This window comes from Glandiceps talaboti, chromosome 9 (assembly GCF_964340395.1).
Source record: "Glandiceps talaboti chromosome 9, keGlaTala1.1, whole genome shotgun sequence".
Lineage (NCBI taxonomy): Eukaryota > Metazoa > Hemichordata > Enteropneusta > Spengelidae > Glandiceps > Glandiceps talaboti.
In genome coordinates, this window is record NC_135557.1 from 9,367,081 (window position 1) to 9,439,169 (window position 72,089).

General features: G+C 33.7%; 3 protein-coding genes across 3 annotated transcripts; all 3 read left to right on the plus strand.

The window, feature by feature from the left end:
- Positions 1-4,278: 4,278 nt before the first annotated feature.
- On the plus strand, positions 4,279-13,697 carry LOC144439759 (uncharacterized). Its single transcript, XM_078128993.1, has 4 exons — positions 4,279-4,377; positions 10,877-11,021; positions 11,462-11,553; positions 13,581-13,697. The coding sequence occupies exons 1-4, from the start codon at positions 4,279-4,281 to the stop codon at positions 13,695-13,697; spliced, it is 453 nt and encodes a 150-aa protein (XP_077985119.1).
- Positions 13,698-15,159: 1,462 nt separating this feature from the next.
- Positions 15,160-34,412, plus strand: LOC144439760 (uncharacterized). Its single transcript, XM_078128994.1, has 24 exons — positions 15,160-15,268; positions 15,563-15,859; positions 16,005-16,321; positions 17,640-17,843; positions 20,139-20,361; positions 20,840-20,986; positions 21,101-21,231; positions 22,185-22,411; positions 22,625-22,761; positions 22,981-23,116; positions 23,392-23,480; positions 24,500-24,625; positions 26,617-26,683; positions 26,992-27,058; positions 27,317-27,450; positions 28,263-28,306; positions 28,846-28,912; positions 29,230-29,296; positions 29,725-29,855; positions 30,819-30,859; positions 31,435-31,501; positions 31,811-31,877; positions 32,865-32,998; positions 34,325-34,412. Exons 1-24 carry the CDS (start codon positions 15,160-15,162, stop codon positions 34,410-34,412), a joined length of 3,117 nt encoding a protein of 1,038 aa, XP_077985120.1.
- A 413-nt stretch (positions 34,413-34,825) lies between these two features.
- Positions 34,826-42,024, plus strand: LOC144439761 (cysteine-rich secretory protein LCCL domain-containing 2-like). Its single transcript, XM_078128995.1, has 10 exons — positions 34,826-34,862; positions 35,541-35,607; positions 35,922-35,988; positions 36,475-36,608; positions 37,126-37,169; positions 37,754-37,817; positions 38,138-38,204; positions 38,658-38,794; positions 39,299-39,343; positions 41,934-42,024. The coding sequence occupies exons 1-9, from the start codon at positions 34,826-34,828 to the stop codon at positions 39,336-39,338; spliced, it is 657 nt and encodes a 218-aa protein (XP_077985121.1). The 3' UTR covers positions 39,339-39,343; positions 41,934-42,024.
- The last annotated feature ends 30,065 nt before the right edge of the window (positions 42,025-72,089 follow it).

Here is a 72,089-nt window from a genome sequence, read left to right on the forward strand (position 1 = left end):
TATCATAAGTAACGCTACAAACAGCTTTAGAGATGCAAACAACTTTTATGACAACCGTTTTCGCCAGGCAAGCCCGCGGGTTTGTTGCACTTGGACCGCTAATGGTTTGTGAATGTCATGTATAGTATATATATGACTCAAATATAAAATGCTCTGACCTGCTGCTGTAATAGTGCCATTTAACGTTTATGAAGCAACTGTATGCAACTCTATGTACAAGGATTACTTATGATATATGATAGTGCTGTATTGTAAAGTATGAACGGGTATGAATAGCCTAAAAACTATCAAGAGAGTATAAAACACATATGATCTCCTTACGAGGTATATAACATATTTATCAACCACATTTCTAAAGATTATTATTTGCTATATATGATGGTGATGTTTTTGTAACGTATTTGGTTTACATGTAGGCATACATACATATACACATACATACATACACACATACATACATACATACATACATACATACATACATACATACACACATACATACATACATACATACATACATACATACATACATATACACACACACTGTCTGAGTGGTAGTGAAATACCTGGCATAATAGAGTGATATTTCGGGAGGGGGGGGGGGCGCTATCATGTTTTAGAGTTAGTGTTATTGGTTGGGGTTCAACTTGTTTAGTGTTTTACAGGGATGGGGAATGTGTTTGTGACTTCCAGTTGTACGCTAGGCTTGTTATGTGACAGTGCGCCCTCAAAAGGCCTGTTGACTATGCATTTACCCAATCCGATTGCATCTTGCATAACAATAACTTCACATTAAATACATGTGACAACAGTTTTATTGTTCTAAAAAATGATTAAAATAATTAAAATTAATCAAGATTTTTGAAATTGATTTTAATTTTGCTTCATTATCTTAATTAATTTGTCACCCTGGAGATCCAATTTCAATCTTATTGCTTGGAAAATGCAGAGAGGTTTTTATTGTTGTTTTAATTTCATAATAAAATAGTGTTTTGAGTTTGCTATTAACTTTTTAAAATAAAATATAATTATGAATTTTTCCACATTTACTAATAGCCACCCCCACCCTATCCAAGGGCTGGGCTTATGGATCCATGTAACTCTTTTGAAATCACTCACTCACGTTCTCAATTTACATAAAAGAAATTGTTTATTGTTGTTGTTGTTGTTTTTTTTTGTTGTTGTTGTTGTTGTTGTTCATGTTCCTCAGAATAAAGAAATGAGTCTTAAATAAATTAAGCATACCTATATTTGTTTAATGAATCATTTGTGCAATTAATGATTTTCAATAATTAGCCATATTTTAAGAATATATGTTTCAAATTCCACATGATTTGTATATACACTTATGAACACGAAGCTTGTGTTCATTAACATTTGATGAAGTGAGATAGTTTGCATGTAATTAAAAACAAGCTTCAAATTTCATATATCTCTGTACATGGGCTGATGGTGACAGACCACAGGAAAGCCTATTGATGGATAATTCCATATTAATGACCTTCGGTAATAAGGCAACGGTGTAGATTTTTATTTTCCTTTTCTTAGTTGCATTATTTTTATGCTTGATACCAATACTGATAATTATTTTGCTTTCAATTGACAGTTTAAAGTTGGAATTCTACGGAACGATGTTATCGCTTCTAGTGTTAAGAAGCTTGATAACTATAATCTTTGTGATTGGAGCAGAGGCAGCACCAACTGTATCCCATGGATTGAGACACAATGTTGGTATGTAAATACTTTGTTATACGTTATGCTATTTTCTGACACTATCAGTGTGATAATAAAATAATACTAGTAATACATGTTGGTATTGGCCATATCACAGTTTATTGTCTACTTTCGACATAGTGCTACTGACGGTTAGTATTGATGGGAGGGCAACGTCACTTAGAGTAATCAGCAGTTATCGTAATGTCATATTAGGAGGGTGAAATGATTCTCCGTCCGTTTCTTTATCTGGCTGTATGTATGTATGTATGTATGTATGTATGTATGTATGTATGTATGTATGTATATGCATGTATGTATGTATGTATGTATGTATGTATGTATGTATGTATGTGTGTATGCATGTATGCATGTATGCATGTATGTATGTATGTATGTATGTATGTATGTATGATCAGCACTTATCGTAATGTCATAATAGGAGGATGAAATGATTCTCCGTCTCTTTCTTTATCTGGCTGTATGTATGTATGTATGTATGTATGTATGTATGTATGTATGTATGTATGTATGTATGCATGTATGCATGCATGTCTGCCTGCCTGTCTGTCTGTCTGTCTGTCTGTCTGTCTGTCTGTCTGTCTGTCTGTCTGGCAGTGTCATAATGTGCTCTAAAATAGCTTTCTAAATTCCAACGAATCTTGGTGCATGTCATTGTCTACTTTCGATATAGTGCTACTGAAGGTTAGTATTGATTCCAACTTTAAACTGCCAATTGACAAAAGGATATCCAGGAACATCTTTGACATGCAAACTTCAAATTTCATATCATTTGGTGTATACATTGATGATACAAAACGCATATGTCTAAAATAACTTCTTAACTAAGGTTTGGATTTTAATTTGCATAAGTAACTATTTTCGGTAGGTAGGCATTTTCTTAGGAGTCCGTGCTTCGAATGTCATGTACATAGTTCGATGTACACATTGATAATAATATAGCTTAAGTGACTGACAAAGTTGTTGATGTACCGTTTTATTCTAATGAGTCATTGGCATACTGAAAGATTTTAGATAATCAGACATTAGCTTAGCAATACACCTTTCAAATATCATACCATTTTATGTGTACATGTTACATTTAGACTACACCAAGGTAATGTTCCTTATTGGCAAATCATTGTAACTTGAATGATTCTCCACTCTATCATTTTTTTCTGTCGAGGTACGGGTCTTGCAGGCTAGTTTATCAGTCAGGAATTAGCACACAGGCATATATCATCTCTCGCTTGTACGTTCATACACACGCAGAGAGACACCGTACATTACAAGTAGATTTGTAAGATAAAGATATGTAATGACTTGTAATGTGAACACTACTTGTAACATTGAAATTATAGTGATGCAAATTATTCGATGGACTTTCCAAAAATAATATTTCAGACAACATTTAAGATCATGTCATATGTAAATGGTTCATGTGTAAGATATATATTCATCTTGCCAGTGAAAACAAGTATTAATCTGAATTAAGTATTAATCTGAATAATAATGATATACATCATATTATCAATAAGTCATCTTGTTTACAAGCTTTATTCTGTGTGTAATCACATTCCTTTGATTGTTAGTTACCCAGATGAATGCAATTATTCCGAGATTAGTAGATAAAACTAGCATTTTAGTATATAACGCTGTCGTGGACTCCTGTTAGTAAATGAGTAGGGAACAGGTTAATTTTACTTTAGTTGTGTTAAAATATGTTAAGATTCCATATATTAGCCTGGTATTTTGACTTCCATTTTTCTAGATAAACACGAACTAATACTGCTGTCGCAACATGTTGATACAACAATGATAAGCTATTGGGTTGACATAGGTTTAAGTATAATCTCAGTAGGGAGGCGTCTCTGGAACCTGGTTTATTAAGAGATCCATGAACTTGCAGTACTGTTTTGGACTTCCAATATTTACACTGTCTTGATCACAGGGTGAATACAATTTCATAAAATCGGAACAGCTATTATCCACGTGTTTAATGTACTATATTAAAGAACAATATATTTAGTTTGCATCTATCTTAATAAACTGGAGGCTGAGTAATGGTGATGCATGATCTTGATGTCATTAATGATAACAAAGTACACGTTAACAATATAAACATAATATACAAATCAATGGATTTTGTTTACACCTGGTTTAGAACGTCATGTTACAAAGCTATAGCCAATAACAATGCATGTAGCACAGGTGAGGACAGTCTAAGGGGTAAAAATCTTTAAGGTCAAGTGTATCTATTTAAAAGCACTGTAAGAATACTTTAATCATTGTTAGTCCTTGCCGTGATGGCTGTCATATAAAGATAATAGGGTTAGCCAATTAAATAACCATTTTTTGGTTGTATCTCTACTGCAAATATGAGGACGATGGAATTATGTAAAAAAAAAGTATACGTTGTTAAAATATACATAATATCGATTTGTCCTAGAAATTCCTGAAGACTTGCACGAAGTCTTTAAAAGGGCTTCAGTGGTAAATGGTGGACGTGACCAAGAACAAGGAAAACGAGTAAAACGTGTGCCAGCTGCTGTTGCTGAAAAGGCTATGGAGATTGGTGGTGAAATGGCTTCAAAAGTAGCAGAGGAATTAATTGACAAAATTGGTGACGCAGGTGATCGAGCAGCAGGTTACCTTGAAAATGGGGTAGGTTTGTACTAACCTGTTTTACCTAAATGGACGAGGTTTGACTTGAAACTGCGTATTAAATTAAAATGTCAATAGAAATATACAAATTTTGAAACTTGTACAGAATTTTGAATTTTGAAACTTAAAAAGGTCAAAATTAATATTAAAAAGAAGACGAGGTTTAAAAAAGTAATCAGATGGGGGGGAGGGGGTCTTGGCGCAAGACTTGAGTTTGTCATTCGAATTCTACCCTCATCGGTCATCTCTTATTTGCTATTTACTTATTTATTTGAGGATTACCCCATTTACAGAGACTCCGAAATTGGAACATACTAAAAGGCTTACAATATTTATACAACTATGTAGCCTAGATAGGCTAATGTTTGAGGGCGCCCTTTCGCAACTTTATCGGTACATATACAGTCGCTTGACAAATCCACTGCGCCAAATTATGCGTATAGTTGCAAAACGGTTCTATTGTCTTCATAGGGATGGTGAAAAGTAAGCATTTCGGACGTACATGACTACAAAGATCGCCAAAAGTAAATGTACAAAAGAAGAGCACGAAAAAATTGTTTTCCCCCTTTCGTCATTCAATGGCAAAACACAACTTTCAGTGTTTGAAAAGTCCTGCTGCAATTTGAAGAGTTTGGCGTTTAAATTGCGTTTTATTTAATTTGAATAAAATATATCAATAAATAAAAACAAAACATATAAACGAATCTTAACATGACATGCATAAGGAAATGAAAAGATATATAAAAGAAGTTTTTACTATGGGTGTGATTCGATACATTAACTTGTATACCTGCACAGGCGTGTGTATAGATGTACTACTTATTACTATGTTTGTACTTTTGAGGAAGTATGCGGAACCCAGCCGCTGTGTGCATTGTTTTGATAGTGAACAGTCCTGCAAGGTATTAATAAATATTCATGTAGATTCATTCAAATAATCAAGTTCTTAAATTTCAGTATCATGTTTTAATGCAAGTGTTGAATTTTAATGTTTACTTTATTCATTAATGTGTTACCTTGCTTGTTTTTGTCTTGGGGTTTGTTTTATTTGTTTTATTTGTTATTTAGTTGGACATTGCGTTGAGTTGTCTGGCGAGATGCCTTGAGCAGCACAAATTTTGAGACTATTCAGATTTTTTCAGAAAATAATTTCCAAGCTTCACAAGACAGCACCAACATGTAAAAAGCAACTACATAGGGTTGAAATACCATTGAAATATAGTTTGATGGCATCCCGACAGTAAGAAGTAGGTGGGGAGAGAGCTTGAGACTGTGATGTGTACATCTCATGTGGGGAGGGGGGTCTCCCCCAATAAAACTCATTGAGACCATGTGTGGTCATTTTAGTGTCAGTTTACCATATTTTGTAGCTGCGACTCAAACTTAATTAATTACTAGTATCACATCACACATGCACATATACATACACAGTTTTTTACACAACACAATACTTTAAACAGTTCATTTATAGATACATTTTTGTAAAAATGATTACAGCTGATTTGAAAAACTAAAAAACTAAAGTAAATGTTTTACATATATATTGTTAGATTACTAGAATTGGTTTCTAATATTGTCTCAGTATTTGCTACAAAGGGGACAGACATTTTTGAAGTTACACTAAAACTTAGAGAGAGGTACATAATATCACCAGCGTGCACATACTTAGTATTCACCCTGTATGAAAATACTAGAACCATGTACTTGTTAATAACATAACTTCTACAATCGTAAGTAATTCTACTTTAAATGTGTGCATTTTTCATAGTTATAATTTGCAGGTATTTACATAGTCTCATTCAAACGCAAAATTGATGAGCAGATATATATGAAAAAACAAGACTTACAGTAGTCAGGTCAAACTCCTTGTACAGTATACATTTGTCTATTCATTCAGGCAACCCCCTGAATGCTTGTGATAAGATCACCTGTGGTGAGATCGTAAATTTGCATGTCATATACTGTACACACTTCCACAAATGAAGTAAAGTGGGAGGCTAACTTTCATTTTTTTGTCAAATTAGCTGTAAAGACTAACATCTTAAAATTTTGTGTTGTCATTATTTAACAACACAACGCTAGAAAATACTAGTATCAACTTGTAATAGTGAAACTTTTACAACTTCAACTTTAATACTGCTATGATATCCAAACATAAAACAACAAACTTTACATCATGTATTGACAACTCATACAACTTTAACTTCATAGTCGAGTGACAACAAGACATATAACAAAACGTTACTGGTATAAAGTTAACTAATCTAGTTCCTATACAGTATTGTTACCATTAAAGGTCCACTCACAGGTTTGGGTTTAGAAACCACAGTTGGAATCCAGACTAAAACTTTGGATGCAACTATATGTGTTTCATGCAATGACACATTGACAAAGCCATGCTACAGAAATATCACAAACGAAAATGTCCCCGAAAAACCTTCAATTGCAGGACAAACATTCGCAACAAGAATTGCAGACTTTAACAGTACAAATAAGCGAGGCATTGATTTTTCAAATCCAAGGAACAACCTTATAAAAGAGAAATTGGAGTCGAAATTCCGTACAAGTGGCGCAACATGATAAATTAGATTATCCAGAGAAACAGGACTATAAATGACTTAGATGTAAACATTGCATGTATAATATGTGTTAGTAACTCTTTGTTATGATGGTTAACTTCAAACTAGTATAAGTGTCAATAAAATATTGTCTCATTGAGAAAATCCTCCTCTGAAAATTCGCAGAGTTTACTACCAGTATCCCAGCGGCCGACTACAACGCTCACGTCTACAGACGAACAACAGTGAACGCTAGTTCGATGTCTAGACAAATCAGATCTCTTGAATTGCGCCATCGATATACTGTTATAACATATAATAATGAACATTTTGGAAGGACTTTAGTGGAATGTGACTTATAGTTGTTGTGTAAGAAGTGAAAAGGTTAAAGTTTTACATCCACAACTAACTGTGCAACATTTCTCATTCAAGCTTCAAGTCGTAACAATTTGGATCTTGCTAAGTACTTGCTATGTATGTGAATAAAAGTATATAACAATAGTATTGTATTTATTAGTAAATTACCACGAGCAGTGCAGCCCTGCGAAGCTCACATTTGTCCAGTATTCTGCGAAGCATTTAGGCACGAATATTTGATTGACAGCTACTGATGACTCAGATTTGTACAAACCCCCTTTATTCTCTACTTACGATTTTGCAGACAAATTGGCATGCTGTGCATTTGAAAAAGTTGAACATGAGCTGAGCGAAGTTTAGTTGTCATTACATAATGTTGCAAAGTTTAGTGAAAAGAATATAGATTTATTTTTCTGACATGGAGCGCATTGTACCTGACTTTGGTGAGTGCCCTTGGAACACATCGCTGACCTGTTGATAGCAATATTTTTGGGCGGGTAACTAAAATATACGCAATAACTCCAAAATCTCGATTTTATTTAAATTGAATTAACTGCTATCTTAATCTGTATGTATTACGTGTGATACTTACAGAATAATGAAGTTAGAGGTCCGTATTTATGTAGGTATACATGGTAAATGATTTTCTTGCGTGTGATTTTTCAAACATAGTCAGCGATAGCACATCATTTTCCAGAAGATAATTTTTTAAAAAGTGTAAAACCAACAGATTTTTACAAAACCCTTTCGGTATCTATTAACAAATTTTCAAACAGTTTGGAGTGTAAACATTACAAATTGAATAAACATACATTAATAATGCTCAACACATATTTCGCTTTCATACACAATACTCTTTATTAATAATATGATGTTTGTCATCTGCAAATTGAATTGTGCTCTCTTGCATTAGTTGTTGCATTGCAAATTGTCCAATAATGCAATAATACACAGTAATGTGTGAAACGGTTGAGAGAATGGTACAACGAAATTTCACACAAACCCTAGATCTGTCTTTTCAAGAATCTTTAGGGAATGTAAATTCTAAGAAAATCAGCCTGTAGTATACCTAATATTCAACGAACATGTGAGGGCTACATATTTGCAAGGAAATAACCTTCAGGTTTTAAAAAGCAAAATGTATGTAGAATTCAGTTAATATTTTGCATACATTCTGGTAAATGTCACGCAGGATCTTGCTCAAAAGACAAGAGATTTGTATTTTTCATTTTCTTTTTCATTTGTATTAAATTGTACTAATTTCATATGGTATACCATTATTGGTGTTGGTATTATATCATTTTTGATAACGGCTGCGAACTTGCATGTGTAATGTTTAATAGAAAAATGTAGTTAAGGCCTATGTTCTTTACAAAATGGTATGTGTATATCCCCCTTGCATGCATCGGATGTAGTTAGTTTTGAGCCCTTGATATCGGATCGTAATCAGGCCCTGTAATCAGCACAGATCATCTGACATACATATTAAATTTTCACAACCACCCACTTGTCATGTTTTAGGGTTACTTTGGTTACCATGGCAACTGATGTTCATAACATGACATTTTTTTAATTTGGCATAACAAACTACCTTATGTAGCGTGGTCAATATGCACATACAATAGATTATTACCAAATTTATAATGCTATTTTTCAGATGCATAGTTATTTAGCCAAAACATCATTTCCAAGCCTATTGTATGTTTCCATGGAAACTGGTCTCCTATTATTTATGCCATTTATGTTACAACATATATCACCAACTCATACATGCTAAAAAAATAATGAATTGCTTGTATTAATTTTTAATTGTGTCTCTGTTCTTGTGTCAAATTAAAAACAATGAAACTGTGATGATTTTGATTACTATGACAATAGATGTTTAGAAAATGACCAATTTTGAACTCAATATAACTAACTACCCCAGGTAGGGGGTCAATATGCAAATGAAAATATATTAGTATTATTATTATTACTATTATTATTATTATTATTATTATTATTATTATTATTATTATTATTATTATTAAATCTGTTATTATATAATGTTATTATTGTTTTTATTTTTAAAAAATGAAGGAGCTTTATATTATATAATAATTAAAATCACACAGTTAAAAGGAATGTAAAAGTACAAAGAAATACGTCAGAGATTTATGTCACTGTCAATAAGAAATGATGCCACATATGCTGGGTGGCAATAGGGAGTCCTCTAGTGGTCAAGTTTGGGTTTACTTTGTTCTTTACCCACAATGCAACACCAGTTGCAATCTTGCCTGGATTACACAGCATTTTACATCTGTGATCAAGATGATAGACATTCCTGATTGAATAAAAATTCACTCCAAGTTAGAGTATAAACAACTAAAATGTTTCGTGAGTGACATCAAACTGATTGCAGCAATATTTATACCATAAAATGTTGTCTTAATGAAAATCGTGAGAGTTTCAGGATTGATGACCATGCATATCTGTATAGCATGTGCTAACTTTTGAAACAAAATCCTTGGAATGAAGGTATGAAGCTTGTAAATTTACATTTTGGCTTACTTTTATTAAATCATAGTTGCATGCAATATAACTTTATTTGTGTGTTATGCTGTATTTTTTTATAATGGTTGCAAACTGTTACAGCCTATTTTCTTTTCAATGTTTTAAATCTTGGATGTACAGTCACGTTCAACCTTGTAATATTTGCACCTTCTGACATACATATCAACTTTTCACATTAACTAAATCGCTTTAGATCACTAGTTGCATATTTCCTTTGAACTCCGTGTAACTGAATACTCTAGGTAGGATGTATATTCATACAAAATCATGTGTTTGTTGGTGCTATATATCATATATGTATTTTTTTAAATAAATCATGGCAGTTGTAAGTGTAATTTTTTTGTTTGCATGCTCTCCTATTTTAGACAATTTGTGTAACAACATGTATCATCAACTCGTACATGCAAACAGCAACGATGTTTTTATCGAAAGTTTAATTATTTAACATGTCATGTCCCTTTTTATAGAAAATCCACACAATATGGATATTTTGGTTAACATGGCAACTCATGTTCATAAAATGACCATTTTCGATGGACTCAGCATAACACACTATCCTATGTAAGGTGGCCAATATGCATATAAAGTAAATTTATAATGTGATTTGTAAGATGCCTATATATTTAACCCAAACAACATTTCGAGCCTGTTTGTCTTCATAGCAACAGGTATCCTTTTTTAGACAATTTATGTTACAAAAGATAGCACCAACTCATATATGCCGAAAACAAATCTGCCATTTTTGTACTAAATTTTATTTTGTTCATGTTTTATGCAATATTGTTGAAAAAAGGGTTGCATATTATGGTGATTTTGGTTACCGTGGCAACGGGAGTTAATACAATGACCCACATTTTAGAACAACAAAATACCCATGGTAGCGGGTCAATATCGAAATAAACTTGATTAATAGTAATATTATTATTATTATTATTATATAAAATTGTTTAATTGTTATTTAATTATAAAAATAGCCAGGTACTTTAATTTAAAAAAATACTAAATAGTTACGGTTTTCTTTACTATTAAAGGCATCAGTTGATATTCAACCACAGAATGGATTTATGTCTGAAGATATGTTGGCACCTCCTGCATGGCACATCGAAACTGGGGTAAATTCAGGAGACAATGGGCAAGAATCAAAAGAAGATTATTACTCTTATCCAATGGGCGTAGGTGAGTATGGTCCCTAACAGAGGGTATATGAATTGCCTAAGAGAGACAAAATATAGATTGAAAAAAAAACAAGAATCATTTTCCCAAAGATGTAAATCGAATAAGAACATATAAGTACAAATATTTGTATAAAGAAAATTAATTTGAAAACAAAGTACAAACATTATAGTCAAATCAAATATATATATATATATATATATATATATATATATATATATATATATATATATATATATATATATATATATATATATAAATATAAATATATATACACAGACACAGACACAGACACACACACACACACACACACACACATATATATATATATATATATATATATATATATATATATATATATATATATATATATATATATATATATTTATTCTAGACCATTCTATTGAAATTTGTTTGTACATAATACGTATCATTTATAAAAGGTCCTGTAATGATGAACGGATGTTGGGGTACTGGATACAAGGAAGGAGATCCATGCTTTGAAAGCCGAGTACCTTCCAAGTCAACTTGTGTTGTAAGTATACCTTATTTAGCCAATTTGTCAGCCAGGTTCAGGAAAAGAGGATTACGTGATTAACAAATGGATATCAGTGTAGGTATTTTGTCCTTTGTTTTTTAACTTTTGTCATCGCCTCCATTGTGCCATCTTTAGTTCCTTTACGGATAAGATGCAGGTTCGTTGGCTCACTTTTCCTTCATAATATTTCACATTGAAGACAAGCTAAATACACTATGTGTTGCATGTATTATGTTGAGCCTATATTTCAAGTTGTGGTTTTTGATGATTTTTTCTTTACTTTTTCAAGCATATTACTGATTTTTTACCAACAAACTGCGTTTTTTGTCGATTTTCACTTAACAGTATTTAACTTTAACAAACAGTCAAATATAGTAAATTTTTTTCAACTGTAAATGAAACTTGAGTTGATAAGCTAAAAAGGTTTGCCTTGGTTTGCTTAGTTTTTATTTCAATGTCTTGTAATAATCATCGAAAGTTGTATTTTTGTATTTTTTGCATAAATTAACACCTTTCACACTCGTCGATGCAATATCTCTCTGTTCCCTCATTTTTTTACTATCCAGAGTAACCTTTCTGGTATAGTCTCTCCGAGTATTGTCTACAAATTCAAGACACATGGGTTGGTTCGACGCCAAGCTAAATAGTTTCATGTCATAAAATAATATGGGATACGTTCTTATTTAAGCCATGTTCCTGCTCATGTATAATTAGGCATTACTACGCAGTTTTGCATCTGACGTGAACTCTCAAGTCTCGAAGATAGCGTGGTTCACTTTCGACGCACCAACTATGTTGATTAAATCATGTTATTAATGTAAATATAAAATTGTTTGATCTGCTAAAACAATTAGCCTGCAGTACTGTTAGATATTCGAGATTTGTATGTTTTTTACATGCATGATACTTGGAAATCGACATCTACATCGCCGTCGGGTACACGGCAATACGCTGTAATGTACTGTAACGTTTTAGCCGTTTAAGTCCGGGTTGAAATTGGCGATTTACATACAAGGGGTATTTTTTGATTTTTATTGGTTTTAACAAAATTTACCAAGTTTGACTGGTATTGTACAAGAACCCAGTGGAGAGATCATGTCATCTCAGGTATTGCACAGAGGCCTACTACCTATGTTTCATTTGTATATGTAAACACACTCTTCTGTAATCAACGTACCTTGTGCATAAACATTCGGGAAAGAAACCATATAAAACACATATCATGTTAGAGTTCATGTCATTTTTTCCTTTCGAATTTATGGGTGGAAAAATAAACGATTTTCAAAAAATCTTTTAAATTAAAAAATGACCAAAATTCGCTAAACGAACCCGTATGTCATTCTTAATTATGTGTTCATAGTAATGTTGTAATTTATGCCTTCTCACTGGATTTATACATTGTCTGTGTTTCTTCTGTTTCGAATTTCAACTGTGGACCTTTTACCTCTTGAAACGGGTGCTCCTACATCAAAGGGGGAATATCTAATACAAACCAACGCGACCAATCAGAAAAGAAAAACAAAAGAACACAGATAAAGCAGAACACCAACTAACAATTACAACTGATTTTGTGCATATACAGGTACCAACACATCAGTAATTGGCTATATCTCAGGAATACATGGTGTGCACTTCAAATACATATAGTTTGGTACATGCACCAACCACAACAAAGTGTGTAATATAGTTTACTGTGTGATTATCGATCATATTTAATTTTGTTTCGGTAATTAAGCAATATCTGTATGGAAGCTTCAAATGTCATATAATTGGGCATCAATAATTTGCAACTTAATTAAGGGGTGTATCAAATATGATCGATAGGTCAGAATTTTGCGATCCAAACACCATTGGCTGCAAATACTTCGGACCTTGCAGAAGACATTTAGTTTACACCTAGTACATTATGTGTCACAATTTATCATTTTAAGGTACACATAATTAAGTCTGAATACAATTAACCATAATATCAATTCAACATATCATCGTTCACAGAGCAACTTCGCTGTCATTGTTTTTTACAGAACATGATTGATTCAGCCGCGTTTATAGGTGTTGGATTTGATGGACGTGGGGAATACAGTCCAAACAGTCGTAAAATGAGCATCATACAGAGAAACTGTGCTGGTCTTGCTACGTGAGTGGCTAATGTTACTTGATATAGCATGATTATTTTTTGTTAATGAAAACACACATACAACTACACACGCATTTTAGGATGAATACTGGAATATCCCGCATTCATCTTGCTTTTCTCCCTATGTATAGGTATGATGGCTATGACGTCCCTGACACGATGAATGTGAATGGTATCTATGAAACAGAGTCTTCAATGTTGACATTCAAGGATAGAGCTGAATACAGTAAACACTTGCAGACAGAGGCTGGGGTATCTGGTAGCTATTTTTTCTTCAGTGCTGGTGTGTCTACTGCGTATGGCACATCGACTACAAGTAACCAACAACAATACCTCTCCTTGGTTGATATGGACATAATAAGGTCGGTTATATGAAATACCACCATATTTAGAATGAATGCCTCCTGTAAGGGCAAAACCATAGATTTGTGTTCCTTCACACATTGTTGGTATGTACATTCTGAGCTATAGCTATGGTACGTAATGTACCCCTTAAATGGAAAAGTAATCATATGAAACCATTTGAAATTTGAGGCTTACATACTAGAGATATTGCCTCTAATTACCAGAAAATTATTAATTATGCAAATAAACCTTTTCCATCGCAAGCTACATCATCAAACAATAAAGGACACATGCACTTCTACACGACCAATGCATGCACTGCACTATCTAACAGTTAAAACTTGCATTCTAAACTGTTTATTTATGCAAATTACAAATCACAATTGAGATGTAAATACAAAGTACATCAAACACATGTGCATTGTTGTGTCTGATGTATGTACCAAATTATATTGAATTGAAAGTAAATGCATGTTTGAGAGAAAACCTAATTAATATTCATCACACACAAACAAGTTTTAACAGATGAAAAACTTTTTTTTCCCTTTATTTAATTTTTCTTCTCGTGGCTATTGTGCACAAGTGTCTAATACTATCTTTTTTAACAGATAAAAAGTACTCAATAATGTTGCAATCATGTGATTTGATTACAGGTACGAAATATTCAAAGATCTTGTAACAGCAAATGACCTGGCACCTGCCTTCCTTCAGGAGTTCATAGACTTGCCAACTTCCTATCAGGTTCGCGGAGCTCCCTTCAAGTTTCGTGAGTATATTTCATTTCTAGTTTAGCGGACAAATTATTTGAATCCTGTCATCCTTAGGATATCGAATACTCTTACCATCGGGAAAACTTCATTTTAAAATTCCATATATTATTTGTTATGCTTAATTTGACATGCTTAATTTTCCGTATCATGCACAAACTTGTTATTGTGTTATTGTAAATGGGTGTACTTTTTTTTAATAATTAAGAGAACCAATAGGGAACTTGCAACCCCGCCATGTTTAATGTTGTATCATGGGAAATGTGATATCAAATACTAACAAATTAGCATCGGTAGCTCCAGATTAGGTATTACAATAACCACAAGTAATCCCATAATCTTTTGCGTCTGAGCATGCTCAGTCTGGATTTCAAGTTCCCTGCTCTAATTATTTTACAGTACAATGCAGTAGCTGCAGTACTCATTTCGATACATAATTTCTCACATAAATTGAAGGAGTCAGGTATGAATGCTTTTGTCATTTGTAGGAACATAATGACACTTGTTCGATGTATTTGACAAGTGCTGTAGTGTTCTGTGAATGTATACAACGTTTATGATATATTTCGTTTTGACTTTGTAACGTTCAGTTTCCTTTATTTGAAGCAACACTCATTTCAATGAACGTCAAGTTAAAAGCGCTATATTTATTTCTAGCAAAGTAGAACTGGCTTAACATGACAAACTACATATTACCAAAAACTACTGTGTCCAAATCCGATTCACACAATCACAGAATCCTTTCATTCATCTACAGAGGATTTCATCCTGCGATGGGGAACACACTACATCAAGTGGGCACAATTTGGTGGTAGGCTAGAACTTCGGAAGGTTGCCTCAGCTTCGCGTTACAGTACTCAGGAAGAGTTTGCTGTTGAAGCTAAAGTGGATTTTGACTCATTTTTTGCAAGTTTCCATGCAAAATCTTCTAAAAAAGAAGGATCTTCATCAACCAAAGAATCCAGCTATTCATCAACTAGCATATTGGCAATAGGTGGTAGTCAAGAGATAGCTGCCCTTGTAACTGACGAAGGTTCTCCAACAATTAAAACAGGTAACTAATCTATATGTTTGCCATCACCGTCCATGGATATTTCATGGTCAATCTCCAAATTAAAATGAGGGGGTTTGGCACGGTTGATATTCATCTTCAATGTTACTTTTGACAATGTACATTTTTTGTACTCCAATGATTTCAGATATGTTGAATTGGCTGGATTCCATTCCCGACTACCCTAAAGCATTCAAGTTTGGTATCGGTACAATTACTGAAGTACTATACTTCAGACCGGAAAACATTTTCCCAACCGTTGACTATGGAAATTGCGGTGAAAGGGGTGACTTAAAGACAGATTCTTTATCAGGGAAACAGTACTATGAGGTTGACAAGTTAGTGGCCAATGTTACTGTGAAGGCAAAGGTCTTTTGCAATTATAAGACAAAGGATCAGTTTCTTGCTGAGATTACAGCGAGGCGTAACGCATTGGAACATGCAATTGGTATTTACCTGTCTGAGGTAAGCTAACATTTACATTAATATGGGTTCAATGTTTCTAAAATGCAAGCAATGATATATGGTGGTCTATGGTCACACTCCTAGGAATATCTTTACATTCAAATGAGATCAAGTCGTTACCATGACAATCAAGATAAGCACATTCTTTTAGATAAATCTTATGGGTGAATTAAGATTTAATATTGTCATAATAAAATAACCAATGGATAAGATATTCGCAGAGATTATTGGTTACAAAATATTGAATGCAAACATTGATCACTTTAATCAAAATAAGTTAAACTGGCATACATTTTACACATGCATATCCCAAAATCCTATTCCCCCATTCCCTTTGGTACTAAGTCATTTCACCTAATTCTAAATTCCGATCCAAATTCTGACTTGGCCAGCTAAATTTTTAACTGATGAACTTTGGCTGATTTAGCAAAATGGGATTGGTGGAAGTTAATTCAATACAATTTGATGAAATAAAGCAGGGAAGAAAGAGATATTCTCTATTATACTAAACAAATAAATATCAATGTTATCATTAAAAAAACTCGATTTGTAGTATGACATATATGTTTAAAGTGGTGTTGCTATTGCTGTAGTGTTTGAAAGGTATGAATGGCGTATGGCATTCAGGCTACTTTGGCAATGTTGAAATCTGTGACAGTAACCGTGCCTGACATTTAAAAAAAATGTCTAGCATAGCTAAAAACCGTTCACGTTAATCGTGCTAAACATTTCTAAGTTGCCTAGCACAGCTAAATACGATTGATGTTATATGTGTCTGACATTTGTATGCTTCCTAGTATGGCTAAAACCCGATTGGTGGTAATCATGCCAGACATTTATGAGCTGTCTAGAATGGCTAAAATCCATTTCTAGTACCCCATTTTTTTAGAATAGTATTTAATTATCGAAATTCATAGTCAGTCGAGAACCATGATTCAGACACCGTCGAAGGAGAACTTTTTGACAGTATACGCATATCCCTCTATCACCGTTAAGGGGAGACTTTAATCAGAATATATGTCAACAGAGCCAAATCTCTCTCTCTCTCTCTCTCTCTCTCTCTCTCTCTCTCTCTCTCTCTCTCTCTCTCTCTCTCTCTCTCTCTCTCTCTCTCTCTCTCTCTCTCTCTCTCCCTCCCTCCCTCCCTCCCTCCCTCCCTCCCTCCCTCCCTCCCTCCCTCCCTCTCTCTCTCTCTCTCTCTCTCTCTCTCTCTCTCTCTCTCTCTCTCTCTCTCTCTCTCTCTCTCTCTCTCTCTCTCTCTCTCTCTCTCTCTCTCTCTCTTTCTTACCACTTACGACTTGTTAATTGTACCTACCAGGGACTGGTTTCAGACGATGAAATAACTGTGAACGGTGGAAATAGCTATTGTGAGTTGAGTAATAGAGAAACCCCACAAGACACTAAAAGCCCGGGGTGGGGCCACATGAAGAGCGGAAAACCATTTAGCATCATTTTTGATATGGAAGAGGATGTTGACGGTGGTAATCATGGTAGCACTATACCAAAGGACCAAATATTTATGGTCAGTTATGTTTCAAATGCCTTTATGACGTTCAACAGTACAATGATATATATATATATATATATATATATATATATATATATATATATATATATATATATATATATATATATATATGCTACACCCAATCTGTGAAATTGCCAAATTCATTAAATCGGTTTATACAGGTAACTTTGTCCACTTCATGAAATAGTTAATCGTGTTGCCAAGGTTATGAAGTGGGTATGGTAAGATATGCCCAGTACATGAAATGAGTATCTTTTATAGGACACACATAAAAATAATATGAATCAAACAACTTTATGATCATGTATTTACAAACTCATAACTTCACAATTCTTATTTTATAATAATTCAGTGTAGCTTATGTTTTTAATAAAGTTCGATAACCAACACCCCGGTTCAAAACTCTTCATCAAAAATTTAATTTCGCTCCTTTTATATCATAATCTATACTATCATTTGCATAACATTGACTTCATGAACTGGACAAAGTTACATGCAGATTTTATGAATTGGGCAATTTCACAGCTTGGGTGTAATATATAATCATACAGTGTAACATAACTTGATTTCGTAGGCAGAAATGGAGACCAAATGGTACGTTTTAGACGATCGCTGCAGTATTAAAATAGTATTAACAATAATAGTTACTCCAGAATAATTCAAAAGTAATGGCTACATAAAGTCAAACTTTCAATTTAATAAAATTTCACTAACACAAATAAAATATTGTTATTACCCAAAACCATACTTGCCGAAAAATGTAAGAAAAAATTACATAATCGTAAAAGTGTACAATTAAAGTAGATAATCACTAAAATTGTAAGATCAAAGTACATAATCACTAAAAGTGTAAGCTCAAAGTACATACTCACTAAAAGTGTAAGATCAAAGTACATAATCACTAAAAGTGTAAGATCAAAGTATATAATAACTAAACGTGTAAAATCAAAGTACATAATCACTAAAAGTGTAAGATCAAAGTACATAATCACTAAATGTGTAAGATCAAAGTACATAATCACTAAAAGTGTAAGATCAAAGTACATAATCACTAAAAGTGTAAGATCAAAGTACATAATCACTAAAAGTGTAAGATCAAAGTACATAATCACTAAAAGTGTAAGATCAAAGTACATAATCACTAAAAGTGTAAGATCAAAGTACATAATCACTAAAAGTGTAAGATCAAAGTATATAATAACTAAAAGTGTAAAATCAAAGTACATAATCACTAAAAGTGTAAGATCAAAGTACATAATCACTAAATGTGTAAGATCAAAGTACATAATCACTAAAAGTGTAAGATCAAAGTATATAATAACTAAAGTGTAAGATCAAAGTATATAATCACTAATAGTGTAAGATGAAAAGTGTATAATCACTAAAAGTGTAAGATCAAAGTACATAATCACTAAAAGTATAAGATAAAAGTATATAATCACTAAAAGTGTAAGATCAAAATATATAATCACTAAAAGTGTAATATCAAAATATATAATCACTAAAATTGTAAGATTAAAGTATATAATCACTAAAAGTGTAAGATCAAAAGTGTATAATCACTAAAAGTGTAAGATCAAAGTGCATAATCGATAAAAGTGTAAGATCAAAGTACATAATCACTAAAAGTGTAAGATCAAAGTACATAATCACTGAAAGTGTAAGATCAAAGTGTATAATCACTGAACGTGTAAGATCAAAGTGCATAATCAATAAAAGTGTAAAATCAAAGAACATAATCAATAAAACTTCAAGATCAACGTACGTAATCAATGAAAGTGTAATGTCAAAGTGCATGGTTACTAAAAGTGTGAGATCAAGGTACACAATCAGGAAAAGTATAAAATGAAAATGCATAATCATTAAAAGTGTAATATCGAAATGGTCATCCAAGTAAATTGTACAATTGCATTGTAATCAAAATAGTGCAATAATATGAACTCACTTTTTTGGCCAAAGTATAAAGTAGTGTTACAACAGGTTCTGAAATTGGTAAATTGAAATATATCACCATATATGAATGTAATTGTCACGAATGATAATGACTAAACAAATATAGATTTAAGCCTTTGTCGTAATATTATCATAATTAAACGAAATTGAAAGGAATTGATATGTTTCTGAAAATGTCTGAACAAATGTGACTGTCGAAAGTGGATTATATGCTTAAAATGATAACTCAAATTTGTTTGGATAATGAGGAAACTATACACTTTTTGGCTGGTATGAAAAATAATTGATATAGTATTATTATCAATGTATAATTGACATATATATACTGTTTATCAGATGCAATATTATGCTGGCAAGTGGTTTGTTGAGAGTATTGATGGTAAGGTACGACTTACTGATGGGTACAGTAACGGGGGCAGTGATGTCTCTGAAAACCTTAAGATCTCTGTGAAAGGTATCGTGTTAACTTTCAACCCCGAGGTTGGTTTGTTTAGGTTAACCGACGAAGATTACGATGCATCCATTGTTTATTGGCCAACCATCTCTGCTGGTCTAAAAGGCAAGTGTCGAATTGTTGTAACTTATACTGCACAATGGCAAATTGCTAGTGACATCATGTTCATTTTGACTATAATTCATATTTCACCACACATTAACCTGTGTATGAATCTATATATACACGAATGCACTATATATCTTGATAACACAGACACAGACACAATAGCAACAATAACAACAATAACAACAACAACAACAACAACGGCGGCGGCGGCGGCGGCGGCGGCGACGACGACAACAACAACAACATAAACCAACAACATAAACCGACATCAATGATAACATTAAATGACAAAAATGACAATGTGGAGGACACCAAACATAATTTGGATCTAAACAAGCTGGTGGAGATTATATATTACCTTATCGATGTTATTCTTGTTAAGCTTCGTGCTAAACTAAATATAAAAGATATAATGTGAAAAGATAATATGTCACTCTACACTTGATAATACAAATGTCCCGTCTTCACATTCCAGGTCAATTTATAGCACGGGCATCATGGCCAGTGAATCAGGAGACACCGGACACAGATGAATTACTAGAGGAAAGGTTTATGACGGGAACAGTACAGAGATTTCCTTGTAATACACATTGGTCAAACCTTCAACTTATTGATCCGACACGTAAGTTAAACATGCCTCTTATAACAAAAGAAATACTTTGACATAATATTCTGTAGTGTTGTTTATAACAAGTCCATATATCATACCTCTACTATTCACTATCTTCATTTTCAGATGGAGGATTGTGCCTGTTCTTCTCAGCCGTTAGTGAAGGTTCTATTTATGTTGTTTTCGCATCTGTTCCGAAGGACAAGACAACTTGGTATTATGTGGAAATATCGACTGCATTAGTAGCCATTTACAAGGTAATAAATCATACGTGAAATAATAATCGCGATTTTAAAGTGGCGTGAATGTATTTATAACTCTGTTACAGTTGTTTATCCTTGTTCGTGTATGACACTATTTGCATGCCAAGTATCTGTAGCAAGTATTATTCATTTCGGTATGGAAGGGTATTTGTAAACAAAATATTTCCTGTTTGAAACAGAAAAAGAAACTGTAAAAGATCATATATAAACTGAACACATTCCGGAAGGTCGAATATTTTATTTGTTATATTTGTTTATACAGTAATAGTTAAAATGCAAATTTATGACGTGTAGGGATCATACATGATATGCCACTTCCTTAGAATAAAATTATATCAAACTACATACTATATCAGCAAACTATTGGCACAGACACTTGCACTTTAATAGCATATATCAATGTACCAAATAATTTTAATTTTGAAGCTTGCAGTCTTAAAACATAGCCTAATTACATAAATGATTAATGTGAATGACATATTAAAAAAGGCCACGTTAACAACATTTATAAGACACTGAGCTTTGTTATGGTTGATGCATGTACCGAATCATAATTATCGAAACTAATTTGCACTTGAGGTTTAGAGTAATTATTGAAAGAAAACAAATTTATTATGCAAATTACTCATTAGTTTTAAAGGCCACGTTAACAAGCTTTATATGACAAATGCACTTTCACACGCACACACATACACACATATACATGCATACTTACATGCATGCATGCACGCATGCACACATACATACATACATACATACATACATACATACATACATACATACATACACCACTAAAACATAACGATATCCTTACTAGGAGGAAAAAAATAATCATAGTTGGTGATTGCTAAGTATGTCTGATAGCATAATTGTTAATATGTTTTATAACGTTCCTCAACCCGTGATTTTATACTCCTTCAATGACATTTGTTTTAAATTTATGACAGTATAACCATGTTTTGATTGAGTCGACTATCAAGAATGCCAAAGGAATTGGCGACGCTGTACTTCACCAGAGTTACTTTGTCTGTGTCCATACCCTGTTGTCCAATACGAGAACGATTATAGAATATGGAAAATACACAGGTGATGAAGAGAAGATTACCTATCTCACATACATAGATAAACACTCAAACATTGTACCAAACTTCTACGCCTTTGGCAGTGGAAATGAGTAAGTTTTTTACATTACTATTGATGACGTCATATGTTGAATGTATAGTTCTATTGGAACACTGCTTTGGTTTCTAATAGATCTATGTTCTAGGCTATGAAATTGTCTCTGGCTGGGACTATACATTTTTAACATGTATTTTATAAAAAAAAAGAAAAACAATCTTACATTTTGTTTCGCCTAGCATAATTAAATCCGTTATATATTACGCAGGGATGTTACCATATTTCAATTGAGAATGCTGGATCGCAGCCCTCCAAGTAGCACTCAATGTGGCAAAGGAACAAAATTCGATGCTGACAAAAAACTGTGTGTGATGGACTGCGATGAAAACTGTCACCCCGATTATGGTAATTTGGTATTCTTGTCTTTAGATAAACGTTTTTCTTTACCACTCTATCCGTTCAAATTAACTTTGATTATCAGATATGGCATTACTAATATGAATTCGTCATTCGTCGTTTTAAAACTATGTATACCCACCATTGGATTCTCTCACAATAACTTTAATATCGAGATATGTTAATTAGTTCGACAGTCACCTGACAGTCATCTTTGTTATTTCACAGGTTGCATGATTCGTGACTCGGGAATGCCGTCGCCGAGACTCTGTAACGAATGCAAGGACATTAAATTAATGTTACGCCCACGATTTGAATGTTCATCAACATGCCCATTTAGTACAATTAACGTTGGTGGAAGTAGGTAAGTGACACTGGCATAAAATTTTATATACATACGAGTGTCTCACTGGATACAACAGTACTTAATGCAATATTAAGGTCGTTATGTACCCATAAATGTTTGTCTGACAAGATAATTGTAACGTACCGACAGCATTGTTCATGGTACATATGTTGCTAAAGGTTGAATACTGTGTCACTCTGGGATTTGGTTATGAGGTAGGATATATTTTCCTTCGAAGTTATTTATATTTTCAAAAGTATCTAACCTTCAAAAATCAACGTATTTTTATATAGAATTTGTCAGTGTAATTGGTTTGAAAATAAATGCGTCGAATCATGCCCAGCTGAAATGTATCCTGATCCTGATTCAAGACAGTGTGTGGGTAAGTTATAGTTTTCTATAGTCATTTACAGAATATAGCAATTTGTCATTTGTGTGGCCGGGTATCTTTCTGAGGGGGGGGGGGGGTCTTTTTATCTTTGTCTATGCCAAGTTAATATGCCATTTTCTATTGTTAGTGTTGTTCGAGTGTTTTGGTATAAACTGATATGTTCTACTTCTTCTAGGAAACTGAAATGTGGTTAGACTGCTTTGGTACCTGTTGTGTATCTGCCTGGGGAGGGGGAGGGAGCTCTATTAATCTGATATGAGTCATCTTCTATTTTTAGCAGACGGGGGTTTATGGTCGAAAATGATATGCTGACTCTTTTCTGATGGCAGCTGCCAGGTTGCTATAATTAAAAACTGTGTAATGCTGTTGATGTCAAGTTGCCAGTAATCATATTCCTGTAGCAAAATTATTTTGATATTTCAGAGTTCTCTGATACTGGTGACTGGGTTGTTTTAATATAAGTTTGTATTTTGTTGCTGGTATTCTTTTTGAGTAACTTCCTATTTGCGGGAAAATATCAATTCTAGCGTGCTGCATGACCATTTTAGTAGTGAACAATTTTTACCACTCATAGAATGAGTAAATGCATTTTTATAAGCTAACTATGAAAAGATAACATGAGATTTTAGTAGGGACGAATTTTACCTTTTGTTCACATGTGATGAAAATACAATTACCTCGCCATTATGTTTATCCTTCGTCGTAGCATAGCTGAGCTGCTTCTCCATAATGGTGATTAATTTATCTTCATAGATTCCTCTTTTCCATCTCATGTACCTGTGGAATTTACGAAATGAAAATTATTCAAAGAGCAATAGAATGACCTCCCAAACCCCTACCCCCGATAATTACTAAAGGCTCCTTAAAACTATAGGAAATTATATCATTATATATATATATATATATATATATATATATATATATATAAAGGAGAAACATTGATGATTTGAAATTGTGCCTAATTATAAATTCACAAACAATGTGTAAAGAACAACATGTTTATTTATTAGTGAAAAACGATGGACCTTGGCGAGCTGACCTTCGATGCGGATCCGCCTATCCCCAATCGAATGGAAGTCCAACTCAATGTGACCCTGATTCAGAATCCCCATGTTGCTCAACTACTGATTGGTGTGGTAACACTCCGACTCACTGCGAATGCAAAGGGTGCATTAATTATAACGGTATTATATATTTATGGTATTTAAATAGACACGCGCTTAGTGTATTTTTTTCCATTCCACTGTCTTCTATGACACTGCATTTGTTATTTTTCCTGATATTGTTACAACAATTGGTTACATAGTAGTGATGTCTTCATTATTTCGTACCAACCGATATCTCGCATTATCCCAGTGTGGAGACCCATTTCCCCAGTACAGTTGGGGCTTGAAAATAGAGTTTAATAACAAACATATACTTCTTTGTATTAACGTTATCAAGGCATTTTCTCAAAGAAGGTAAAAACAATAAAATAGCGTAGACATTTCGACCACGAAATTGTGTGTATAAACTATATCTCCAAGAACCAATTTATAGAAAATGAGCCCCCTAATCGACCTAAGTAATTACTGAAGGCTCCCTAAGAATCATTATATTAGTATGCATGTTATAAAAGCGGAAACGTTAATGATGTAAAATCGTAACTATTCGTGAATACACAAGCAATATGTAAAGTCCAATATGTTTATTTACTAGTAAGGGTGTCGAAATTTTGGAGAGATGACCTTCGATGCGGATCCTCCTATTCATTGACTAATGGAAGTCCGGCACAATGTGACCCTAATTCAGAATTCCATTGTTGCTCACCTGACGGTCGGTGTGGTAAGACTTCGGCTCACTGCAACTGCAATGGATGCATTGATTATACAGGTGCTGTATATTTATGCATTTACTTCTTTCTATTGTCTTCTATGCCACTACATTTCTCTGTTTTCTGTTACAACAGTTGATTACACAGTAATTATTTCCTCATTATTTTGTAGCAACCGATGTCTCTCCTTATCCATGAATTTAATTTGCCGTGTACCCTAACGGAAAGCTTCAGTGTAGTTTCCCAATCAAACTATGAACACTCAAATTAAGACTCCCACTTCACTTTATAGTTGGAGCTTGCGTAATTACAAATCATGCACCTCCTTTGTACATGTAGTAACCTTATCAAGCCATTTTTCTCCAAATTTCGGAACAAAGTGATTCTAATCAGGTGTTTGAATACTATTGGACATATTTGTTCTTATCTTTGTCTTCCATTTTCTTGGGATTACATCGAGTAATCCAGCATATGATAAAAACAAATTAGGGTCAAATAAATAGATTATGGATGATTTCATCTCCACTTCAAAAGTGATGTTGACATTTACAAAATGTAAAATATCAACTTTAGAACAATATCATCTATTTCTTATTGACTGCTTCAAATATATGTAAATCATCTTTACAAATCAATCTATAACGACTTAATAATGTTGCACTATCAAACCTTTTCAATATGTGAACACCATGTGGAAACTTGTTTACGATCAATTACCATTCGCCAAGACTCAATTATTAGTCCTCCATAACCCCTGGTTTGATCACTGAAAAAAATATTAATTAATTTACGTGAATTAATTTACGACTGAAACGTGCAGAGAAAAATAAGTTTGAGTTTATGATGTTGAAAGTTGTAGGCTTGTTTATGACCTAACAGTGTAACAGTGTATACGGTTAACACACCCTGCATTTCATGTAAGCATTTTTTTTTTGGTTTGGGAATCTCTAAAATATATGAGCTGGAATGGTCGGAAGAACTTGACGTTGATGATATATGCTACAAAGATTGCCTATAAAAGGAGAGCTGTTTCCTTGGAAACATAAAAGAAATTTAGAAATGTTCTATTTTAATAAAACATACTCCAACTTAGTGGCTATTAAACACTGTCCTTTCGAATACATTTCTTATGTTCAGTTTTGAGAGCGGACATGACATTTATTTAGCGGCATAGGGGAGGCAAATATATACCAACCTTATTTTCGGAAATTACATGACATAAAATTGGCATAGCATCAATACACATTAGACATTTGCCTCATCAACACACATATACATTACATAACTTTACATAATATATTTTTTTACATTTAGTTAATTTCGCTAGCTGTGAAGACAAATCAACTGATATTTGTGACAGCTCAGCAACTACACCATGCAGGTATGTAGTCAAATTTCGTCCATTTTCTTATGCCATCACTTGTCAGGCAAATTTATGTTTAGTTACTATCTTATGCTCCAATCCATTTACAGATGTTCCTGATAATGTTCAATTCATAGCATTCAATCGTTTATGCCGCATCAAAATTCATGACGTGGGTGTAAGCCTAAAACTTGTCAAGAAGATATATTTTCTTTTTCTATACACACCACTATCCACTGCTTATATAAAAATGTGATATCTAATTTAAAGCCCGAGACAAACTGTCTACATTAGACATTTCTAACTTCTTGTTCAATAAATTTTAGTGTTCGATGTCCAGTCGGATGTGCTTCTGCCAGTAGGATGGTATGGGGAACTGATTATTACACAGGGGTAAGACAAACCATGTCTTCTAAGCATCACAGTTAACAGTTTTGTATGTCACATTTCAGGTCTCCTTGTCACTGTATGCAATTTTGCCCTTCAAACCGTTTCTTCTAAAAGCATTTCTTTATCTGATATTTGTTGTTGCAAATAGTTACATATATAGACTCTTTATAACACATTCATAATGTGCCATATAATGAAAATAAAAATCAATATTTCTGTATATATGTCATGTAATACTATCACATCAAACATTTCTTTCAGGAATCCTCACTGTGCAAGGCTGCCGTTCACTATGGGTCGATAACTGATAAAGACGGTGGTCTTGTTCAAGTTAATTTCAGAGATGGGGATAATAGTTATGCTGCCTCCACCAAGAACTACATAACTACTACAACGTGGGTGTTAAAATCAGTTATAAAAAAATTCAATATCTGTAACTTCTCAAAAAAAAAATTACTCTGTACTAAACTTATTACTCTGGAGTTTGAATGATATTGTGATAATGATGAATATATCACTCAAGCCAACATATGTGTATGGATTAATAACAATGGCAATTATTCTAAATGAAATGTACTTTATATCTTTGCCGGTGTTATTAAATATTTTTTTAAATGTATTCATTCATTCATTCATTCATTCATTCATTTATTTATTTATTTATTCATTCATTCATTCCTTCATTTATTTATTTATTCATTCATTCATTCATTCATTTATTTATTCATTCATTTATTCATTCCATTCCTTCATTTATTTATTTATTCATTCATTCATTCATTCATTTATTTATTTATTCATTCATTCATTCATTCATTCATTTATTTATTTATTCATTCATTCATTCATTCCTTCATTTATTTATTTATTCATTCATTCATTCATTCATTTATTTATTCATTCATTCATTCATTCATTCATTCATTCATTCATTGAATTGAAATTGAAATTGAAAAGTCACAATTCCATTCGTATGACTCATTTTAAGTGTGAATAGAAGGTACTATGAAAGAGACAAATGGCAAAGTGAGAAACATTGTATTCTTGAGTTGATATGGTTCATTACAATTCTTTATATAACACTAAGATATGTCGGAAAGTGGTTAAAACATGTTTCCTCAGACATTTTATCCATTTTAGTGTGGAAATTTTGATGAGGATCCATACATATACATTTATACTGAGTTTGTATTTTTTGTGTGTACAGCTATGGTGCATCATCTGTGACGTTTTGGTTTGGGGATAAGGATGGTAATGTACACAACATGTCATCTTATCAAACTCTTCTAAAATGATTTATTGACAACAAATCAGATGTCGCATCATAACTGCAATTGTCTTTATTTTAAGTTGCTGTTCATAGACAATTCTGAATGGGCGTAGTTATGTGTTTGGAAAGTGATTCTTAATCTTTTCACATCCTCCAATGCAACTTGAAGCAAAGCAAACATAACTTGGTCAAGACATACTCATAACATATAATTAAGATATTATCTTGTATATATATATATTTTATATGTTGACGTAATTTGATAGGAAGTTTGGGGTTAATTATTTTAGGTAGCATGTACGTCACTACACGAACAAACACATGCACACATACATACGTTTCCTAAGTATAAATGAGAAATGAATATATCTAGCAAATTTGACACTAAATATGTTCACGTATCTTATTTTCCAAAAATTACATATCATAAAACTTTCCTATCACCATTACGCGTTTGATTCTCTCCTCAAAACACATACCCATTACATGAACTGATATTACTTATATCTTTACAATTTAGTTATGGAGGCTAACTGCGAATATAAAGCAACTGACGTTTGTGACAGCTCATCAGCTACACCATGCAGGTGTGTTGTACAATTTCGCCTATGTTCTTTCAATGTATCATTTAGCATACACAATTATGTTTATTTCCAGCTGATCCTCTAATACATTTACAGATGTTACCACAAATGTTCAATTCAAAACAGTCGGTCTTTCATTTCACACCTCGATTCATGCCACGGGAATAAGCCTATAAAAACTGTCAATAAAGTGTATTTTTTGTTTCTGTAACACCACTTCAACTAACCACTACTTACATTGAAAATAGTGCATCAAATATAAAGCCCTAGAAACATTCTCTAGAATATACATTTCTAACTTCTTGTTCAATAAATCTCAGTGTTCGATGTCCAGCCGGATGTGCTTCTGCCAGTAGGACTGTATGGGGCACTGATTACTATGGAGGGGTAAGACAACCCATGTTTTCTAACCTTCACAGTTAGCATTGCCGTATGTCACATTTCTGGTTTCTTAGTCATTGTATACAATTTTAGCCTTCAAATACCTTTCTCCTAAACATTATTTTTTATCTCCTATTTGTTGTTGCAAATAGTTGGATTTATAGACTCTTTATAGTATGTATCTTGATATTAATGTATATTGACTATTGTTCTATGTAGTCAGATTATGAGTAACCTATAGTCATGTAGTGATATATTGTGTATATGTGATGAATATGCTCACTACTACAATCATTAACGTAAAGAAATCATTAAGGCATCCTTAAGTTTGGTGAAATTGTTAGCAACCATTCATGGTATGCCATCTAATGATAACAATTTGATAGTTATGTATATTTGTCATGTAATATTGTCACATTTAACATTTCATTTAGGATTCCTCACTGTGCAAGGCTGCCATTCATTATGGAGCGATTACTGATGATGGTGGTGTTGTTCAAGTTTATTTCAGAGATGGTAATAAACGTTACACTGCTGCCACCAGAAATGGCGTAACTTCTCTTAGGTGGGTGGCAAAATCCTTTATACAAACTTCAATATCTGTAACTTCTCAAACCTGAGATCTTACCCTGTATACAACATGTAATACCATTGAATTTAAATGATCTTGTGATAATGATGTATCTATAACCCAAGCCAACACGTGTATATGAATTAATAATAGAAAGGTTTAGATGCGCGTATTTACGTGTGTTCTATACGTGTAACGTCATAGTCACGTGATTCGAAGCAACTCAGGCGTTCTGTGTCAAACGACGCTTCGTAAAATGGCGGTCTACACGTAACTGTAAATACGTGTTGAGTTTTGTGTCATTTTCTTCTATTAAAAGTCGTATTTTTTATATCAAAGTTCGGAAGCCTAACTTTAAGCTAATTGTTTGGTGTTTGGTTTGGGTAGTTGCAGGAAAAGTGGCAAAAATATGGACAAATTTAGAAAACAAAGACATGTGACTGGCCTTCTGGATAGAATATGTCAACGCGCGCGTTCACATTTCACAGTTTTTCATGTTTGTGTTTAGAATGCATAACTAAACACAATTTTGTAGGCATCATTACTTGTAGGCCTGCACGATAATGCTCCCGTAGGGGTAAGCGTTCTCACGCGTATCTAGACCTCTCTGTTGATGGCAACTATTCTATATAAACTGTACTTTATATCTTTGCCGATGTTATTAAATTGTTTGTTTATTTTATTTATTCTTTTCTTCATTGAAATTGAAATGAAAAGGTCACATTTACTTTATGACTCATTATAAATGTGAACGGAATGTACTATGAAAAAGACAAACGGCAAATTGAGAAACCTTGCATTCTTGTACGTGCTTATATAGTTCATTACCATTCTTTATATACCACTAAGATATGTCGAAAAGTGGTTTTCCTAAGCAATGTTATTTATAGTAGTATAAATATTTTGATATGGATGCATGCACATTCATTTATACTGAGTTCTTTTTTGTGTGTACAGCTATGGTGAAATGACGTTGACGTTTTGGTTTGATAGCGATGGTAATGTATACAACATGTCATTTCATCAAACTCATCTAAAATGATTTCTCGAAAAGAATTCAGATTTTGCAACATAACAGTAATTCTTTTTGTACTAGGGCTCTGTTCACAATCAATTCTGAATAGCCGTTGTTATGTGCTTTGAAAAACGATTCTCAACAAAGAAATCAATTTGCTCGGACCCCAAAGTTTACTCTTTACATTTTTATATCATCCATTGAATTTCGAAGCAAAAAGGAACTTTGTCAAGACATAATCATAACATAAAATGAAGTTATCTTGAATATATTATATATATTATATAATTTTATAATATTGCGAAGCAATTCAATAGGAAATTTTGTAATTAATTTATTTTAGGTAGCATTTACGTCAACACACACACACACACACACACACACACACACAATTTTCCGAAGTATATGTAATAAATGTATCAAGAAAATTTGACGTGAAATATTTTTACGTCTTATTTTCAGAAATATTAAGTCATAAAATTACCAATACGCACTAGACTCGCTCCTCTTCAACACTCATATACATAACCTTACATTACTGTTATATTTGCACTTTAGTTAGTGAGGCTGAATGTGAAGACAAATCAACGGATGTTTGTGAAAGTTCATCAGCGACAGCATGCGGGTGTGTAGTCATTCCTTCTATGTTCTTGTGACTTATTATTTCTTTGGCAAATTTATGTTTAATTTATATCTTATCCGCTAATCCATTTACAGATGTTCCCGAGCATGTTCAATTCATGACATTTGGTCGTGTATGCAACATTCATGCCATGAGAGTAAGCCTATAAACGTTCAAGAAGATATATTTTCTTTTTCTGTAAACACAATTATAACTACCCACTTCTTGTATTGAAAATGTGATATCTAATTTAACGCTCTAGACACACTTTCTAGATGAGACATTTCTAATTTCTTGCTCATTACATCTCAGTGTTCGATGTCCAGCCGGATGTGCTTCTGCCAGTAGGACTGTGTGGGGAACTAATTATTACACAGGGGTAAGAAAACCAATGTTTTCGAAGCACCTCTAGTCCATCGGCCAGATGGGGTTACTGTACACCCCCCCCCCCACACACACACATCTCTAACATGTATTTGTTGTTCATGCAGTGTACTGAATGAAAAACAAATATTGAATGTTAACCTACCTTTTTACTTGTTTAGCACATTCAACTGAATAAAAACACCCCTTAAGTATATTTTTATTTATTCAAAAAAATGGAATGTTTGATGTTATTTTGTGGAAAAGTTGTCGTTTTTGAAGAAATCGGCGATATAAATCCTCCGGAAATTTTATTTATTGGTATATGTATGGCAACCATTATATTATTAGCAAGGACATTTTCTACGCTTTCCAAATATATAATGGATAATAACGTCCTTGCTTGCATGTATCGTATGGAAGACAATCTGTTACCCATACCTTCAACCATTTTTTGCCATTCAGTGATGGGCTTGTAATTTAAAATCGAGGCCAAAGAGGTAGTACATCACAACATTTTCACTGTTAACATTATTATTTCCCGTTCAGTAGACTCCAATGAACGAAAAGTACCTACGTTTCAGGTTGGGGGGGGGGGGGGGCACAGTAACACCCCTGGCCCATACTCTACACAGTTAGCATTGCTGTATGTAACATTTCTGGTTTCCTTTTCACTGTATACAATTTTGCTTTTTAAAAAAAACTTTCTCTTAAACATAGTTCTTTAGTTGTTACTTATGTTGGTAAGTAATAGTATTTAAAGTCTCTTTATAACACATATTGCGATATATATTAACATATTAACTATTGGTCCATATAGTCAGATTGTAGTGACATATGTTATGGCCACTATTACAATCATTAATCTTAAGAAATTATTCAGGCATCCTTCTATGTTCGATTACATCCTTGGTAACCATTCATAATGTGCCATATAATGAATGCAAATCAATAGTTCAGTATATATGTCATGTAATACTATCACATGAAACATTTCTTTCAGGACTCTTCACTGTGCAAGGCTGCCGTTCACTATGGGTCGATAACTGATGAAGATGGTGGTGTTGTTTACGTTTATTTCAGAGGTGGGGATGGTAAATACACTCCCTCCACTAGGAATGGCATATCTTCTATAATGTGAGTGGCACAATCACTTATACAAACTTAAATCTCAATAACTTCTCAAACCACTTCTTGTGATAATGATGTATATACCACCTAAGCCTATATGTGCATGAATTACTAATTATGGCACACACACACACACACACACACACACACACACACACATACACACACACACACACACACATATATATATATATATATATATATATATATATATATATATATATATATATATATATATATATATATATATATGTATATATATAACTGCCCAAATCATAAGATATGCAATGTAACTTTGCCCAGTTCATGAAATGGTCAACCTTATGCAAATGAGAGTATTGATTATATTTTGGGGCAAACGTTTTGAACTGGGGTGTTGATTATTGAGCTTTATTAAAAACACAAGCTACACTGAATTATAATACAAGTAGAATTGTGAAGTGATGAGTTTGTAAATACATGATAATATAGTTGTTTGATTCTTATTCTGTTTTGTGTGTGTCCTATAAAAGATGCTCATTTCATGTACTGGACATATCTTACAATACCCACTCCATAACCTGGACAACACGATTGCCTATTTCATGAACTGGGTAAAGTCACCTATCCATTTCATTGGGCATATATATGTGTATGTGAAACGCAGTTTATACCTTTGCCGGTGTTATTAAATAGCTTTTTTAAAACGCATTCTTTCATTCATTCATTCATTCATTCATTCATTGAAAAGTAACATTCATTTTGTCATGAATGATTTTACATCGTACATTTCACTAGACCGAGTCAAACCTATGATTTAAACTATCAACATCAGTGCGCCTGATCACACGGTTTCATGTTGAGTGAAACACCATAAAAATAACACACAAACATCATCCACACTGTGTATTTAGTTAATGATATAAACAGTAATAACATGCACACCACTACACAAGGTATAATCTGTTGAAGTTAAAACAAATTTCATGGTCATGTTCATATCATTAACTAAATACAGAGCCCACACGGTGTAAGTGATGTTTGTGTGTTGTCTTTATGGTGTCTATCTCGACACGAAACATTGTGATCAGGCTCACAGATCTTATTAGTTCATTTGATAGCTCTGACTCGGTCTTGTGAAATGGACTGTAAGGCTGATAAAGCAGGTACTATAAAAGTAAGAAGCAGTGTCTCCTTGTGTTTATACAGTTCAATACAAGTATTTATATACCAATAAGATATATAGAAAACCGGTTACTCCATATTTCCAAAGAAATGTTATTAATTTTAGTATGGTTATGTTGATCCTTGTACATTCATCGATACTGAATTTGTTGTCTTTTGTGTTTGCAGATATGGTGCAAATAAGTTGACCTTTTGGTTTGGGGATAGGGAAGGTAATGTATACAAAATATCATCTTATCAAACCCATCTAAAATAATTTATTGGTAACAAATCAGATTTTGAATCATAACTACAATTGTTTTTAGATTAACTCTCTGTTCAAGATCGAATCTGAATGGACATGGTTATGTGCTTTTGAAAGTGATTCTTAATATATGTAATAATGTTGACTTCTCTTTCTCGATTCACTTAGAAGGCTACTTGAATCTATCGCCAACACTCTTGACATAGCACAGTTATACATGGACACTTGCATCGACCTTCTCAGAGAAGGAGATGTAGCTTCGTTGAGCTCTCTTAACTCTCAAACCAAATCTATCGAAACACACAGATCATAAGTCAATTATATTCTACCTAATTTCCCTTAAATCATCTGTGTTCCAGCCCTGTACACGTCGTTGGATAAAAACAGTCACATGAACCAACATTCAATCATAATTAGCTAAAGATATGGGATTATACAAACCCACTATCAAATTAATGCTCTGTTTGTTATAAAATACAAAAGTTACTGGCCAAGTGTAAAGGGATTTATATGTCTGCACATCTGTATTCATTTGCTAAATAACAGACTAATAAATTTCCTTTGCAGCTCACCTACGTCCCATGTTTGTATCTTTCGACTTATAAATTAACATAGATATAAGGATTACATTCCATTGGTTTCAAGTTCAATATTTTCCTTTCATTAACTGGAGTTTGACCACGATTATACAAGAACCTAACCACTACTCTAGGACAACATAACAGAAAAATCCAATTGCACAGACCACAAAGTTTACTTTAAATTTTATCTTTTTACATCTTCTAATGCACTTTGAAGCAAAAATTTACGTGGTCGAGACATAATAACATAAACATAAGTTATTACCTTGTATATAATTTCTTTCAATATTCTGACGTACTACGGTAGGAAGTTTTGGATTAATTATTATTGGTAGCAATTACGTCAAATAGGACTAAACACATACACACACACACCTACTTTTTCCGAAGTATACGTAATGAACGTATATAGCAAATGTGACGTAAACTATTTCTCCATATCTTATGTTCTGAAATTACGTCATACAATTGTATCACCAATACGCATTATCCCCTCTCCTCCTCAACACACATATATACATTACATAACATTACATTAATTATAGCTTTACATTTTTAGCAATTGTAGCTGACTGTGAAGACAAATCAACTGATGTTTGTGACAGCTCAGCAGCTACACCATGCACGTATGTAGTCAAATTTAATCCATGTTCTTGTGATGTATCATTTGGCAGACACAATTATGTTTCTATCTTATCCTGTAATCCATTTACAAATGTTACCGACAATATTCAATTTATAGCATTTGGGCGTGTATGTAATATCAACATTCATGCAATGGGAATTATGCTATAAAAAGTGTCAAGAAGATAGATTTTCTTTTTCAGTAAACACCACTTCAACTATACACTATTTATATTTAAAATGTTGTATATAATTTGAAGCCCTATACACACTTTCTAGATTAGATACTTCTAACTTTTTGTTCAATAAATATTAGTGTACGTTGTCCAGCTGGATGTGCTTCTACCAGTAAGAAAGTATGGGGAGATAATTATTACGCAGGGGTAAGACAAACCATGTTTTCTAAGCATCACAGTTAGCATTTTTCTATGTGACATTTCTGATTTCATTGTCACTGTATATAATTTTGTTCTTCAAAAACTTTCTCCTAAACATAGTTCACTACCTAATATATGTTGTTGTTGTTGTTGTTGTTGTTGTTGTTGTTGTTGTTGTTGTTGTTGTTATGGTTGTTATGGTTGTTGTTGTTTCAGTTGGACTGATACACTTTATAACATGCTTCTTAAAATGTATTAGTATATTAAGTGTTAATCTACATATTCATATTGTAAGTAAGCTGTCGTGATATATCATATATTGGTCTTTAATATGCTCACTACTACAATCATTAATCTTAAGAAATTATTCAGGCATCCTTCTATGTTCGATTACATCCTTGGCAACCATTCCTAATATACCACACTATGAATCCAAATCAATAGTTCAGTATATATGTCATGTAATACTATCACATGAAACATTTCTTTCAGGACTCTTCACTGTGCAAGGCTGCCGTTCACTATGGGTCGATAACTGATGAAGATGGTGGTGTTGTTCTAGTTTTATTCAGAGATGGGGATAGTGCTTACTATGAGCAAACCAGGAATTCCATAACGACTACAAGGTGGGTGGCAAAATCATTTACACAAATTTTAATATATGTAATTTCTCAAACGGAAAGTCTTACCCTGTATACAAATCGTCTTACTATGGAAGTTGAATGATATCATGATAATGACAGATATATCACCCGTGCCAACATGTGTATATAAATTAATATAAATGACAACTATTATAAATGAAGATTATTTCATATTTTTACTGATATTATTAAATTGTTCGTTTTGTTAATTTATTCTTTTAATTGTTGCAATTAAAATTAAAAAATAAAATCCAATTTACTTTGTCATGACTGATTTTAAGTAAGACGATAGGTGCCATTAAGAGACATTCGGCAAAGTAAGAAACATTGTATTATTGTATGTGTTTATACAGTTCATTACAATTCTTTATATACCACTAAGACATACAGAAAAGTTATTACGCATTTTTTCGTAAGAAATGTTATTCATTTTAGTATAATTATTTGGATTTGGATGCATGTACGTTCATTTATACTGAGTTTGTTTTTTTGTACACAGCTATGGTGCATACAAGTTGACGTTTTTGTTTGCGGGTACCGCTGGTAATGTATACAACATATCATGTTATCAAACTTGTCTAAAAGGATTTATTGAAAACAATTCAGATTTTGCATCATAATTGTAATTGTATTTATATTAAGACTCTGTTCATAGTTAATTCTGAATGGGCGTAGTTTTATGCTTGCGAAAGTAGTTATTAACTTAACTGAAAAAAATCCAATTGCAAAGACCAAACAGTCTACCTTCTATCTTCTTTATATCTTCCAATACACTTTGAAGCAAAAATTAACTTGGTCAAAACAGAATCATAATATAAAATCAAGTTATTATCTTGTATAAAATTTTCTAAATATTGTGACCTAAATCGGTATGAAAGTTTGGATGATTTTTATAGGTACCATTTACGTCAACTCACGAACAAAAAAACAAACACACATACACACTTTTCCGAGGTATAAGTAATGGAAGTATCTAGAAAATTTGGCGTGAAATATTTTTTACATATCTTATTTTCCTAAATAACAAGTCATAAAATGTTTCTATCGCCAATACACACTATACCCTCTCCTCTGCAACACAATTTTGCATTATATAACCTTACATTACTTATGTCTTTACATTTTAGTTTATATGGATAACTGTGAACAAAAACCAGGCGATCATTGTGCCACTGCCGTAACTATATGTGGGTGCGTAGTCAAATTCCATTCATGTTCTTGTGATTTATCATTAATTTGTCAGACAAATTTATGTTAATTACTATCTTATGCTCCAATCAATTTACAGATGTTCCTGATAATGTTCAAATCATAGCATTCCATCGTTTATGCCGCATCAACATACATGACGTGGGTGTAAGCCTAAAACTTGTCAAGAAGATATATTTCCTTTTTCAATAAACACCACTTTAACTATACAATACTTGTATTCAAAATACTAAATCTAATTTAAAGCCCTCGACACACTGTCTAGGTCAGACATTTCTAACTTCTTGTTCAATAAATCTTAGAATTCGATGTCCACCCGGATGTGCTTCTGCCAGTAAGAAAGTGTGGGGAACCGATGATTACACAGCGGTAAGACAACCCATGTTTTCTAAGCATCACAGTTAGCATTGCTGTATGTCACATTTCTGGTTTCATTTCACCGTATACAATTTCGGTATTGAAAAAGTTCCTCCTAACCATACTTTATTATCTATTTAAAAAAAAATAGTTTTGACTCTTTATAACACGTTTCATGATATATATATATATATATATATATATATATATATATATATATATATATATATATATATATATATATATTAACTATTCTTCTATATATTCAGATTGTGAGTAAGCTGCATTGACATATCATATGTAGACCTGTAATATTCTCACTACTACAATCATTGATGTAAAGAAATCATTAAGGCATTCTTCAATTCGATTGTAATCTTGGTAATCATTCAGATATGCCACCTAATGAATACATAGTTATGTATATTTGTTATTCAATACTGTCACATTAAACATTTATTTCAGGACTCCCCAGTGTGCACGGCTGCCATTCACCATGGGTCGATAACTGATAAAGATGGTGGTACTGTTCAAGTTAAATTCGACGAATACGGGAAAACTAGTTACACTGGCTCTACCAGGAATGGCGTAACTAGTACTAGGTGAGTGGAAAAATAATTTATACAAACTTCAATGTCTGTAACTTCTCGAACCAAAAACCTTACCCTCTAGATCCGTATTCAACTTATAACTGTGGAATGTTAATGATAGTGTGGTAATAATGTATATATCACCCAAGCCAATATATGTTTATTAATTAATAATAATGACAACTATTCCACACCAAATGTACTAAATATCTTTACCGGTGTTATTATTTTAAAACATTCATTCATTAGTTGAAACTGAAAAGTCACATATACTTTGCTATGGCGGATGGTGAGGATGAATGGAAGGTACTATGAGAGAGACAACTGGTAAAGTGAGAAGCAGTGTTCTCTTTCGTTTTCATGGTTCACTACAATTCTTTATATAAAACTAAGATATGTAGAAAATGGTTAAGCAAATTTTCTTAAGGAAACGGTTTGTTCATCTTTAATATAATTATTATGATGTAGTTGATTGAACATTCATTTATACCAATTTTCTTTTTTTTGTGGTTGCAGCTTTGGTGAATATGGGATATCGTATTCGTTTGCCTTTTAGCGATGGTAAATTATACAACATGTCATCTCATCAAACTTGAAAACAATTCAGGTTTTGTATCATAACTGTAATCGTTATTATATTAAGGCTCTGTTCACGGTTAATTCTGAATGGACATAGTTTCGTGCTTTGGAACGCGGTTCTTAACATAACAGATTCATTCAGTCGCTCAGAGCACAAAGTTTGCTTTCAATTCATATTTTTTAAAATCATTTTACATCTTCCACTGCACTTTAAAGCATACAGGCTCATATTAAAAGTAACTTGGTTAAGACATAATCATAACATAAAGTTATCTTTTATATATTTTTTGTAACTAATGTGACTTAATTCAGTAGGATGCTTTGGATTACTTTACACAGACATACTTGATTCACATGCGTTATTTAAAATTCAATAACAAATATGCAAAAATGACTCACACTTCAGGGCTGGTATATATTTATGCAGTATTTATCTTTGTAATCATGGTGAACGAATCAGTTTCATGATTTTTGAAATTATCTGTATCAAAGCAATTATAATCTAAATCTCAAAATCAATCTCAAATTCAAAATCAACAGAATAGGACATTATATTGAAAAAATACCTAAAATATCAGCAGTCAGTGAGAATTCGATCTAGGTTCAGTCTTGTATCACAACATCTTCAAAAGTAAGTGTACATACACAACGGTGATCCATATTATAAGTTTTTTGTACTGAGAAAGATACAATGATGTCTCCTTCAGTAAATTAATCGCACATTCAGCATATCTGAGTGAAGTTGATTATCATTTGACTACTGCCTTGTCGATGAACGCAAAATGTTTCATAACACATTAAATAGTCAGAGTAATTAAAAAAAGAAAACCTATTAAATGTATAAAACTCTATACATTAACGTGCATCATTGTTTATCTGGGGCACATTATCATTTTAACAATTTGGTTTCTTATTTTAAGCCGGGGACATTAACATTTATTGTCATACATTTACGAGATTCCATCTAACTGTCTGATTACCTTTCGTAAGGAAGATTTTGTATTAGTGGTTGAAACGTGTCTGTGTGTCTGTTTGTCTCTGTCATCATTAAAAAAAAACAAAAAAAACGACTGGCTCATGATTCAAACGAAATTTGGTAAACCTATTCCGTAGAGGAATGGCAAGAACTGGTTAGGTTGTGGTAAAGATCACATGAACATTAATGAGCTATTTATGTTATTAATGGTTTTCGGTACATAAATTTATGATACCAAAGCGCACCTGTCTTGAAAAATATTATAGATTTAGCTGTTAGTTTTGATAATTTTATTGTCAGATTTCGGTAATTAGATGCAGACGCCACTAGAGAGAAAGTTGTTGTTTCTGGTCAGGAAATGTTGTCCAAAGTGGTGTAAAGACGCGAATTGTTGTGTTCATTGTTCATGTTTAGTTCTGCAGTTGTCTTCCCTGAAGTAGCAATTAATGTAGTGAGAGTTATTTTGTGTTTTTCCTTGGATATGCAGTCTACATTGGATGGACAACACGTGAAAAAGGGAGATCAAGGCAGGGTATTTAAGTGATGCACACTCACCAGAAAACAACTCTTTTTTTTGTCTTGGCCTTAAAATACGTTTACAATGGGCACAGGGTTCACAAACAGGTGAAATACTAGAAAAAAATTCTTTTTTTTTGTCTTGGCCTTAAAATAGGTTTACAATCTGTACAGGGTTCACAAACAGGTGAAATATTTATCATCGTTTTAATTTTGTCAAATATGGACATGTCATTTTCAAATTTCACACACTAATGTGCAGATGAATAAAGAGAAATCGTATCTGTTTAGATTCTCGTTTAGAAGTTTAGGAAGTATTATATTGACCTCGAACGGTCTCTCTTTTTACTGTGTTCTTTTCTGATTTCTCTAGATAACAAACTACCGCTGTTTGTTACAAGGCTTGTACATAATCATTTATCTAGCTCTGTATCTCACAATATAAATACACTCTCACTTATGTATCAAGTGTAATGATCTATTATTCATACCGAAATGTATGTGGTCAAAATATGGAAAATATACCAAGCCTAGCCTACGAAGAACATTTCGCGACAATGCATCAATAATGGTGAACTATGCCTTGACCTCTATATAATTAGTGTACAGTGAGAACAAAATTTTGACAGGTTTCCTGTAGTGATTAAAGGAGTGTGAAATAGTTTACATGGGACGAGTAGACAAACCGACTTGTAAACTCGTGTTGGGACAGAATGAAGTTCATCACGCGAATTCCGTTTATTACTTGCGGTGGAAACGGGTGTGCATATCCCGGGTATGTAATGGATTACGAAAGCCGAGTGAAGTCGAGGATAGCAAACTTTCCTGTGCTGGGAATAGGCGGCGGGCATTTGAACAACATATTTGACAACTAACTTTCATTTGGACTTGAAAAATCACATATATAGAGCTAAATTCCTTGCATGAATCTTGACGTTGCAAGAATATACCCTTACGAAAGGCATTCAGTTTAAATCTGGTTTTTAAAATTATAGTAAATTAAGCCCGTTCACTTGTAGTAATAACAATAACAATACGATAATCATTTTAAGATAAATCTATCTCTGTTATGTTTACTAGGTATCCTAGACTACGGAATCACTCGACGTTGTTGTCCAGCTGAAGGTGAAACATGGGGACAAATCATCGCTGAGAAATAAAGAAACTGAACGTTTTGCATTATATCTTTAATTATGTATCCATGCTTTCCATAGTATAGATAAGTGTATGACTAGTAAAAGCCAGAGTAGTCATAACTTGATATTTCATTTGCTTCAAAGTTAATATTACCACACACACACACACACACACACACACAGACGGACATACAGACAAACAGACAGACAGACAGACAGACAGACAGACAGTCAGTCAGACATCTTTTTGGGATATAATAAGACTTTGGTAATTTAACTTTCAGTCTGGTATAGAATTTATGTCGCATAATAAAGTTGGTATATTACCTCAATCGTCTTCTGAGTCAGTTCATGGACAAATATGCACAATATTTTTAATAAGTTACATACCACAGTGTCATTCTATGTAGTTCTTCTTAGCATCTATTCATTGAGATTATTGCAACATTTCCTTACTATAAAGCAACCTCAACAACAACAGACCCACTCTTTAAATTGCTTTGTAAGAACGGATGCGGGGGGGGGGGGGTGAATACGTGTGTACATATGTGTTTTTATGTGTCCTTGTGCGTGTGTACGTGTATGTGTGTATATTCATATTCACATTCATATTCACATTCATATGTGTCTTACAGTTGAGAACAGTGCTCAATGCAATACTAGTAGCATAGCGTTATAGACTTATTCCAAAGAATAAGGATGTTGTAAGTCGTTATTAGGAGTTTTCTCGCTTCCTCAGCGATCATCAAGCAACTATTAACACTGAGCTTGTCAGGTTAGGTATGTACACGTAAATGCTTGTTTAACAAGATGGTCGTACTAAACTATTCCCTACCGAGGTTTACTTCTATAGTTGGTTTTTCTGCGCATCATTGTAGAAAGGTGCAGCTTTTTCAAACATATTACCTAGATACCGCACTAGTTACAGAACATATCATGTAAATGCTTGGCTGTTTCACAATCAATGCTTCACTAAAATTGTACTCTGGGGCAAAAGTGAACTTGAAGGTTTCGTAATAGTAATCTTCATAGATAGTTTATAAAAGAAGTTAATCTAAATTGTTCTACTCGTCAGTTTGAACTGGTCAGAAAGGATTACTACATTTTCTATTTTGGATCCTACGTGTTATTGACACTGCAAATCACCACATCTCATCATATTCCAGTTTCTATTATACACCAAGCATGACTACCTAAAGTTCTCTCACATACCGGTGACTTTACTATGCATACAACATTAATGCCCCTATTCCAATGTTACTACTTTATGTGACAAGGAAAACTCATTTAAAACTTACATTTACGTTAGCTTTTCGAAGCTTGGAGATATTACCACAAAGGCTATGAATAACCTAAACTTCGCCTTAATAGATGAAAAAAACTCCAGATCTGCCGGGGGGGGGACCCCAAGGACTCCCTCACCCTCAGAGGTCACTCATACATTCAAAAAACAATCAGATGCACCAGCAACCTTTTTACTGTCATAAGGGTATTAAAACTGTCTTGAATATTTTCACTCTATTCATTCTATTCTAATTTGAGATGATATCGTATTTTAAAGATGTGAAATGTTTGCCAAGAAAGTCTAAAATTGCCTTAAACTCTAAATCTCCACTACCAATGATACAACCAGTAGATGTGCTGACCTTTACTATAATGATGCCATTTAACTTTTTAAGAACGTGTTTCAACCCTATGTAAGTTATAAAGAATGGATTCTGATACTTGATGGTGCTGTCTTGTAAAGCATGGATTAAGTTATTGCCTGGAAGGGTCTGAATAGCCTACATATTGGCTTTATGAGTAAACAACCTCCAGGCCTTCTAGAGGGAGATCCCCTCGGACCCCCCCCCCCCACATGAGGTGGACATATCCCAGTCTCCAGCTCTTACTGTCAAGATGTTATCCAAGTATATTCTAGAAGTATTTCAACCCTATGTAGTTGCTTTTTACATGTTGATGCTGTCTTGTACAGCTTGGAAATTATTTTCTGAAAATGTCTGAATAGTCTCAAAATTGACCTTTTTTCAGATTAAAAACCTCCCGGGCTTATAGCGGGAGACCCTCTGGGACCCCATATGAGAGGTATAAATTCACTTCTCAAGCCCCCCCCCCCCTACCGTACACTGCCAAGATGCTAATAAACTCCTTTTGGAATATATTTACCCAGAAAGTGTAGTCAATAGTTATAATTATGATAGTGATGTCCCGGGATCTCATGAAGTATTTGCAAGACAGTCAAGCAGTCCACACTGAGACACGATCAAATAATACCTGTCATGTGGATATTATATATATATATGGGGGGGGGGGGTAATCATGTTTTAGAATTAAGTGATAGTGGGTCAACCTGTTTTTGGTTTTACAGGGGGGGGGGGGGGTCAGTGACTTTTTGTGGGCCCCATTTAAGAATCCCCTCTCCCCGCAGGCTGATCTGTAATATATCATGATGCACAATATACATTTTCAACAAACAAGAAACAGGATCACACTAATGCAAAGCATCATGATGTGCAATCTGCAAACACATGATAACGGCGACATAATTCACAGGCCTAAACAACATAAAATAGAGATTCTTTGGACACATAAACTACACAACAACAAAACATAATATATGGTATACATTGTGAGAAGTGTGGACAAATAATATATGTTGGAGAAACGGGAGATGTAGATATCCTCTACACTCACATGCAGAACCATTTATCTCTGAGAAGAAATAATAACAAAACAGATGCAAAACCAAATCATTTCAACTCAGCTCACCACTTCCGTCCAGACTTCATAATAACAGGACTTGTAACGAAAAGGAAGAACAAATCATACAAACTAACACTAACTTCTGGAAAACTAGACACATGCGGAGAAAACGGAACAAACCGCAAACAATAGCAACCTTTCTGACAAGCAATATATATATATATATATATATATATATATATATATATATATATATATATATATATATATATATATATATATGTGTGTGTGTGTGTGTGTGTGTGTGTGCGTGTGTGTGTGTGCGCGCACACACACACACGCACACACACACACACACACTTTTGATGAACAGCATTTTGTGTTTTAGATATAGCCTACAAAAATTAACATTTACAAAAAAAGAATTTGTCCTTGTACTTGGTTTAAAAATAAATGCGTCCGGTCTTGCCCAAGTGAAATATATCCTGATCCTGACACAAGACAGTGTGTGAGTAAGTTATGAAATGTGTTCTGTAGTCAGATAGAGGATAGAGCTACCGAGAATTGATATATGTATTACAGTAAAAGGAATTATAGTTTCCTTCCACATGGTTTAACATCGTGTCCATGGGTTCGAATCCCCCGGAGACAGCGTAATATTCTTTGACACCCCAAATCCACGATCCTGTATGCATTTTACATACTCGATGAGCAAGGTTGTATTACTCAACTATATGTCTCATTACAAGAAGAGTGCTAATGTAATGATTCTACATAACTCTGTCAAGTACATGTAGTCCCAAACTAAGTTTGTGTACCCTTCCTACAAAAACCTAGATAGGGTCTACGTGTATCCGTCGACATAAAAAGAAAATCAATAGCAGTAATTTTCAGCACATCGTTCAATGATATATCAGACATAAAAAGGGTCCATAAACATTACTAGGCAAGTGATCCCACATTGCAGCAACCACATTGATAGTTTAAAGGCATCGGTGGTAAGATTGCAAGGACATCGTCCCCAGAAAGAAGGTGCATTTGGGCGTCTTTCTGTGCTGGCTTTAATTCACTTACACCAAATCATGAGGACTACTTACTGAAAAATCATGTTCTCCGTGGGCACTAGAAGTGATACTGCTGCTGCTTACTTCGGAAGACGCCATGTTTTTTTTGTTGATATGCAATGCGCATGCTCATGAAATTACCCATAGTACTTCAGTAAGACGCAACCTGATTGGTTGCGAGGCTGTGAGCAGAAATTCGTTTGAAAGGCCGCCATCTCAGATGTAGAGGAGGCGATCAGGCTAAAATCGTAAACATGTAATACGAAGGTCAATTCAAGCTAAATAACGATGGTAAGATAGCAAGATAGCCGACATCTACATCGAATTTTAATCAGATTGGTACATGTAGCACCCTCCTTGCGCATGACATGTTGTAATGTAGTCGGGCCCGGCCCATCGAAATTTGAGATCGTAATTGGACCTTGTAATCGGCATGTAATTCTTCGAATTTTACATAAATTTTGCAAAATAATGCATAATATGGTAATTTAGATTTTTGAACTCAGTATAACAAACTAACCAATATAGGGTGGCCAATATGCAAATAAACTATGTTATAATTAAATTTATCATGTTATTTTCCAGATATGTTTTATTGTTTAGTCTACTCTGTTTCCATGGAAACAGCTGTCCTATTTTAGATAATTTGTGTTACAACTGATAGCCCCATCTTATACATGTCAAAAACAAGGAAAAGTTTTCATTAATTTATATTTTTTTTCTATGTTTGATGTCAAATTTTAGAAAAATCATCCACATATTATGGTGATTTTGGTTACCATTGAAACGGATGTTAATAAAAATGACATGTGAAGAACTATTAAGATGAATGGTGCTTTCAATAAAATTTATCCGTTCGAGCTTATAGAATATACCTATTTTAAAGGGATCATAAGATGTGGATATTTTCCTTTATAAAACTCAAAAGCTCAAAATGAATAATAAACATAAAACTTGTGTGAGAGGGGGGAGGGGGGGGGGCTGGTGCCAGACCCAAGTTTGTCATTGGAATTCTGCCCTCATCGGCCGGTTCATATTTGGTTGGTTGGTTGACTTTTGAGGGCACCTTTTAACAATCTTATCTGTGCACATATTAATTCTGTAATGCAAGTCTAAAATTGTTATGTAAATTAAAAAAATGTTATGTAAATTAAAAATGTTATGTAAATTAAAAATTGTTATGTAAATTGTTATGAATAATTACAATTTTACAGTTGATAAATATTATTAGATTGTCTACTGAATCATAACAGTACAGAAAAGAATGACAATTACTCTGTACCTGACATGTTATTTGAAGTTGTTTGGGCAAGAAAAATGGACATTTTGCTTCATGTTAGATTGCACAGATTAGTAAATATCACTAGTATATTTGGAGTGTGTTCGAAACTTTCCAAAGTCACGGTTCGAGGTTTACCCTACAACAAAATGTATCCGCCTGAGAAAATAACTCCTCGGAGCCTTAATGTATAATTTTAAAATTGTGTTTAAAAGTTCAGTATCTTGTTTCAAAATTCAAAAGTATCATAATAAATCATCAATCAAAAGCGTTTCAGAGTTGATATTGCTTGAGTCACTACTTACCTCTCGATAGCGGATGGGTATTGCTCGACTTTGGTATGTGTTAAACAATGGTTTTCACTGTTGGAGCACATGTGGAGGAGTACTAGTGGCTGATGAAAAACATGTTTGGGAACGAGCGCACATGGAGGGATGGCGCGGCGGTGGTAACATTGACATGGTATACTGTAAAGGTGTGTGTATATGTTTTCATTTTCAACATCGGGGTCTATTTGTAGGATATTTAGTGTGCTGTGTGGTTTTTTATGCATCGGCTGTGTGATTTTTTGCTATGCTTGTGTTTTCGAGATGGGGAAAAAGGAAAGAATTGTCATAGCTTATACTAATTTATAAATACGGTGAAACAGTCAAAATTCACAAAACAAATCAATCATGTATTTATTTTTTCCGATTTTCGTTGATATTTTAAGGTTATAATATGTTGGTGTTCCATTTCTGGCTGCACTGAACTCTAAATATTATCTTTTCTGTGCATATTTATTTCGAATTACAGAATGTAAGCATCTCACGCTATGAGTACTTGGAGCAGGAACTACTAGATACAACTTACTGTATGCACTATTCTGATCTGAGGGACACTTACTGCCATGCCAGACACGTGTCAATGTGATGACAGCGCATCGCAATCGGTCGATCTCTAGGTATGTTCAGTTCCCGGTTTTAATTCAGACTAACGTCTTTTAAAATGATTGAAATATTGTCTTTACCTTTTCCCTCGTAAAAATTGTAGTCTTTTTCGACTGACTCTTTCCAAATCAGAAATATTTAGATTTCTGTTAAATGAATTGTGACAATAATAAGTAATAGCGTAATACGTTTCTGAGTAGCACTAGTATGGATGGTAATGTTGTCGTTAAACTCGATTCTGTATCGGGAGTAGACAAAAGTAACACGGACTAAATAAACACCATGTAAAGATCATGAAATCTGATTCAACATTGGCTGGCGACATGTTCATATCAATCTCAGCATGTATGCAATCATATCCGTCTGTTAATACTTCATGTGACCAGTTGGCAGCAAGTGAATTGTGTTATGCTTTTGTAATTATGTTACTAATTCTTAGCATACCTAAACTGAAGTTCAGTAGTGCTATAGGGATCACCCGGCGACTGTTTGTCTGTCTGTCTGTCTCTGTGTGTAAACAACTTAAAGTAAAAAACCGCTGATTCAATTGCCATGGTATTTAGTGGGTCCATTACCTTGGGTGTCTAGTTGGTAAATTTTTCAAATAAAAATGATTGCATCACAGATGTGTGATTTGGGTCAAAAAGTGAGATTTTTGGTCATAAAACTTAAACTCAGAAACTACTTGGCAGATTCGTTCGAAATTTGTTGGGAACATTCTTAAGGGGCTGTGGTGTAATATTTGTTCATGGCATGCTTATTCCATCAGTAATATGCAATCAGGGCTAAACATGTGTCTTTTTGGTTAAAAATATATAATTTCAAAACTAGATTGGACTGACATTTAATGTGTAATATATATATATATATATATATATATATATATATATATATATATATATATATATATATATATATATATATATAACATACATATATAAATTCTGTCAACTTTGCAATACTAAATGGAAATATTCACATTAGCATATAACAGCAAAAGTAGAAAGACACTTAGGGACAGGTCAATTTCTTCAGCTGGTGGGGGTGGATTGGTCGGGGGGGTCAACTGATTTTGAAATTGGCGGTGGGAGGGGCTGTTATGTTGTTTTAAAAATTGTGGATATAGGGGAGGGGGGTCATTTTGTTTTGGATTTTGATGGAAGAAAAAATCGCTTTTTTACAATGGCATATAGCCTTTTCTGAAATGTGGTACATGTAAGTATTTGTTTTTGTCCCTATTTCTGACATGAATTATTTAATATTACTTATTAGTTCAAACGTGAAAAAAAGAAAACGTATTAACATACATGTATTACCTAGCTACCACACTAGTTACAGAACATGTCATGTAAATGATTGGCTGTTTCACAATCAATGCTTCATTTACATTGCACTCTGGGGCAAAAGTGAACTTGAAGGTTTCGTGATAGCAATCTTCGTATATAGTTTATAAAACAAGTTAATCTAAATTGTTCTACTCGTCAGTTTGAACTGGTCAGAAGGGATAAATACACTTTCTAGTTATGACACCATGTGTTATTGACACTGCAAATCATCACATCTCATCAGATTCCAGTTTCTATTATACACCAGGCATGACCATGTACAGTTCACTAACATACCAGTGACTTTACCAATGCATACAATATCAATGCCCATCTAACAATGTTACGGGCCCATTTTATGTGACATGAAAAGCTCGTTTTAAACTTACATTAACGTTAGCTTTTCGAAGCTTGGAGATATTACCACAAAGGCTATGCATAATCTAAACTTTGCGTTAATAGATGAAAATAAACTCTGCAAGGGGAAAAAAACCCTTCACTCCCTCTCCCTCAGAGGGCACTCATGCATCCAAAATAACAATCAGATGCAACAACAACCTTTTTACTGTCATAATGGTATTAAATCTGTCTTAAATATGTTCACTCTATTAATTCTATTCTAATTTGAGATGATATTGTATTTTAAAGATGTGAAATGTTTCCCAAGAAAGTCTAAAATCTCCACTACCAATGATACTACTATTAGATGTGCTGACCTTTACTATAATGATGCCATTTAACTTTCCAAGAACATAATTCAACCCTATGTAAGTTATAAAGAATAGATTCTGATACTTGATGGAGCTTCCTTGTAAAGCATGGATTAGGTTATTGCTTGGAAGGGTCTGAATAGCCTAAATATTGGCTTTACGAGTAAACATCATCTTGGGCTTCTAGAGGGAGATTCCCTCGGACCCCAACCACAACATGAGGTGGACATGTCCTAGTCTCAAGCGCTTACTGTCAAGATGCTATCAACGTATATTTTAGAAGTATTTCTACCCTATGTGGTTGCTTTTTCTATGTTGATGCTGTCTTGTACAGCATGGAAATTATTTTCTGAAAATGTCTGAATAGTCTCAAAATTGACCTTTTTAGAGTTAAAAACCTCCTGGGCTTATAGTGGGAGACCCCCTGGGACCCCCATATGAGATATATATATTCCCTTCTCAAGCCCCCCCCCCCCCATCTTACACTGTCAAGACGCTGTTAAACTCATTTTGGAATATATTTACCCAAGGTGTGTAGTCAATAATTATAATTATGATAGTGATGTCCCGGGATCTCATGAAGTATTTACAGTCATGCATTCCAAACTGAGACACTATCAAATAATATCTTCCATGTGGATATCACACACACACACACACACACACACACACACACACACACACACACACACACACACACACACACACACACAATATATATATATATAATTATATATATATATATATATATATATATATATATATATATATATATATATATATGTGTGTGGTTGGGGGGGGGTTATCATGTTTTAGAGTTAAGTGTTAGGAGGTCAACCTGTTGTTTGGTTTTACAGATGGGGAGAAGGGGGTCATTGACCTCATTTAAGAATCCCCTCCCCCGCAGGCTAAAGATACACTCAGAAACAACGACAAAATCAATATCTTCAAACGAAGAATGTAGAAGAATGGAGAGAAATCAAGCGCCATGTGAGAAATAGTGGATACAAGGGTAAAGATATTGTGAACTACAACTGAAAAAAAAAATTGACAAAATCAACAGACAAACTGTACGACATAAAAGACACGATAACAGCATCAAGCCCGAAGGAAGAGTAATTTTTCGCCTGATATACACCAACCAACGCACATTTCGAGATACCACGGATCCTGAAAAAAACACTTCCACGTTCTATACAAATCACAAAGCTGGGTTTTCTCAACTAGCCTCCACCAAATAAACAATGATCTTATGGAGAAATGGCCAAGTTCTGGAATATATCCTTATCTACAAGATACATAACAGACAGCGATGTCTCATTACAAGGTGAGTGTTAATTTGATGATTCTACATAACTCTGTCAAGTAGTCCCACGCTAAGTTTGTGTACCCTTTCTACAGAAACCTAGCTTGGGTCTACGTGTATCAGTCAGCATAAAAAAGAAAATCAATAGCAGTAATTTTCAGCACAACGTTCAATGATATACCAGACATGAAAAGGGGCCATAGTCATTAGTAAGGAAGTGATTCCACAGTGCAATAACCACATAAGTTAAAGGCATCGGTGGCTTCTTACTGCTACCACCACCACCACCACCACCACCACCACAGTGAATTTGTGTGAAGGCACTGCATTAATCAGTACCTGTGCGTGGATATTATTGGTTGAGCAGAAGACCGGAACTCCCCAACTTGCTCACACCACAACTACCAATTGATTTTCAGTACCACTGTGGCAAGTGTATGATGTTTCGGCATTGGGATTTTAAACCAATGGCGGTGTTTGGATGCCAATTTTCATATAATATAAATACAGATAATGTAATGATTCAAAATTAAATGTGCCTCTCCCCTAATTGTATTTTTTGTTCAGCTGTCAGCAAAACCTGAGTCAATAGTGTTAGGTTTATTCCCCGTTGTTGTCTATTTTCTCTTGCCTGTTGTCTGTGATTTGTCAACTTTTGTTTTCCATTTACATCTTCTCTGAAACTGGCTTTCGGGGAGATATTGAGTTCTGTTCATTGCAAGTGAACATGAGCTTTGTATTAGTTAGTGATTTTTACGTCAATGTGATAGTACGTAGCTATTGACTGGGTTTTCACAGCATAAGACCCGTGTCCCTCTGTATGTGTGTGTGTCTGTGTGTGTTGTGTGTCTCAAACCGACTTGTCAAGATTGGTTTTGTCCGCATTTCCACCCATATGTACTATTTCATTGTTTTCTTTATGCCACAGCAAATGTAGGAAAATGTTGTGGTTTGCTGTTAGAAATCAACACAAATTTTAGTGTGACCGCGCATTTTTTCATTATTATTGGCGAATTAACTATGTTGCAACAAATATAATTGTATCAAAGGCATAATATATTGGGGCGAAAATACAAGTCTGATATTCTTCTTCTTATCCCAAAGGAAAACAATGAATTACTGATCTTTATATTTAATTATATCTACCAATTGTTATACTATACTGTCCTCTATGCGTGGTCTATAGTCATTGATTCTGACTTTTGATATATATACCCATCTGTTGACAGAGTACGTGCGATTTTATTGTTTTCGATATGCCGCAGCAAATGTAGGAAAGGGTTTTGTGTTTTGCTGTTGGAAATCAACATAAACGTCAGTGCGATCGCGAAGTGTTTCGTTATTGGCGAACTAACAAGGTTGCAACAAATATATATTAAAGGTATAAGGTATAGGGGAGAAAATACAGGTTTAATATCCTTTTTTCTCATCTCAAAGGAACAATGTATTTACAGATCTTTATATTCAATTATATGTACCAATTGTTACACTATACTGCCCTCTATGCGTGGTCTGTTGTCATTGAATCTGACTTTTGAATTAATCAGAATATTAGCTAAATAAACTGATGGATTCGACTACACCACTGTCATTTTTACTTAATGGTTGAAATTAAGAAATGGTTACAGATTACAGGGTGGAGGGGCGCGCGCTGAATTTTTGGAAGGAGAGAATTTTTTCATGCAAGTGTTTAGAGTTAGGGTTACCATTGTTTGTGCAATGTCATTTTTGATAACTCCATATTCATATTGCAGGAAAGAGAGGGTCAGAAATGTCTGTCGAATAGTTTGGGAGTGTTCATATTTTTTTTACACACTAATATCTACATAACACCACTTTTTCTAATTCATGTCCAGTCCCTCACTTTACTTCAGAAGATTCCAAAAGTTTATTTACACTTTTATTGAAAACACTGTATATATTCTTCTAACAAGCTGCAAGAAAGAAACGAAAAAGTTTGCATTGTGTTCCACAAATAGTCCTAAATGCATTTAAAAGATTATTAAAGACACGCCTATCGACATCAAATAAAATAAAATAAATAAAAGAATCAACAGTATAATGACAGGTTCTACTTTGATGAAACTCTCAACTGATACTAACATGTCTATACCTTATAGTGCAACTTCGACCTGTATTTCTGACTGGGAAAATATGGTAGATCTTGCTACTATATCAGCATAGAAAGAGTTATTTGGCAGACAGCTCGACAAATATGCGTAGGCTATGGAGCTGACCTAGTGACTGGTGGTATGTATGTATGTATGTATGTATGTATGTATGTATGTATGTATGTATGTATGTATGTATGTATGTATGTTGATGTATGTATGTATGTATGTATGTATGTATGTATGTATGTATGTATGTATGTATACCAAGGCATGATAATAGTAGTTTACAACCTAACAAATATCTCTGTGTTATAAAACAGAGTGGAATACAGCAAGAAATGTTTGTGAAAGAAAATAAAAATCCCATGCACCAAAAATAACCCCAAAACTCGCCCTGAAAGATAAAATATGAATATGTACATGTTAGGGAATGTTGTCAAAACCTATTAATCGTTTAAAATGAATGTGTGTCTATTTGTAGCTACATATACAGAATGATGATGAATATGTAAATAGTGGTGGATGTTACTGACATAATATAACCATAAAGTCAGTTCATTTTAGCTGGAATATAATGAAGCTATTCAAAGTTATTGTACAAATATAAACATATATTACATTTTGTTAGAATGAATGACAATGATGTAACTGGATCGTGGTGTAACTTGGATTTTGAAATCGAAGTTTTAATTTTCTTTCTTTTGTTAATTGCTTCGCTACCCCATTGTTTACATTGTCTCGTTTTGAATGGTATGTAAGTTTTTTGACACTTTTTTTTTATTGTCACTAATCAAGAGAAAAATATACATTTCACACCACTAATTAAGTGGCACTTCATGAATGACAAATCCGAATAATATGACAGTGAATATGAAAAAAAAAATGTGAGAAAACCCTACCCTCTCCTAGATAAAGAAACTTTAGCAAGAAATGAGGTCAATTGAAAACTGTGCAGCTTAAAAGGTTAACCACGCGCTCTCTCTCTCTCTCTCTCTCTCTCTCTCTCTCTCTCTCTCTCTCTCTCTCTCTCTCTCTCTCTCTCTCCCTCCCCCCTCCCTCCCTCCCTCCCTCCCTCCCTCTCTCTCTCTCTCTCTCTCTCTCTCTCTCTCTCTCTCTCTCTCTCTCTCTCTCTCTCTCTCTCTCTCTCTCTCTCTCTCTCTCTTTGTTTTTTGTTGATGCAATTAACTCATCTACATCTATATTAACTAATTGAAAATTATAACATTCATGTAACGCTGTCTCATTCACAGCACCTATATCCATTTTCACCTTACAGCTTCCAACAATTCTTATATTATTGTACAGTCGGAGTACATAACGTACAGTGTTGTTGGTGATTTTTTTTCTTGATCAACCACGGGATAGCATCCCTGAACTTCAGAGCCATTAAAGAGAATTGGAAGAATATTACAATCAAGGATTTAAAAACAATTATAAAACTCAAAGTAGCATATTTGCACAAACTAAAAATAGCCCCAGTGGCTTGAGCACTGAAAGTTTTTGTGGGGCTAGGCTTTGAATCATTTTTCGGACCATGAAAATACTATAAGAAGTTAGCTTTGAGAGGAAAATATCTTAACTTGCTCACAACTTTTAAAACTAATTATCATATTTTATGAGCCTCCCATCCGTCCTAAAAGCAATAGTGTTGGTCTTCTCGATTTCCACTTATAGCAATACTTATATATAAGTTAATCAATAGGCGTTGTAGCCTATCCTTGTGGAGACGACTAGTGTTGCATTACTAAAGGTACATTAGCAAATAACATATACAACATCTTAATGAGACTGGTAACCGCACCGCTAAATCAATTAGAGCTACTCAGTCTTACTCATATCATTTTTAAAAAAAAATACTTTAAAAAGGGGGAAAAGTGCTGAACCTTTTTCGATCTACATTCTGTGATACATCTAGTTGATTGAACACTACGCTATTTATTTTAATGTTGTCCTGTTGAGACTCATTTAAAACGGATGTATGTCTATTTGTAGCCATACATACATACAGAATGATGGTAGAGATGTTAGAATGATGGATGTACCTGCCGTACTATGGGTTGTAAAGTATTTTTAGTTGTATGGTTTATTTCGGAATACATAGATAAATCATCTTATGTCAGAACGGATGAATACCAGAATGGTGTATCTGGATGGTGTTCAGTTTTCATTTTCTCGTTTTGTTAATTTCGTCTCTACCCCTAATTTTACATTGTCTTATCTTGAATGTTCTGTAGATTTCCCGAGTCTTAAAAGACCCAGGAGAAAATCGACTTTTATTATTTCCCGGCTACCCTTTTTTAAACAATAATTCTACTACTACTACTACTACTACTACTACTACTACTACTACTACTACTACTACTACTACTATTACTACTACTACTGCTACTACTACTACTACTACTACTGCTACTACTACTACTACTACACCATGGTTGCAATTTACAATTGGAAAAGCTGTAAAAGGTCCCCGCGTTATTTGTAATTTCAATATGAAATAATGTGAACACATTTGAAGATTTGGAGAATTTGCCTACATAACTTCACACGTCCGAGTTGCCTAGTAAGTTTACGGTGAAAAATGTTCCAATGCCGACAAATTCTATAAATATCGGCATTCAGCAGCACTATACGAAAAGTTATATTTGACCATTATCTTTCCACCGGGGTAAATCTTGGGCAGAGGATGTGTAAATGTGGGTAGTATGAGACGAAGTACCACCTTTGACTTAATTTACCCCCGGTGATCTCTCACCTGGGGGTTGTAGACAGTCAAAAGTGGTACTTCGTCTCGTACTACCCCTGGACAGAGATGGTGGTTAGGTGCGTCTCACCTAGGGTAAAGGTTGGGTAAAGGTGGGTAAATTTGACTTTTCGTATAGTGCAGGTGACATTCTACATTTTCTGGTATATAAACGGTGAATTTTAACATTTTGAGCATTTTACCAGTGTTTTTTACGGTCGCACTTGCAAGTAATCTTTACTTCACAGTGTAGACGTAATTTCCTGACTGACATACCCTGACTTCAATGTATTAAATAATATGAAGGCAGACAAGATTGTTGACAATACTTCTGATTGGCACTTTCTTTAGATAGCAATGGACGACCACCCACGTGAGCAGTGTACTCAAATTAGATCCGATTTCGACACAATTTGCCCTCTTCTGGCTTTTCATTGGCTACACCCGTTTGTCCCTGACATTAGTGATTTTAGATCAACATCTCTCCACAAATTATGACAGTTGACTGAGTACCCACACAGAGGAGAATCACCAATTCCAGAGTGAGTAAATAACATAAAAAAAACCTCATCTCATTTCTTTTATTTAGCTAGGTACGACTGATGAAATTGACGAGCAACCCATTGAGAGTATCAATCGTCAGTCTAAAAAATCTAAGGATGTAAAACTGGCACGATGGCTTGAACAATTTGAGTGGATGAACACCCATCCCAGTGAAGACAGAAAGTGCCTTATATATGTCAGTATTTACAGAGTATGGTGTCGATATTGTAAATTCACGAAAGAGAAGTATGATTTCGCTTTGGAACAGGAAAATTGGTTGAAAAACAAATTTTAATGGAACACGAACACTCCATTACGGTGACACACATTCGAGCGAATTCAAAAATATATATTTAGCGAAACCAGTGTTGGCACGTCCCTTGGTGAAAGCCTTTGGTACAACTAAAACTTAAATGGTGAACACAAATAGCAGAAATGATTTCCGTCATTGCTCCTGGCCAAAAAAAATATCGAGTGTCGGTATGAAATCCAAGCTACGATAACACTCGCAGATTCTTAGAGATGATTGGAACAATTGCTGGATGAATCGGGAATGACATAACTAGTGATATCAGAGACAAACTTAGTTAAAAGACATACATTTATATTTTGATTGATGATGACATCAATAGAGATATGCAGGAGTGTTTAGTTGTCTACACACACCAACTTGTAAACTTCAGCAGGACAGAAGGAAATACAACATGCACATACCGATGGTGTTGTTAGTGCGACGTAAACTATATGAGACAAAGTTCTTGAAACTTGGAAGAAGGAACTTATAGGATTTGGAGCAGATGTTGCGTCTGACAATCTCGATCAAAACAAGAGTGAATACACTTTACACAGGGAAGAAGTAGGGCAAACAGACTGTATAACGTCACCGCATTACATGTACAGTTGTTAAACTTTTTACGATGCTTACCATGAAGTATGTAAACTTTCTGATGCGTATTGACAATGATATAAGCGTGTGTAAATATTCCGGGTATGTATGGGGATCACGAAAGTGGAGTGAAGTCGAGGATGGCAAGCTTTCCTGTGTTGAGAATAGGAAGCGGGCATTTGAACAACATTCTTGACAACTAACTTTCACTGGGACTTGAAAAAAACCACAGATGTATATCTACCGATTGTTAAATTTCTGGCATAAATAATGAATTTGCAAGACCTCCCTTACGGAAAGCATTCAGTTTATATTTGGTGAAAGTGTGGTCTTTGATTTAAGAAATTATTAAAACCCATCAGTATTGTTAACAAGTCTTTTGACACCCAAGATTCTACCAAACCAATTACACAAAACTATTGAAAATACATATGAAATCCAACCCACAACGTTTTGATGCTAAACCACGAATATTCCCGAAGATACAATGGAATTGGTACTCCTTCCTTTCTGTTGAACTTTGTTCGATATAGTTATGTACATTATTTACAGTTTTACTATCTATATCGTGTTTGCTATGGCCTGTGTCGTCATACTAACTTCTGCTGGTCCATGTTCTATGTAAAGGTCGAATATCACAACATACACTATCATAAACAAATGTGGCATCCAGCATGTTTTCCCTGGTCTAGTGACACTTCTCGTTGTCGTTCAACTTTACGCCTGACATCCTTTCCTCTACTCGTGAAATATCCTGCTATTTTGACGCGCTAAACCCTTCAATTCTTTGCCAATTCAAACGTGTACTTACGTTGCTGATAACGAGCAAACATACCGATAATCGGTTACGGACGGGAGTGTTAATTTGTAAACAGGTGTACACGATTGAATGAATTTAATGGTATCACACTACAGACATATTGTAAAAAACAGGGACACATACATTATATAGATAGGTAGGTAAACACACTGTATAGATAGGCAGACACAAATAGGTAGGTACAAATACACTGTATAGATAGGTACACATACATAGTTTCACATACATACATACATACATACATACATACATACATACATACATACATACATACATAGTATACATGGGTACATGTAAATTGTATAGACAGGAAGACATATACTGTATAGCTTGGCATGTACACGTTGTATATAGATAAGTGCACACATTGTACAGATAGGTAGACACACACTACATGAATAAGTACACATCTGTTGTATACATAGGTAAATGTACATAATTAGGTACACATACACTGTACATATACGTTTTATAGATAGGTACACACACCATATACGTAAGTACACATACATAGTATAGATTGGCATAAGTATATTATTTATATAAGTACAAACACGATGTATACATTGGTACACATACGTTGCATATATAGGTACATATACAGTGCATAGTTACTTATACATAGATATTGTAAATTGTGAAGTTAGACATGTCCAGTTTAGCACCTCAAATATATCTAACAGTTTGGCATGTAGAAGTAGACATTTAAAACATTAACATGTTTTTTAGATTAATCAAACTGTGTACTTACGATAGTGAAATGTGGTGTCAAAAGAGCAAAGGGTTCAATTTTTATCAAATGCTGTCTTGGTGAGACACGTTTACAAAGAATACATATCTATTTGTAGCTATATATACAGAATGGTGATGACTATATAGAAATATGGATGTTCCCGACATGATATAGCCTTAAAGTCAGTTCATTTTACCTGGCATATCATTTACCTGCCAGAATTTCCGGTCGGGTGTGGGGATGGGGGGGGGGGGGTTGGGGGGTGGTCGGGGGATGGGGGTGGGGGCGGTGGATTTCTGGGGGAGGTCATCCGGTTTTTGAAATTGGCAATAGGGGGTCATGCTATTTTGAAATTTGTGGACCGTGGTTTAATATTGACATCACAACAAAAAGAGCGACTTCATTCATTTTGTTTTAGTCATGTTGGGACTCGATTAGAACAAGTGCATGTCATAACAGGCATACTGGATTAGAATGCGAGCGAAATGTGCCTATCAAACCACAGGCTTTATGTTTGATATGAAATATTACGAATGCCTATCAAACCACAGGCTTTATGTTTGATATGAAATATTACGAAGCAATTCCACGCAGTATTGTTATCCCCCTGTACTAAACAAGAACCATCTAACACCAACGATCGTAATTATTATGTCAGGTGAATTTGTATATTTATCAAAAATGATAAGCAGTGCTATAAAATGAGAAGAGAAACTATGTTCATTAAATGTTTTGTCTTTGAATTTGTTGTTCTTTAAAATCATTTACAAGTGTCTTCATTCCAAAGTGTCCAGGGTGTTATTTAAAAGATGGAACAGCACTTTATAAACTATAAATGCCCTGGTACAGCGAAAAGTTTACTCAGACCCGACTTGTTTGTAGATTGGAAACTTTGAAACAGCAGGTAAGTCACTCTAAATAATATATTTCGTTGTTTGAAATGTTTTAAATCTCGATCATGATGTTCGTTCATTAAGAGACGGGTTGAAAGTAGAAGAAAATAGGACTGAAGTAGTAGTCACAAAAGACTATCATAGTCTAGATTTTGTAGAGTGCAGTGATGCATTGTCATTAAATTGAGTATCAAATCATTGGGCTTTGCTTACTCTTGCTTGCCACTGTAACTGCAAAAAATGACAGTTTACTCATTTGTGTTCGAAGCCCATATTCCTGCGTTGAAGATTACACAAAATTGGGCATCAGTCTATACGTATACAACAATACAAACACCGAAACAGAATAATCCAGTGTCAGCTGTTGTAATCTAATGAACTCTAATTGATAAAAAAAATTCAGTATTCGCATCTCTTCATTGACTGCACGCAATGTGTAACATGGGAAGCGTTTTTTTTTTAGTTGCCGCTATTGATGGACTTTTTTCTCTAAATGTGCAACTGAACTAAATTGAAGGTAATGATTCTATGTAAACGATAATGCTAGAAATAGAGACATAAATACATTCGCACTCCGTCATTGCGAATTTTGAATCTTCTGTACTATCAAACTTAACGACAAATTGGTAGGAGATAAAGTACAAATACCCCAGCTTAATTATGTAAACTACGACTGCATTATGATTTAGAACTTGTCTTCATTGAAAGGACGTTATAGCTACACCCTTCGTACACACCGCTAATATTACAATAAACTTTGCAATACATCACCCACAATGCTATGTCGTATTTTATTTCACCAGAAATTGTACAAAATGGTACATAACAAAAGAGAAAAAGGAGCAGGAAAAGCAAATATGTCAATAAGCTAAAGGTTATGACAGTATTACTTCCAGCTAATAATTACACTACTACTAAAAGAAAACAAAGAAAGAAGAGCAAAATATTCCTGGTGTGGACCATGGATATAGTCCGCTGGGGACTAATCTAGTCCATCTAAGTTAATTGTAAATAAATATAAATATATATACATTTACAGCCTACACTTATCAAATTAAATGAAGTGCGAACAATACACTATGCACTGAAAATGAAGGAAACAACAGCAATGGAAGGCAGAAGACAGGAAAAAATGAATCACATATGTAAAATGTGGTGTTTTAGATTTGTCTTGAATGCATGGCGATTATGGGTATTCTTTAAAGTAGGGGGGGGGGGGGTTCCAGTGTTTAACAGCAGCATATTTAAAATTGAATTGGCAAAATGTATGATGTACTTTTGGTATTGGAAAATTTCCGCGAGTTGCTGATCTTGTTGTGCAATTGTGGGGTAATTTTTCATTTATATAGTGGTTTAGGTTGTGACAATAACGGTTAGTTTGTAAGTCAAATATGAACATGAATGTATGAAATTTGCAGAGTTTATGAATATCTAGGATTTTTAGGTGATGGAATAGAGGGGCAGAATGTGAGTGGTAATCAGAGAATGTTATTAAGCGAACAACTTTCAATTACCACCACCACCACCACCACCACCACCACCTCCACCATCGATCGTCATCAGCAGCAGTAGCACCATAAACCGTAATATGTAATAGGTACACTAACACAGCAGGTAGTGTATTCTAATTGCCCAGATGCTCCATTAATCCAATATATATATTTTAATTCAAACTTACTTCATGGTGAGTTTCTTCCATTTGTAGGAAATCTATATAATTGGTTTGACATGAAAACATCATATAGTTAGTGGAGATCAATAGTTTCAATGTATGCTAAAAACTCAATTGAATTTCAATTTTCTTTTGGGTGTGGTGGGTTTGTTGAGACATTTTAGCTGTTATCCTACAAAACAGATTTTACTTTTAATGGATGTGTAATGGCTCCCGTGTCCCTTGCTTGATACTGTGTTATATATAATATATATAACATGATAACATGTTATATGCGAACATATTTGTTGATGTACTTTATCTGATATGCACAATTATTTAGGGTCTTTTATTAGACACTATCTTCATTATAACATAGAGTAAAGGTAATACACATATTGGCTAATCTAATTCCTAACATACTTAACTTACATAGGAGCTCTTTCTATGGATTTAACAATTTTGGGGTATACGTACACATGTTATATTGTCGGAGGCAACTTAGTATCAGCATCCATATTTGTATCTAGGACCCAGTGATACTATTAACAAACTACACTGAATGTAAATGTGTAATATATCAATTAATTGAAACAACTTTGTAAAATGAAAAAAATATTATATGATAGTGAAGTAGTAGTAATTACTCTTGTTTTTAAAACAAAGTGACTAGCTTGAAGTTTCAAAAGGCACAAGAAATCAGTCGGTATAAATGTAACCGTTGAATAGCTATTTTCCTTTACCGTTTTTATTTGGGTGAAAGACATTGGCACAACCAAAGTATAGTGTGATCACACGCGCACACACACACACACAGACACACACACAGACACACACACATATATATATATATATATATATATATATATATATATATATATATATATATATATATATATATATATATATATATATATATATATATATATATATATAACCAATTACCACATCATTCAACCTATTTACCTTTACATCAACTCGTCAGTTATCGGGTTTCGAACCAACTAAATGATAAAACGTGTGACACGAAAACAACTCGAACTACACGTAAACCAGAGAATTCCAAAGTTTTCTCTCTCAGGCTAAAAGTATACTAAATATCACAGAGCACTTTTATGGAGGTAAAGAATCACGATTGTTTAGTAAATAGCCGTTTTCCACAGTGTAACTACTACGAAACAAGAGAGACTATGGAGTTTCACTTAGGCGGCAGCGGTGGTTTTTACGTCTAACTATAGTTTGTTTTTGTTTCATGCAAATGATATATTTTAACTTGTTATGAAGAAACATTGACTTCGTTGTCGGATAGAACAAGGAATATCCATATACTACGTTCACAGTGAAATGCAGTGTATTATTTCATGTGTATTTCGTGACAAAAAATGTGCGAGATGTAAAATAAAAGCAACAGTCTTTCGGATTTTGTAGCAAGAACATATTTTATGTTAGCTAATTAAAACATTTCTAATTTCATTTCATGTATACTGTAACAATTCCAGACGGACAAAAACATATCAGTATGTCGGAATTCAGTTTACTTTGACAAAGTAGGTATTTCTTTTGTTTATATTGAGTAAAATCAAATGAACAGAAACCATCTTTCAGAGGGTTTAGTTTATAACTGGATAACATTTATAGTTATCGAATTATCCCATGGTAGGGCAAAAGATAAGGTTGATTTTCGTGTACAATAACAGCCGTAGGCGTTATTGGAGATAATATCCTTGTATGAGGCTGTGATTATGAATATGATATGGTGATATGGTTATGATATGATATGGTGTTCCTCGACAGAGGCAGCTGTCACATGACATATTACATAACTGTATTACTAATACTATAGATCCAGTGTGCAGCAACTTATTGTTGCTGCTCCAAACGTTTTATGAGTAACATTGAAATCAGCGAAGAATTTAAGAAATGGCGCAGGGACCCGGGACTTGGGCCCAAAGATTGATTAAGTAACTTAGCAAAGAAGACATTGGATCCACGGAGATAATAGCAGCGATGGGTGAAGATGATTACAATGAAATGTCTCTACAACATTGGCAACGCTGTATGCTGAGATGGGCATGGCGGAAACTAAATGACATCAAAGTTGAACACCCGCTACCCTTGTGCAAAAATATTTCAGAACATCGCCATCTTTGTATACAACTCAACTGTTTTTTTCTTTCCATATTTTCCCTCTTGTGTTTTCTAAGTATTGATAAATATTGATTTAAAAAATGAAAAAAATATGGGGAATCTGCCACCCTTGTTTTATTTTTGCTTCAAACACTATTTTTATTAGATTGTGGATATCTATGACGTCATCAAGGAACACTCGTTTGTGGATGGGTGTCTTACTTACTTGTACTTTATATATATAGCCCTTACTTGTTAACATCTCAACTGAGATAGGTAGTTTGGTGCATGACAATATAATATGACACATTCATCAGTGATGTAAATGCACATTGAATAATGACAGGAAATACATACAAATTACTCCAAAACAGGAATACAGTAATATCTTTAACACCACACAAGAAACGAAAATTAAAAGTATGTGTGTATGATGCATATATGTGTTCTGTAACATTCAAATATATTCAGGTGTTCACTTAATATACCGAAACGTCGGATTTTACATCTATTGATTGGGAAAGACTCACAAGTTCCCCATGCATTTATATGTATGTGTGTATGTATGTATGTATGTATGTATGTATGTATGTATGTATGTATGTATGTATGTATGTATGTATGTATGTATGTATGTATGTATGTATGTATGTGTGTGTGTGTGTGTGTGTGTGTATGTATGTATGTATGTATGTATGTATGTATTTATGTATGTAGGAAAGCAAAACAAAAATGATAAATAATTTTTTTTCGAATAAATATTCTTTTTTCAAAGGATACCAAGGCAAGATGTAAGTAGATTACAACCCGACAAACGTAAAACGACATATATATATATATTTATTTGTTATTTACAATGTATGTATGTATGTATGTATGTATGTATGTATGTATGTATGTATGTATGTATGTATGTATGTGTGTATGTATGTATGTATGTATGTATGTATGTATGTGTGTATGTATGTATGTATGTATGTATGTATGTATGTATGTATGTTATATTTTATATACAAGGACACATACACTGTATATATAGGTATAAATATTATATAGACAAGTATAGATACATCTTATAGTTAGGTACACATACAATGTAGATATAAGTACACATAAATTCTATAGATATGCACACACACACTGTATAGATAAATATACATAGATCGCATAGATACTTTTTAGGTATACACGCATTGTATATATACGTATAATACATTATATAGTTAGGTATACAGATACTTTATAGCGTGTCAAGGCTGACATTTTCAGCTTTCCAAAGCAAATGCAAATATCTCGCAACTTTAGATGCAAAAATAGACATTTAGAAATGTTGTATTATTTTGTATTAGCTTTTTATCAAACTGTGTACTGAGAGTGGTAAATGATGGTGTCAAACGAACAAAGGGTTCAATACTCCTTCAATGCAATCCTGGTGAGACTCGTTTGAAACCGACGCGTGGCTATTGTATAGAGACTGATGATTGATATATAAGAAGTGATGGATGTTCCTGACATAAAATGGGTCAGTTAAGTTTAGCTGGAATATCATGAAGCTATTAAAAGTTCTATAGGTTTTTTTCATGGATACATACATAAATTATATTATGTAGGAACGGATGAATTCCAGATGGTAGTGTAAATTGTCTCTTGGAATTGGATTTTTTATTTTCGTGTTTTGTTAATTGCATCTCTAAGTCAATATTTATATTGTTTTGTTTTGAATGGTGTGTATATTTTATTATTTCCAGACTATCTTTTTTTTTAAATTAGAATAATCTAACACCATGGTTACAATTTACAATTCTAAAAGCTGTAAAAGTTCCCCGCATAATTGGTAATCTAATGTTGAAAGATATTTGAATTAATCTAAATAATATCGGGCATTAATATTCCCACATACATACAATTGTGAATTTTGAAATTAATACTAAATTTCGTTAATTTAGTTTTCTGTTCAAGGATGTCAAGTGTATATTCAGTATGTGAATTAGACGTTGCCAAGTTACCTGGATCATAGTATACAACTGCAAATGCAACGACAGTGTTTTATCAGTGACGCCACGGTACAAAAATCCAAATAAAATTATCAGAGGTGTTAGTAATATATATATAACGTCTTAGAGATGTGAGTCTTGTAGAATGTATTAATTTCACCAGGATATCTTCAAAATTTCGAAAGTTTGATCTTTGAAATCTGAAATGATTAAAACCCATAAGTATTGTAAACACGTCTTTTGACACACAAGCTTTCATCAACCAGATTATACCACGGTATTGAAAATCTTTCCTTTCTGTTGAACGTGGTTCATTAGAGTTATGTACATTAGAAATATTCTTTTCGGCCCTATTACCTATATTAATATACATTGGCCTCGGCCTTCACCCTAATTTATGCTGGTCCCCTTCCATGTAAGTAAGTGAGTGAGTGAGTGAGTGAGTGAGTGAGTGAGTGAGTGAGTGAGTGAGTGAGCGAGCTTATAATTCACCTTGAACAAAAATCAATATATTGACAATATAGAGAGGTTAAAAAAAGAGAAGTAATTGTACATACAGTGTGAGAAAAAAATTGACCCTGATACAAAGTTTCATTCCGTCTTAAAATGCTGCTTCAATGAATTTGGCTATATTTGGTTATATAAACGGAATGCCCGTTTTCCCTGGTGTCGTGCCACTTCTCGATGTCGTCCAAGTTTACGTCTGATATCCTTTCCTCTACTCGTGAAATATTCTGTTATTTTTTAACATCTTAACCTTTCAATTCCTTGCCACTTCAAATACGCATTAACATTGCTGATAACGGAGCAAACATAGCGATAATTGGTTACGGACGAGAGCGTTCATTTGTTAACCGATGTACACGATGAAGTGTAATGGTATCACCATATAGACAAGTTGTATAGAGAGCTACACATACATTATATATATGCACACGCACTGTATAGATACTATTATAAAGTTCGTCATCTAGACTATTGTAACACTATCTGGAGCGGATGTAATGAAAGCCTTCGTGGTACATTACACAGACTACAGAAAAGAGCAGTAAAATGCATTTTTGACACTGACAGAGACTCGCCTACAGCTAATTTATTTAAATCTATAAATACATGACCAATCTCCCAGATAGTAGCTTTTAATGAGTCTGTTTTTACCTTTAAGTGCCTAAACAGCCTCGTCCTGAACATTTCGACTCATATTTTAAATATGTACACAACTGTAATAACTATAGAACCGGGTCGAGCAAAAACAATGCCCTGTTCGTACCTCGAATTAGAATCGATTTTTTAAAGCAAAATTTTATATTTTCTAGTGCAAATTCTTGGAATACATTACCACTTAAAGTGACAAACAGAACATTGTTTTTCTTAACACGAGGCTGTCACCAATATTTTAAGACAGAATTTTAGATATTTTGCTGTCTTTTGTATGTCCTTATTGTACAGTTTGTATCTGTCTCTTTTGTCTTTGTATTTATATTTAGAGGGCCCCAGGGAAGATTTGACACCGCCTTTCATCAAGTCAGTATACAGTATGACCAAGCTAATAAAATATATTACACGCTTTAAATGTCCATTTCTGCATGCCAAGCTGCGAGATATTTACATATGCCTTACTTAACTAAAAATATGTCTGTATACTTAACTATAGAATGTATTGTACATACATAAACAGCGTATGTGCTCCTATGAATGCAGTATGAGTAAATATGTATGCAATATATGGGTCTATATATACATACATACATACATATATAGATACATACATAGATAGATACATACATACATACATACATAGATACATACATACATACATACATACATACATACATACATACATACATACATACATACATACATACATACATACATACATGCAATGCATGGGTTCCTATCTATAAAATATGTGTACCTATATATGCAATGTTTTGGTACCCATCTCTATAATGTACGTATACTTATCCATACATTGTGTATTTATTTATTTATTTATTTATTGATTGATTGATTGATTGATTTTTATTTTATTTATTTATTTATTTATTTATCAAACTTAATTTAAAGAGGGTAGCCCACTTGACCTTTGCATAAAAAACACAGGTTTCCTTTCTGCGTTAATGCTGTCCTGTGGAGACTCCTTTAGAATTAATGTATGTACATTTATTTGTAGTTACACACATAGTTGATAATGGATATGAAAGATCTAATGGATGTTCCTGACATATCTATGCACGGAACGGAATTTACTTACACCAACCACTCAGCAATACTGCTTATTATGGTGACAGAGCATTCTCAATGTGTGCCCCACACTTATGGAATGCTCTGCCCTCCTATCTGTACATCTTAAGACCTATTTCTGCAATAAGACTTTCGTTTTTCTGTTTGTGTACTCGTTTTATGTGCATTGTAAAGAGAATTGTGATAGTTATTTGGAATGCGCTATATAAGGCACTATGCCATCATTGTTTAAATGCACCCTGTTACACACAAGACACTATGACGTCATTGTTTTCTGGCACCCAGTTACACACAAGACACTATGACGTCATTGTTTTCTGGCACCCAGTTACACACAGGACACTATTACGTCATTGTTTCCTTGCATCAAGTTACACACAAGACACTTTGAATTAATTGACTAACGATAGAAACACAATTAATGTAAACCCTGGTTTAAAAGTTAACGTTATAGAAAGTCCAGAAAGAAGAGAACTGTCCAAGAAAGTTGAGATACAGGTACCATCTCAATCCTGTATACAAAAATGGCCAGCAACTTATCGAGATCCCGGTCTGTTGAACTATACCTAAGTGCTCATGGTGGTTTAAGTTGAATGTGGTGACCATGGTATGCGTTAACAACCATTTATTATGTTTCTGACTATAACTAATATATTTTTTGGGGTGGTTCAGTTATTAGCTTATACTTAGCTTTTAATTATTTCAAAACACTTCTGAATACTCACATACTCACTCTTTACTCACTAGGTATTCAGATAATCAACATTTATTACCTCCGGTAAGGGTACAGAAGGTATTAAAAGGGGAATGTGTGTCTGTATGTCTGTATGTCTGTCTGTATGTATGTATGTATGTATGTATGTATGTATGTATGTATGTATGTATGTATGTATGTATGTATGTATGTATGTATGTGTGTCTGTCTGTCTGTCTGTCTGTCTGAGTCATCATTTTCTAAAAAATTGGCTTGCTCAATTATAATGAAAGTTGGGATATATAATCTTTAGGGTAATAGCTAGACCTGATTATGTTTTGAGCCAGATATGTTAGAGTTTAATTAGAGAAATGTGCATATTAATAAAATCAACTAATTACGCAAAATCTTAAGACTGCATACTTATTTTTGGTAATTAGGCTATTTCTTAAGAATACATACTTCAAATTCAACATAATTTAATACATATGTTAACCATAAGAAAACACATAGGCTATCAAGTTTGTTGATGCACTGTACAGTGTTAATGAATAATTTACATAATTAATGATTTTCGGTAATTAGGCTATATCTTAAGAATAAATACTTCAATTCCAATATAATTCAGTACACACGTTAACCATAACAACCAAATATGTCCTGTAAAGCTTGTTGGTGTATCTTTCAGTGTTAATGAATAATTTGCATAATTAATGATTCTTGGTAATTAGGCTATATCTTAAGACTGCATACTTGAATTTCAATACATTTCAGCATGTACATTAACCATAACAAATTGTGTATGTCCTATAAAGTTAGTTGATGTACCTTACAGTGTTAATTAATAATTTGCATAATTAATGATTTTCGGTAATTAGTCTGTATCTTAAGACTTCATACTTCAAATTTCGTATAATATGATACGTACATCAACCGTAATAATACGCACCTATGAAGTTTGTTGCTACAACTTTTTCCCTTAATGAGTATTTTGAATAATGAACTATATTCAGTAATTGAGCAGTATCATACACTCTTACATACAATAACCTAAGAAAGCACGCTTGTCCAAAAAACTAAGCCTGTCTGTTACCATAGTTTTTTTTTAGTTTAATGAGTTATTTGCATAATTAGTTATTCCCTTATGGGAGGCATTCAGTTTAAATCTGGTTCAGTATATTACTTTAGATTGCAGTTTATTTACACGTTTATGTTACTCATTACACAGTTAGTTTTGAGTAGTAAACTTTAATACTTGGCTCTATTTTTAGCATAGTAGTTATATATCAGACTGTTGTAATATGTTAATTAATAGTTTATTATATTTACAACTATATTTGTTTTCATTATGTATTGTACCCCTGTCTGTATTTTAACAACTTATACTTTTTTTTTCGCTTTAACTTTGGGAGCTGATTAATTGAGAACAAGATATTGAATTATTTTCTCTATTAACAGTTTTGTTATTGGTTGAATAAAATTAGAGGTTTTCGAGATTTTCATTATTTGACTTTAAACTCTGAATATAAAATATTTTTGCTAGATATATTACTGATTGATAGCGCTCATTTTTTAAATATTGTTTATATCTTATTTCTTGGTTTAGCTGCATGCTGGTAGAGAAATGACTTTCAGGGGCAACTTTTCCTAATGGAGGGGAATATGTCACGGACCAATATTTGAAAATTTATCATTTCGTCAATTTCGTCCACTTCTAAAAGTTATCAGACAAATAGTTTTTACTTTGGCTATTATCAGTTGAATGATGATAAAGCTACACAATGACATATTGTGTTCAGTTGATGGTAAAAATAACCGCATTGCTTTGTCACAAAATTGTTTAATGGAAATCTATGACTTTATTGTTTACATATAATTTACATTTTAAGTTAATTAAGATACACAGCGTGATGACACCGTCATTTACTTGAATGCAATCGCATAGAGGACACTATTACGTCATCATTTACTTGAATGCAATCACACAGAGGACAATAAACTACATCGACAGGCCATGAATGGGCGCTACATGAATATTGCTTTAGGGAGATTTAAAAAGAACATGTTTTTCCCCATAATGCAAAGTGTGGTGGGGGCAATACTCCATATCACGTGATTCGGTCTTAAACACTGACTGAATTCTACACAAAAAATGTTTTATTCTCTGTGAAAAATCTGCATAATAACCAATTTGAGGATATATCATCACTAAGGCTCAGAATGTCCTGAAAACCTATTTCAGATGTAACAAGACAAGCTTTTTTGTGTAGCTTACTTTATCCCAATTACACATTAAACCAATTGAAACATGACATATTTCTAACACAACGATATTACTTTAATTTTCAATTGAGGGGGGTCAATGACGTTAATTTATTTCCACCTCCATCTAGTTTCGATGAGAGTGTACTTACACAGACAATTTATATAGTTTAGACAATGACATGTGTTCGAGAACACAGGGTTACTCCCGTATCCACTTCCCATTGATCACATTTTGTAATGAGCTCTCATGTATTCATCCACTAGCTAGTGTCATTTTGGTCCCTCAATACCCACTGTGCCCAAACTTTCATCATATGAGCGTTTAGGCTGTATGTAATAATGGAATATTATGCCAATGGCATTGTAGAACAATTGTTACGATTTGTGCAAATATCTATCCACCCATGTTCTTTATTTACGTGTATTACATGCATACACATAATTTTACAGGTGCTATGACCTGTATGCTCGTGATTGTGTATAGTAAATGCATTGCATGTTTATTATCTTGCCTAATAACCCATGTTGTTATCTTTCCAATATACATCATAATTCTACTGTTACCGTGGACTTGGTCTTGTTACTGGGCATGTATATGTCCATCCTTTGAATGGTTATCCACTTTCCCACCCATCCCTGTTATTATGTTTGCAATATCCACCTCAATGTGAGCATTGCTAAGGATGTCGTAAAGTGTCGCTAGAAATTTTTGAATACATTTGATGAATGATTATTTACATGCACAGGCAATAATACTATCTTTGCTAACTATACTGGTATTTGGCAGTTGCCAAGGGCATGCCCAAGGTTGCTAGGATCACTTGTGTCAATAATATGTCTTGTACAAAATCTGAATATCTTCACCAAGTATTTTTGAGATATAAGTAACTGAGCAAACTTCAGTTTCTGGCTCAAAATGAGCATATGTCCACATGCATATGCACTGGGTAGTTCCTCCATCGTCACCTCTGGTGTTGGTAAAAAGGACTGGGATTTCTGGGGTGCACACCTATTTGTACGGGCAGGGTCACTATTTATTGTGCAATGATATTTTTATCACAAATAATCAAGGACAGA

What these genes read in the sequence shown, in the direction of transcription:
- LOC144439759 (XM_078128993.1), top strand. Translation starts at nt 4,279, where the DNA reads ATGGAGATTGGTGGTGAAATGGCTTCAAAAGTAGCAGAGGAATTAATT. An exon ending in CAGGTTACCTTGAAAATGGG is followed by an intron (nt 4,378 to 10,876) that starts GTAGGTTTGTAC and finishes TTACTATTAAAG; the next exon opens with GCATCAGTTGATATTCAACC. An exon ending in CTCTTATCCAATGGGCGTAG is followed by an intron (nt 11,022 to 11,461) that starts GTGAGTATGGTC and finishes CATTTATAAAAG; the next exon opens with GTCCTGTAATGATGAACGGA.
- LOC144439760 (XM_078128994.1), top strand. Translation starts at nt 15,160, where the DNA reads ATGCTCAGTCTGGATTTCAAGTTCCCTGCTCTAATTATTTTACAGTAC. An exon ending in AACTACATAACTACTACAAC is followed by an intron (nt 27,451 to 28,262) that starts GTGGGTGTTAAA and finishes TTGTGTGTACAG; the next exon opens with CTATGGTGCATCATCTGTGA. An exon ending in GCACTGATTACTATGGAGGG is followed by an intron (nt 29,297 to 29,724) that starts GTAAGACAACCC and finishes CATTTCATTTAG; the next exon opens with GATTCCTCACTGTGCAAGGC.
- LOC144439761 (XM_078128995.1), top strand. Translation starts at nt 34,826, where the DNA reads ATGGGATTATACAAACCCACTATCAAATTAATGCTCT. An exon ending in GAGATAATTATTACGCAGGG is followed by an intron (nt 35,989 to 36,474) that starts GTAAGACAAACC and finishes CATTTCTTTCAG; the next exon opens with GACTCTTCACTGTGCAAGGC. An exon ending in GAACCGATGATTACACAGCG is followed by an intron (nt 38,205 to 38,657) that starts GTAAGACAACCC and finishes CATTTATTTCAG; the next exon opens with GACTCCCCAGTGTGCACGGC.